The sequence below is a fragment of the Siphateles boraxobius genome, unplaced genomic scaffold (genome assembly GCF_051911475.1).
Source record: "Siphateles boraxobius isolate OS27281-9 unplaced genomic scaffold, OSU_SipBor_1 16, whole genome shotgun sequence".
In the NCBI taxonomy this organism is placed as follows: domain Eukaryota; kingdom Metazoa; phylum Chordata; class Actinopteri; order Cypriniformes; family Leuciscidae; genus Siphateles; species Siphateles boraxobius.
The window spans coordinates 10,624,212-10,696,300 of NW_027508766.1; the positions used below are offsets into that span (position 1 = coordinate 10,624,212).

A 72,089-nucleotide genomic window follows, 5' to 3' on the forward strand; every position below is an offset into this window, starting at 1 on the left:
AAAAACAGATACCAGGTCAGCCACATGCTGGTGTGACAGAAAGAAAAGACTTCAGGGGAAACACTTGTGGGGGTTTTTTTCAACCATGGTGAAACAGTAAGTTGATTTTATTTTTGTTTAATTTATATACTTTTAATTGAACAGCATGGTTTTTCAACTTGAGTCAGTGTCAAATATTTGTGAATGACTAAATGTAAATTTTATAACCATTTCATTTAAATGAACATAATGCTTTTTCAACTTCTGTGTGAGAAAAACTTCCAACGTCCTCAGCAATGCAGAGGGAGGGGAATTCCTGCTTTGACACACACACACACACATACATAGACGCGCGCTCCCTATGTTTTGAGTCAGTGTGAGATCAATCATACATTGCATTGTTTTTTTTTCTTCAACTCTCTAATACATTTTTAACTGTTTGCAATTTTTTGTGTGTCCATTTTATTTAAACTTTTTGTGTGAGGTTTTACATAAGCTGTATGTTTTTCTTCAACTCTAATACATTTTTTTAACTGTTTGGAAAATTTTTGTGGCTCCATTTTATTTAAACTGAAATGCTTGGTTCAGTGAATAGTTCTAAATTTATTTTAAACTTTTTGTGTGAGGTTTTAGTTTTTATTCTTTTACAGAACAGATAAACTTCCACAATTTTTTCTTATCACTTTCACAGCTGCCCATGATAAGCTCAGGGATATGTAGGGGATGCGGCGACAAAAACACCAACTTGAAACGATCAAACTAACTTCGAACGATCAAACTAACTGTCAGACATCCTATACCCCCTTTTTCTTGAACAAACTAACTTCAAACAATCAAACTAACTGTCACACATCCTATACGCCCCTTTTTCTTGATCAAACTAACTTCAAACGATCAAACTGTCACCTTCCATCATTTTGACAGAAAGTTTAACAGGAAGGGGCGGAACTAGATCAAAGATCATCATCCATCATTTTGGCAGAAAGTTTAACCGGAAGGGGCGGAACTAGGTCAAAGGTAACAGGAAGGGGCGGAACTAGGTCAAAGGTAACAGGAAGGGGCGGAACCGGAAGGGGAGGCACCGGAAGGGGCGGGGGAAGATCAACGGATAGACACGCCCAACTGTCAATCAATCATTTTGACAGGTAGTGTATCATATTACTACTGTTAGTGTTCAGGGAAGAAAGAGGCAGGAACCTACCAACGTGCAAACACACTTTGATAAATAGACAAACACAAAATGAAAGTAAATGTGGCACACACACACACACACACACACATAAACATAAACAAAACATAACATCAAATCGAGACCAGTTTTTGTTATTATTTAATCAGTGCCATTCAGAAAGCAGTTTGGCAACCAACCTGGTTTTTGAGGGGGCGGGACTAAAGGAAAAAGACGAAAAAGAAACAGACAAAAAGAAGATGATAGAGATAGCTAAGAGCTATTTGTAAGTTCAGTTATGTTTAATTACATTACTGGTCATCAAGGTTAAGAGCCAGGAGGATTTTTTTTTTGTCAGTGTGTAACCTTGTTAAAATGGGAGAGTGAGCTGTGTTTTGGAGTTGGTTAAATCGGCCAGGGAGATTCTACTGAAGTGGAGCTAACGCCTAGCCATGTGCGAACTGCTACTACATATCCAGAAACCCAATTTGCCACAGAGTGTCTGAGCGAGCATGGACATTGTGAACTAAAATGGAATTGACATTTGTTTAGACAAGATATAGTTAAGCTCATTAGTGTTTGTGAATCTTTGGCTAGTGTGCATCGGATGCTGCAGTAGATGTGCTCAGGATTTGCGCTGCAGGGCGGAGGTGTCTGTGTTTTTCACACGGACTGAGCTTCAAGACGGGTTTCTTCATTGCGCATCTCACCATTGGAAAGAAGGGTTTTGGATAGACTTTCACTATAAACTTTCTGTTACCAAGTAACAGTGAGTACAGATAATATTGTTATGGAAGGTTTCAACTGAGCTCCAACAAGCGTGCCAACGTTGTGGTACCACAAAACTGAGGGGAAAAAAAACCCGGGTATTGTTCAGTCGTTTCATTTGGACCATGAAGACATTTTGAAAGGATAACTCACCTGGTTCTGGAAATAAACATAAATATATTTTTATGTACAACATTCAAATTTTTGTGGTCTGATATGGTTTCACATATAAGTGGTTGCGATGGAAATGTAATTGGTGTGATTTTTGCAAATAAGGGTTATAGTGGTGTAGTGTTACAAATTTATTAAATGTTTTTAGGTTACAATACAATAGTATATACACTGAGAAAGTTTAGTAGACTGAATTTAGCATTTGAAGTATAAATGATGATATCAGAATTATCAGTAAGAGATTAATTGCCAGTCCTGATCTCTCTATTGTAGGTCAAGCAATTCAGGTGTCAGACATTAGCTTTTGTCTGTATGCACTTCCTGGCCATTAAGATGGGTGATACAGTCGGGAGATTACTGAAACTCTCACCTTTTGTTCTAATGGCTCTCGGAGCCACTGTCCCAGTCGGTCAAGACAAGTCAAGTCATCCTCATTTATATAGCGCTTTTAACAATGTAGATTGTTTCAAAGCAGCTTTACAGAGATAAACATATAAATTAAGGTAACAGAGATTGGTTTAGTTTTATAGTGGTTCTTGAAAAATGTTTTTTCCAGCTAAAGTTAGTTTTGATTGATTCACTTCTGTCTAAATGATCATTTGTTATTAAATTAGGTGCCGCTAAGACGACACCTTTCTCTCTAAACAGACTTTAAACGTGAACCTGTGATTGACGCTGATGGCGTTCACATGCGCATTAAGAATTTATTCTATAGTTATGTGCGTTTCGTTATATGTGCGCAGGTTTGTAATTCTTACAAACCATGCCTAAACAAACTACTTGTCTTGTCTATAAATTTTGATGCAGAATTTTATTTTATCTTATCACTTCGGGTAGGTACGCGAACCAAAACATTAGGTACGCGAACCAAAACATTTCACAACGCTTTATCTGTAGAGTGGTATAGGGATCCTCCATAGGGAGAGGCTAGTTGGCACTTCAGCACTGCATTGTCATCGGGTCCAGGCGAAAGTCCTTCGTCAGATCTGGAAACGGCCAGGATCCGGCAGGCTGCGGGAAAACCTCGGGATAAACAAAGACACTAAAATTAGCGTAGATGCCATTCTTCTTATGATGTAACGAGTACATCAGGATTTAAGGGAAGTGTTCCCAGTTCCGGCTGAATTAATCTAAGCAGCCTAATATTGAATTATAGAAGTCTATAGAGTGTTATGTGAATGCTAGGTCAAAGAGATGTGTTTTTAGTCTAGCTTTGAACTGACAGACTGTGTCTGCTTCCCGGACAATGTTAGGAAGATTGTTCCAAAGTTTTGGTGCTAAATAGTAAAAGGATCTACCGCCAGCAGTCGATTTAGATATTCTAGGTATTATCAACTGGCCAGAACTTTGAGATCGCAAGAGACGTGAAGGACTATAATGCGTTAAGAGCTCGCTCAAGTATTGGGGAGCTAAATAATTTAGTGCTTTGTAAGTAATCAGCAATATTTTAAAATTTATACGATGTTTAATAGGGAGCCAATGCAGTGTTGACAGAACCGGGCTAATATGATCGTACTTCCTGGTTCTGGTAAGAACTCTAGCGGCTGCGTTTTGAACTAGCTGTAGTTTGTTTATTAAGCGTGCAGGGCAACCACCCAGTAGAGCATTACAATAATCTAGCCTTGATGTCATGAACGCATGAACTAGTTGTTCCGCATTTGTCAATGAGAGCATATGACGTAATTTAGATATATTTTTAAGATGGAAAAATGCGGTTTTACAGATACTAGACACGTGACTTTCAAATGAAAGATTGGTATCAAACAGCACACCCAGGTTCCTAACTGACGACGAAGACTTAACAGAGCAGCCATCAAGTGTTAGACGGTATTCTAGGTTATTACGTGTGGAAGTTTTTTGTCCAATAAGTAGAATCTCTGTTTTTTCAGAATTTAGTAGTAGGAAATTACTAGTCATTCAATTTTTTACATCAACTATACATTCCGATAATTTTGTGAATTGGTGAGTTTCGTTAGGTTTGGAAGAAATATAGAGCTGAGTATCATCAGCATAACAGTGAAAGCTAATTCCATGTTTCCTAATGATATATCCTAAAAGTAGCATGTACAGAGTGAAAAGCAGCGGTCCGATAACTGAGCCTTGTGGTACGCCATACTGAACTTGTGATCGATAAGACATCTCTTCATTTACTGCTTCAAACTGATAGCGGTCAGATAAATATGATTTAAACCATGCTAGTGCAATTCCACTAATGCCAACATAGTTTTCTAGTCTATTTAAGAGAATGTTGTGGTCAATGGTGTCAAATGCAGCACTAAGATCGAGTAGCACTAATAGAGAGATACAACCACGATCGGATGATAAGAGCAAATCATTTGTGACTCTAATGAGAGCTGTCTCAGTGCTATGGTGCGGTCTAAATCCTGACTGGATATCCTGACCTCGCAGATATCATTTCCTTCAAGAAAGGAACACAGTTGTGAGGATACTGCTTTTTCTAATATTTTTGATAGAAAAGGTAGATTTGAGTTCGGCCTGTAATTGACTAATTCTGTAGGATCAAGTTGCGTTTTTTTAACAAGTGGTTTTATCATAGCCAGCTTAAAGGTTTTTGGTACGTATCCTAGAGACAAAGACAAAGTAATGATGTTAAGAAGAGGATCTATTACTTCTGGAAGCATCTCTTTCAATAGTTTAGTCGGTATAGGGTCTAACATACATGTTGTCGATTTAGATGAATTAACGAGTTTGCAAAATTCTTCCTCTCCTATGGCAATGAATGAATCAAATTTTACCTCAGGGAGACTATAATGCACTCCCTGAGGCGAAGCTGTAGTAGACGGTTGCATAGTTATAATTTTGTCCCTAATATTATCAATCTTATAAGTGCAGATGTTCATAAAGTCATTACTGCTGTGTTTCTTGGAAACTTCTGGGCTTGAAGCTTTCTTCTTCGTTAGTGTAGCCACTTTTTCAAATAAATACCTAGGATTATGTTAATTTTCTTCCAATAGGGTTGAAAGAATAAGCAGGTCTAGCAGCTTTTAAAGCCTCTCTGTAAGCAATCAAGCTCTCCTTCCATGAAATCCAAAATACCTCTAGTTTTGTTTTCTTCCAGTTGCGCTCCATTTTTCTGGCTGCTCTCTTAAGGGCCCGGGTGTGCTCGCTGTACCACGGCGTTGGACTATTTTCTTTAATCTTCTTTAAGCGCAACGGAGCAATAGTGTCTAAAGTGCTGGAAAGGAGAGAGTTAAAAGTTTCTGTTGCAATATCAAGTTCTTCTAAGCTATCTGGGATGCTGAGATGTTGAAACTGATTAGGAAGATTATTGATAAACCAATCTTTAGTGGCAGAAGGGATAGGTCTAACATACTTGTAACACGGAGTTGGCTTTGCAGCCTTGGCTAAATGTAATTTACATGAGACTAGATAATGATCTGAAATGTCGTCGCTCTGCTGCAGAATTTCAACAGCATCAACATTGATTCCATGTGATAATATTAGATCTAGAGTATGATTACGACAATGAGTAGGTCCTGATACGTGTTGTCTAACTCCAATAGAGTTAAGAATGTCTTTAAATGCCAATCCCAATGCATCTTTTTCATTATCTATATGTATATTAAAATCCCCAACAATTAGGACTTTATCTGCAGTCAATACTAATTCTGATAGAAAGTCAGCAAATTCTTTGATAAAATCTTTATGCTGCCCTGGTGGCCTGTATACAGTTGCCAGCAGAATTCTCAAACTTGATTTATCGTTTACATTATATATTTTTACATTAAGCACCAACACTTCAAAAGAAGTATATTTAAAACTAGATTTTTTAGTGGTTTTGAAAATATTACTATAAATTACAGCAACACCTCCCCCTTTGCCTTTCAGGCGAGGTTCATGTTTATAACAGTAATCATGGGGGGTGGACTCATTTAAAGTAATGTAATCGTCTGGTTTTAGCCAGGTTTCTGTCATACACAGCACATCTAGGTTATAATCTGAAATCATTTAATTAACTATGAGCGCCTTTGAAGTAAGGGATCGGATATTCAGTAACCCAAGCTTTATCGTTTGTTCATATGTATTATATCGATTTTTTATTTGTTGAATATCAATTAAATTTTTAACCTTAGATCGGTTTGGAAGTTTTTTGGATTTCCAAATTCGGGGAACCGACACAGTCTCTATATGATGATATCTAAGTGAAAGAGGCTTTATGTGATGGGATTTATCTGACCTTTGTGACGCGAGGCCGCTAGCAGACGGTCAGTTTAGCCAGTTTGTCTGCTTCCTGACCTGAGCCCCAGATTGTCATGTTTTGTCTCTAAGACTATGAGCCAAATTACTAGAGAGAAGAGCAGCACCATCCCAGGAGAGATGAATACCATCTCTTTTCAACAGGCCAGGTTTCCCCAAAAAACTTTTCCAATTGTCTATGAATTCTATATTATTTTGCAGACACCACTTAGACAGCCAGCCATTGAGTGATGAGAATCTACTAACTATCTCAACACTCCTTCGAACAGGAAGGGGGCCAGAGCAAATTACAGTGCCTGACATCGTACTTGCGAGTTGAAACACCTCTTTAATATTAATTTTGGTGATCTCCGACTGGCGAAGTCGAACATCATTAGTGTTGTATAACAATCTTAGAGAATTTACGATTAGCATTAGCCAGCACTTTTAAATTTGCTTTGATGTCAGGCGCTCTGGCTCCCGGCAAACATGTGACTATGTTTGCTGGTGTCCCTATTTTCACGTTCCGTGTAATAGAATCACCAATTACCAGGGCACAATCAACAGAATTCTCAGTGGGTGTTTCACTGAGTGGGGCAAATCGATTTATTGTGGTAATCGGAACGGAAGAGTGGTTTTTTGATACGCGACTAGAGCGATCCCTCACTGTCACCCATCTGCCTGGCTGCAAAGGCAATAATTCAGCCGGAACCGAATCATGTAAAGAGTTCACTATGCTAGACGCATCCAAAATAGTATCTAAAGCTCTAGTACACTTACTGTCCTCAATTAAAGCTTGGATGCGTGTTTCTAATTCTGAAATCTTCTCCGTCAGCCTGACTGTCTCCTTGCATTTATCACATATAAACCCTATATTGCCGACGGGGAAGGCTATGCTAAACATGTAACATGAAGTGCATGTGACAATAACAGGACAAGACATTATTCACCGTCAGGGCCTGAAATTAACACCTGACTATGCGCCAAATGCGGGTGAATTTTGCAATTGGCGGGTAAAACTGTCAATCTACCTGCCACGTTGGCGGGTAGCCAATGAGAATTGAGTGATTCATTAGTTTTTTGTTTTTTTTGCGTATGTCTGATAACATCAACAATTTTCATTCAAGCAGCTGATTTCTGTGAATGCATGTAAAACTAAATGTATATTGCAGCACAGGGTGAAGTCAGTATTTACATTAACGACGATTTGAGACAATAAATGTACATTTAATGTAAAACTATGTAAACGGCGCTCTGTGGTGCGGCAGGCTTTTGAACAAGGTCCTGAGCTGTTGCTGCGCGCCGCGGACAGACGCCGAATGGCGCCGCTGGTGTGTGTACACTGATAGAAAGTAATGTGTTCGAATTTTAAAGACGTGGTTCTGCGTGACTCAGCGACGCGCATCCGGTGTGCGACTCCCTTAAAGGATAAGTTCGGCGTTTTACAAGTAAAGCCCTGTTTTAAGATCGTTTCTGATGAAATCGAACGGTTAAGATTCAAATATGGACACATGCTGCTGTCCCCAGAATTTTAGGTTTTTGTGTTAACGCCGAACTTACCCTTTAAGAGTTATTATTACTTATAATGATTTCGTTAATAACTTGACAGCACTTAAATGTGTATTCTTACACGTTAAAGAACAATGTTTGTGTGATTTCTATTTTCAACCTTTATGAGGCAAAAAAAAAAAAAAAATTGGCTGGTAAAAAGTTACTGTTGCAGGTGGATTTTTAAATTCACCTGCCACAGTGGCTGGTGGTCAAAAAAGTTAACTTCAGGCCCTGCTCACCGTATTTGTTGACTGATTCTTACTCACCTGGGATTTTTATGAACTCAGAGGTGCGGGCGCGCGAGAGAAAAATAAATAAATAACTGAGCGCACGGGTGCCGCGTTAACAGGCTAGCGAGTTACTAGCGTATTGTGCTAACAATAACGGAAGCTAGCGATGTCAGGTTAATCTGAGGTGTTGTCTAAGCTGTATTTAGTAGTATAAACAACTAGAAATGGTAGTAAATGATGGTTCAAAACAGAAAGAAATACAAAGCTAATACGAGGCTTAGACGGAGCTTACAGCTTCGAAGCAAACAAAACACAGCAGGCAGCTAGGCAGACAGGAGCAATCGATCAGGATCAGGTCAGGATGAGTCGGTGAAAAGTCTGGCTGATTGGATTAGGATATTTAAATCACCCTGTTATGCTGACGAGATCAGGGCTGTGGAACTTCCGGTAAAGTGCTGATTACTGTAATTCACATCTACATGCTTTGTTCAGATTGCCTCCCCCATTTTATGTAAATCCCTCCCCCTTTGGAAGGATAAAACACTGTGTTTTTAGATATTGAGTTAGACTTGGGTAAGAGTTTAGACTTGGTGACCACAGCATCGCAACAGCAAAAAGTCTTCAATAAAGAGTAACTTCTGCATTGAAAGATACCCCAACGTCTCCTGGTTTTTCACTTCTAAGTCTCCTACACTAGGTTACACTACACTACACTACACTACACTACACTAGAAGAACAAGGTTTACAACAGTGGCTACATATATGTGCATGGGAGTTTTATGCTCACAAGGGAAAAAAAACAAAACAAACACAGTATAGTTATATTTAAGAAAACAAGGCCTCTCTACACTCTAGCCAGGGTCGCATGCCCAAAGTTGTTAGTTGCTGTGGATACCTCCTAATTTTAAATTATAGTAACCCCTCATAAATTCATTACATTATATATATATATATATATATATATATATATATATATATATATATATATATATATATATTTAGAGGTGGGCATAGATTAATTTTTTTTAATCTAGATTAATCTCACTGGAATCTTGGAATTAATCTAGATTAAGGCATTCAGAATATGTGTGCGCTTCAGAGTTCAGACGATTCAGTGCATGAGGAACTGAACAGAACTGCCAACTTGTTTGATGAAGTCTTTGAACAGAATCGACCCAAAAGAGTAATTCATTTGTAAATTGAGCATCGCTCATGTCCATAAAAAATATACAGCGCGCTTGTAATAAACTCATTTAACAACATGTAAAGTAACGAGAGGAACGATCAACGTAACATGTAAAAGTATACACCTTGTGTCCCTGACAGGAAAATACCCTGCTGCCCGATTTGCGCGAAAATATAACGATATTCGTAAAAGGTATTTTATGATCCCAACCCAACTTTGAGAATAGATTAACGGCGATATTTTTTTTATCTCCCGATAAGAGTCTCACGTTAACGCAGCACGTTAACGACGATAACGGCCCACCACTAAAATATATATACATACAGGTGCTGGTCATATAATTAGAATATCATAAAAAAATTGATTTATTTCAGTAATTCCATTCAAAAAGTGAAATTTGGATATAATATTCATTCATTACACACAGACTGATATATTTCAAATGTTTATTTCATTTAATTGTGATGATTAAAACTGACAACTAATGAAAATCCCAAATTCAGTATCTCCAAAAATTAGAATATTACTTAAGAACAATACAAAAAAAGGATTTTTAGAAATGTTGGCCAACTGAAAAGTATGAACATGAAAAGTATGAGCATGTACAGCACTCAATACTTAGTTGGGGCTCATTTTGCCTGAATTACTGCAGCAATGCAACGTGGCATGATGTCGATTAGTCTGTGGCACTGCTCAGGTGTTATGAAAAACCAGGTTGCTCTGATAGTGGCCTTCATCTCTTCTGCATTGTTGGGTCTGGCGTTTCGCATCTTCCTCTTCACAATACCCCATAGATGTTCTATAGGGTTAAGGTCAAGCGAGTTTGCTGGCCAATTAAGAAAAGGGATACCATGGTCCTTAAACCAGGTACTGGTAGCTTTGGCACTGTGTGCAGGTGCCAAGTCCTGTTGGAAAATGAAATCTGCATCTCCATTAAGTTGGTCTGCAGCTGGAAGCATGAAGTGCTCTAAAACTTCCTGGTAGACGGCTGCGTTGACCTTGGACCTCAGAAAACACAGTGGACCAACACCAGCAGATGACATGGCACCCCAAACCATCACTGACTGTGGAAACTTTACACTGGACTTCAAGCAACGTGGATTCTGTGCATCTCCTCTCTTCCTCCAGACTCTGGGACCTTGATTTCCAAAGTTAATGCAAAATTTACTTTCATCAGAGAACATAACTTTGGACCACTCAGCAGCAGTCCAGTCCTTTTTGTCTTTAGCCCAGGCGAGACGCTTCTGATGCTGTGTCTTGTTCAAGAGTGGCTTGACACAAGGAATGCGACAGCTGATACTCATATCTTGCATACGTCTGTGCAAGGTGGTTCTTGAAGCACTGGCTCCAGCTGCAGTCCACTCTTTGTGTATCTACCCCACATTTTTGAATGGGGTTTGTTTCACAATCCTCTCCAGTGTGCGGTTATCCCTATTGCTTGTACACTTTTTCTACCACATCTTTTCCTTCCCTTCGCCTCTCTATTAATGTGGTTGCACACAGAGCTCAGTGAACAGCCAGCCTCTTTAGCAATGACCTTTTGTGTCTTGCCCTCCTTGTGCAAGATGTCAATGGTCGTCTTTTTGACAGCTGTCAAGTCAGCAGTCTTGCCCATGATTGTGTAGCCTACAGAACTAGACTGAGAGACCATTTAAAGGCCTTTGCAGGTGTTTTGAGTTAATTAGCTGATTAGAGTGTGGCACCAAGTGTCTTCAATATTGAACCTTTTCATAATATTCAAATTTTCTGAGATACCGATTTTGGGGTTTTCATTAGTTGTCAGTTATAATTATCAAAATTAACCTGTTAACCTTTGCCAGAGCACCGGCGCACTGAAGCGTTTTTTTGTTTAAATAGTTCAAAGTTACTATCAGATTTAAAGTTATTACCTTGACAAACTATATATCATTAAAAAGATAAATAACTCAAGTCTCAGTATTTGACCACTATTGTATTCTAAGAAACTTATAGTGACAGTTATGTCTTAATTTGTGTCAGGAGTTATGTAATAAAAAAATGAGTCGAAACCTTTAATATGAATTATGAGCGTCAGCCAGTCTCATTCAGAAAAAAACTTCTGTGAGGTCTTCATGACAGTGCTTGACAAAACAACGTCTCTCAGGGCTTTTAGCTCAAATATGTGCAGATTTGGAGAAATATTGATAGATTCTCATAGGTTTACTTCAGATTATTTAGACAGGAACAACATTTATTGAATTTATAGCCAAATGGGCCGTTGTAATCATTATGAGCGCTGGATACTCTGATGTAATGTGTTTTCAATCAATACTGGCAGCCCGAGGGCGCCCTGTGCACATGCAGTCCATATATGGAACACATGAAGAAGTGCCAAAATCATGTGACATTCAGGAAGTCCTGACACAAAAACAAAGCTTCCAGGGATCGCTGTAACATGAAGATAAAGACGTTTTGAAGACAATAAAAATGATTGCAATGATATTTGATTTACCTGTTTTCTTCGAGCCATGTTGTCACGTTTCAATGTGTTTGAGTTCTGTTTTGTGATCTTGGTTTCCCCTGTCTTTGTGATTTTGGTTTAGTCCTGTTATTAGTTCAGTTTTGAGATCTTGTTTCCCCACGTCTTTGTGATTTTGGTTCAGTCCTGTTAGTTTTCCCGCTCCTCGTTTGTGTTCAGTTTATTCACCTGTGTTCTGTTAATTATCCCATTAGTCCCTGTTCATTTAAGCCTTGTATTTTCCCTCAGTGTTTGTTGGTCGTCGTCCATGTACGGTTGTGTCTCTGAAGTCCTGGAGTTTTATTTTGTTCTTGTATGTTTATAGAAGTTAATTTTGTAAATAAATCAACTATATCACAGATTCAGTGTCCTCGTCTTCAGCTACCTACACAAAAACCTGACAGAACGACCAACCCGGTCAAGATGGATTTGGCCGGCCATGACCTGACGAATTACCTCATCAGGATCCTGATGGAGAGAGGTCTCCGCATCACCATCACCCCGGTGATGGCTTCAACCATCTTCGCCATGCCATCCATCCTCATCCATGATGTGCTGGTCCCGTCCAGTTCCGAGTCCCATGATGTGCTGGCCCCGTCCAGTTCCGAGTCCCATGATGTGCTGGTCCAGTTCCAAGTCCCATGATGTGCTGGCCCCGTCGAGTTCCGAGTCCCATGATGTGCTGGTCCCGCCCAGTTCCGAGTCCCATGATGTGCTGGCCCGTCCAGTTCCGAGTCCCATGATGTGCTGGCCCCGTCCAGTTCCGAGTCCCATGATGTGCTGGCCCCGTCCAGTTCCGAGTCCCATGATGTGCTGGCCCCGTCCAGTTCCGAGTCCCATGATGTGCTGGCCCCGTCCAGTTCCGAGTCCCATGATGTGCTGACCCCGTCCAGTTCCGAGTCCCATGATGTGCTGGTCCCGTCCAGTCCTGCGCCAGAGCCCGTTGATCCTGCGCCAGAGCCCGTTGATCCTGCGCCAGAGCCCGTTGATTCTGCGCCAGAGCCCGTTGATCCTGCGCCAGAGCCCGTTGATCCTGCGCCAGAGCCCGTTGATCCTGCGCCAGAGCCCGTTGATCCTGCGCCAGAGCCCGTTGATCCTGCGCCAGAGCCCGTTGATCCTGCGCCAGAGCCCGTTGATCCTGCGCCAGAGCCCGTTGGTCATGCGCCTGTTAGTTTTCCCGCTCCTCGTTTGTGTTCAGTTTCTTCACCTGTGTTCTGTTAATTATCCCATTAGTCCCTGTTCATTTAAGCCTTGTATTTTCCCTCAGTGTTTGTTGGTCGTCGTCCGTGTATGGTTGTGTCTCTGAAGTCCTGGAGTTTTATTTTGTTCTTGTATGTTTATAGAAGTTAATTTTGTAAATAAATCAACTATATCGCAGATCCAGTGTCCTCGTCTTCAGCTACCTGCACACAAACCTGACACATGTCAGGTATTTTCATAATAATAGATTATATTTATAATGGAATGCTAATCGATGTAGACTTTATCATTGTGCAGAATACTATAAAATAATATATTTTCTGTCCGATTTTTTTATCTGAAGCCAAATCAGATCACAGAAGGTTATTTAAAACACTCGACTTGCGTTATAAAGTAAGTTTGGAGAACAAACATGGTTTTAATCTCATAAATTGTCGTGTATTGATGGTGTGGTAAGCTAACATGCTACATAGCCCTCAGATGCACCTGCCACCTAGCTGCTATTTTTATGATTTTTTCTAAATAGGAATGCCTACTGAAATGTTTCTTTTTTCAAGAAGGACATTTGATACAGTTTCGTAAAGTGAGAACTTTGAAAAAAGAAATTAGGGATTGAAACAGTGTGAATAGCCAGTCGTTAGTAATTATAATGAAGACAAAAGAAAAACATATTTAGAGCCATAAACAGGCTGGAGAGATGTGAATGTGTGCAGGGGAGACTGAGACTGAATGGGTCTCGTTTGCACCACAAAACAATTGAGAGAATAGACTGAATAGATGCTTAGAACAGAACAGAAAAGACTGATTGGTTCAGAGAAGGCACGGCTCAGGACCCACCAAGATAACGGCAGAGGTTATTTGATCCCAAGACAAAGGATTGAAAACAGACCTCCTTTTTCTTAAGGACATCTGAACGACCCCAGGGTTGAAATCTCTTAAAACCACAGACTGAGACTTTACATATAAAATACATAAAGTCATCCCAAAACAATTCTTGATGGACTTATAATCAAACATTGTTCAACTACATAATGCCATATTGTCTCTACAACCTCTGTATGTGTCTTTTATGCTTAAATCACATACAAGTCATGTAATTGTTATCACTATTAGATGTTTGAATGAAAGTGTGTTTTGTTTCCTATCAGTACGATCATATGTTCTTAATTCAGAAGATGGCTTGATTGAAATCTGTGTAAAATGTTTTGTGTTCTTATAATAGGAATCATGTCTAAACTGTACCCTTTTATACTCTGCTAGAGCTGGAGAGTAAAGAGATCACAGATAATGCATGATTTACGATGAGAGGTGAAGAAAATGCCACCTCTCAAATAAAGACAGTGCCTAATTGGTCAGAACTCATCCAGGAGGCTGGACAAACATTTGAGTTTAAAATTTTTGGACCCGAACAAAGCCAGAGTTGAGTTGAGTTGTTCACTAGAGTAGATTCACAGAATTCATGGAGAAGCCATGACGGGGTAACCAGACAGACGAGTAACCATGTAGACAAGCAGAAAAAATAACCCAAATCAAGGTCAGAAGATCATGGGTTAAACAGCTTCATTCAAGCCATCTAACTTCTCTCGTCTCAATGTTCTTTCTTTTTCTTAGCTTTATTTTCTTTTCCATTGAGAGTCTCGGTTCTAAGTTAAGTTTTGCCGCAAAGTTTTGGTTAAATGATTCCACTGCAAAGCCCGCTTCCAACTTCAGACACTTTCCATCCATCTATCAACACACCACTTGATTGGCCACCCAAGACATCTATCCAGGCACAAGGAGACCGCCAGCCAATCACCGAACCTGGGAAACACCCTTTTACGCCGACAAAAGGAATCCCCAAAGAAATGCAAAGACAAGCAAGTAGCCTCCAGACTCTTAACTGAACTGGTGCTTTGATATAAAATGTAATTACCCCGCCTAAGAAACGATAGAAGGATTAAATTAATGATTGATGGTTAGTTCAGGTAATGTCTTAAAAGTGCATATAGAAACTTGGGATTTCATCATCTCACTCTTAAAACAAAATTTTCCCTCACTCTCTTTCTTTCTGCAACTCGTATGAATGTGTGTGTATGCGTCTGATTGTGTTAGATATTAGTTTTATGTGTTAGAATAATCAATAAAGTCTTGTTTGTATTTTAAAGATAATTGTTCTTGTGTTATGTACTTACGAATTTAATGTCTTAAACTGCTGATCTAAGTTACCTTGCTAATAATAGTGTTTCACTATACTGCCGTACAAAGCCAAAACGCAGTAACTACTGTACATATTTGGTCAAAACTGAGATTAGATTGGAAATGGGCTTTGTAACATCTCCTACGTCTTGTGACAAAATCTCCTGGTTCAAATGTATCCCGTTTCAGAAAAATCACAATGTCAAATTTGCAGTAACTACAAAATCCAAGCTAGTACCAAGGCAAACCGCAGTAAGTGAAGCTACTGCATTCTGCCTTTGTTTACCCGGCTTTGACACGTTAGCTAGTACCAAGGCAAACTGCAGTAAGTGAACCAAGAGAAACATGGCACAATCCCGAGGAAAACGTATGGTGTCTCTAGCTTTAAAACGCAAATATCCAGGGAGTGGTAAGGAACATGGTCAAATAAAAATATGAACACCTAACCTGGCAAATAACACCTGAATCAATAAATTGCCTTTACTAGCTAGCGGGCCGCTTGCATATATACCATTTTAGCTTACCTGCTCCCCTTGAAGGCAGTAACGTTAGCATCTATCCACTCTGGAAATGCTGTCATAACTGTTTTGTTTCTTGATGTCTTCATTTCTGTTACAGAGCGGGCTTCCGCACTTCCTCCTCTTCACCACCAGAGGGAGCCTTCACCTGAATACGAGTTTACTCTGGAACTCAAATCCCCATAATGCTTCATACCTGGGACTGATTACGCACACACCTGCACCTCATTCAGACTCTCCATATAAGCCACACACAAACAGAAGTTCAGTGCGAAGTATTGCATTGCCCCGGCCTGTAATCACTGAGCGTTTTTCCCTATCTTGCTGATCTGTTTGCTGACCTTGGATTGTTATCTCACTACTGCCTGTTTTCTGCCTGTCTTGACTTGGATTGCCCTGGATTATTGTTTATTGCTGCCTGCCCTGATCTTCTGCCTGTTACCTGACTACTCTCTGTGCTTGCTCTCTGAATTCCCTGTTTTGCTGTTCCCTGACCCCTGCCTGTTTGACGTTTCTTCTATAAAGTTGCAAATGGATTCTACTCAGTCTCCAGACTCGTTACAATTTCTTACGCTATTGTAATTTATTTTATTGGGTAATCTCTCAGTTGAAGCTTAAGAGGAAGTTGTAAACATAGAGCTTTTATTTTGACGGGAAAAGGGAAGTGGAAAAAGCGTTGTATTTTCTGACCGTTGTCAGTGAAATAGTGAGACGTGCAGTGCCGTCTTTGTGTCTTTATTTTTTTTAAATATTTTAAAATTATTTTATTTTTATTTTAGAGCCCAAACAGTGAGACACTAAGAAACGGTCAGTTACACTAGTTTCATTTCAATTTATCATTTAACCCTTGTGCATCAATTAAAAAAAAGTTACACATAGCTACATAGAGGACAAAAATGTTCACGTCAAAAAACTGACATAAAAATGTGAATCTTGGGAGCAGAGACTTAAGTTTGGTATCATTTTAAAGAAGACCATTGGCAGATTATTGCTGAAGTAAAAAAGAAATAAGTAAAAAAAAAGTTATATAGGTTTAAGTTTATGAAAATTTATGAACATTACTTTAAATAAAATATATATTTTATGAAACAAGTCAAACTCTAAAACGGCTAGAAAATCAAAGCCATAAATCTAAATAAGTTGAATTCCAAATTTGAGGTTTTTATCTCAAAAAATTAGCTTTCAATAAGATTTTGTTTGGGCGCAGTAACAGATTTTCCCCATTGGGTGCCAGCAAAACTCCACTGGTGCACACAGTAATTGGACTTGTTAGTTGCAGTTGAGTTTTTCTCTCTCAATTTTACAAACACACTCAGACATCCATACCAATACACCCAGACAATTATCATTGCACAATTTATCCAATTGGCTCTATAATATGCCGAAGCAGAAAACAGGAATAAAGTGAGTATTTGCTTTATAGGCCAAACCTGAAAAAAGGCACGATCTGGTAAAAAAAAGAGTAAAAATTTAAATTTTGAAGCCTTGCCAACATAATGAAAGCCTTTTAACAAAGATTTCATAATTTTATAGTTAAAAGGCACTGGGATTTAAAAATCGCAGTTTTAATGGGGCCATTTTTGTCAAAATGGCGTTAATTAAGAGGGGGTATTTTGTGTACCTAGTGCAAAATAGATTGTTTTAAAGGAAATGGGGTGAAATATTGAAATTCCAATAAAAATACACACATGTGGCAAATTTTATGCAGTTAGCATTAACACAGACAAAGTTATAAATAAAAACTAAACTGAAAAAGCCAGAAATGTCCACAAGGATGCACAAGGGTTAAGACTGATGTGACAGGGACATTACGACAAAATACTATTCTTGAATACACTGGATGAAGGTTACTACCAAGCATTTTCAACACTCAACCTATAAACATCCATAAACAAAACATAAAACCAATTAAAACAAATGAAAAGGTATAAGGAATAAAAAAAGAAAGTTGGATTAACACATTTCAATTGTATATACTGCACTCTGCTTTTATAATAGTGTTTTAGTTGCTTGAGGTTAGACAAAGGCAGAGTGCAGTATCTACATTTTTAGGGTCAAAGGTCATATCAATGTTTTTTTTATGTATAACATTTTCCTTCCTGTAAAGGTATTACATAAAAGTATCAACACTATTGTACCTACAACATGTTTGGCGGGCCTGTATGAAAACTTTGAAGCCATTTTTCTCAGTTTCAGTGTTGGCGTAGTTACTGCACTTTGCCTTTTTTAGGGCAGTATAGTTTGGATATTTATATCCATTTAGAGCTGATAGCTATGGCCCGTTCAAATCTCGCTGGACGAGTCATTTGCTCTGCAGATTAAGTGATTCTTTTAAGATTCCCTATCAATTAATTAATAATTCCTTTTGAGCTAAATTGACCTGTCTGACCCCTACACATATTACATGGGACATTGGGTATGCATCGAACTTGGGTTGGCTGTTCAACTTACGGAAGTCGATGCAGATGCGAAGAGTATTGTCTTTCTTTGGCACGATGACTATTGGGCTGCTCCACTCACTTTTCAAGGGTTAGATGAAACCCAATTTTATCATTGTTTCAATTTCTGTTTTTAAAGGTGTTATGAGGCGCTCAGGGATGCGATACGGCTGATGTCTTGATGGCGTAGGATCATTTAAGTGTATGGTGTGTTGGGCTACATACGTCCGTCCAGGCCTCTGACAAAGCAGTTGTGGTAATTGGGATAGAAGATGTTGCAGGTCAGACCTTTCAGCATCTTGAAGATGGGTAACATCGAGTGGTGAGGTCTGCCTCTGAACTTGAGCTTCACAGTCCTCATCCTCCACCTCCACTTTCCTTACCATCAACAGTTTTCACCTCCTTACGGGCCTGCTCCTTCCACTCTTTTAACAAGTTTACATGGCACGTCTGTCTTTCCTTCCCTTTATCTGGGTGGTGCACTTCATACGTCACTGGACCCATTTTCCGGCTGATTGTGTTGGGCCCCTGCCACTTCACCAGCAGTTTGTTGGTTGAAGAAGGTAGCAAAAATAGTACCTTTTGTCCTGGCTGATGTTGGTGAAGCCTGGCCTTCTGATCATACCACCTTTTCTGGTGTTGTTGAGCCTGTTTCAGGTTAACCTAGGCTTCGTCCCTGTAACGCTCCAGTCGCTCTCTCATCTCCAGGACATAGCTCAGGATACCCTTTTCCCGGGGTTTGGAGGCAGGTACCTCCCAGCACTTTCTCAGCAAATCAAGAGGACCCTGCACCTGCCATCCATACATCAACTCAAATGGAGAGAATCTTGTCGAAGCTTGGGGTACTTCCCTGTAAGTGAAGAGCAGAAAGGGTAACCATCTATCCCAATCTCACCCCATATCCGCAACAAACTTCCTTTGCATCCCTTTCAGCGTTCTGTTGGAGCGTTCCACAAGGCCATCTGTCTGTGGATGGTATGGACTGGTCTTGATGCCGGAGATGCCCAACTGGTGACGAAACTTTTCCATTAGACGTGAAGTAAAGTTTGTCCCCTGGTCAGTGAGAATTTCGTCAGGAATACCTACACGAGAGAACAACTGGACAAGGGCATGGATAATCTTTGGTGTTGTGATGGTTCGCAGAGGGAATGCTTCTGGGTACCTGGTAGCATAGTCGCTAATGACAAGGATGTACTGGTCTTCTGCACTCCTCCTCTCTAGTGGTCCCACAATGTCCATGCCGATCCTTCAGAAGGGTTCGCTGATGATTGGTAGTGACTGTAATGGAGCCCTGAAGTCCTCCATTACAGTCACTGTAATGTCCTGTTGGCGAACAGCACTGGTCTTCTGACAGACTGGACAAGTAGTACAGTGTGCATGTATGTCAGTGTACATATAGGGCCAAAAAAAAAAAAAAAACGTGCACTTATACGTGTTGTAACAGTCTTGACCTGTCACATTAGGTGCCCTTTGGTATGCAAGGCTTCTACCTGACACTAGGGGGAGGTAGTGTGCTTATTGATCTGGGATATCAGCAAGTCAATGATAGGAGTTAGAGTTATCTGGGGACTAACAGCATGGTGTCTGCATGCCACTCTTAGAGTCCAGACTGGGAATCTATGGGATTTTCTGCTCAGTCAAAGTAAGAGTTGATGTTTTGTTTGATTTATTCAAGGTTATTTTTGGCTTGTGGGGATTTACATATAATATGATGTTGATTGTTGTTTGCTTGTTTGTAGAAGGACTCTTTAGTCCTTCCTGATAATATCCAGGAGGATTGTTCAACAAAAGGACTGTTTAACCCCAGGACACCTTACTTCTATTCTCCTCATTATCATCTGGGTCGGTGTACAAGGAGAAAAGTCTAGTTGCCAGCATGGATTATGATGAATTATATCGGACTGATTCCAGCCATTTAGTTTCCAGACTTTCGTGCACTTAAATACAGCAGAAAGGACTTTGTCATGTCGGCCTACCCAGATAAGAACTTTTGCACTGCTTTTCTAAATAGTGTCGTTGATATGTGACTTTGTTTTCTTCTATTTTGAAATGCTTTGACTTGGGTTTTTATATGTGTGATTTGCTATCATGTATTGATGGTCATATGTATTCTTTACCTCTTTCTTTTGTGAATAATACTCACTTTTGCATCAATTTCTCGTCTTACTGAGTATTCAGACTAACACAGAGCATAGCCGGTGGTTCTCTCCCTAATATAAATCTTGTGGCAATTATTCTAGGTGTGAATACTAGACGAGTTGTTACAGTGTGTGTGTCTTGCGGTGACCCAGATGCCCGGCCCATGGAACATCATCATCATCATCATCAAAGCTTTATTAAGGACACATATGGTCCAACCACAAACAGTTACAAAAACATAAACAAGTAACATACCAATACAGAAATAGAGAGGGGAAAAAAAAAAGAAAAAAAAAATACAAAGCACAGCGTCACATGTTTACATACAGACTAAAATGTCAATGATTCCACATACTAGAGGAGAACCTGACTGAACTTACCCATAGGGAAAAGGTTTGCTAAAAATACCTGTGATTCTTATATGTTCCAACAGAATATTGTAAGGGACATATATGCTGCGAAATCCACATATATAAATTGCGTAATATTAATGTATTTTTAATCATATATGTCATATACTGTATGTCCTATGTACAAAAGCCATATTTTATTGATGTAAACATGTAGGAAAATAATGCTAATTTAATATTCATGTCCAGGATATATCTTAAAGTATTAGCTCACTTTCAAACTCACCCTGATGTCATCCAAGATATCCATGTCTCTCTTTCTTAAAATGTTTATACACAGAATGGACTTCAATGGCAACCAACTATTCAAATGTTCAAAGAAGTTTCAAAAGTTTCAAATGTATATATTTATATATATTTTTTATTTTATTTCACTAGATAAGACCCTTATTTCTCGACTGGGATCGTGTCGAGACTTTGAAGCTACATTGAGACGGACATTTGAATCTTCTATGAACATTTGAATATTTGGTTACCATTGAAGTCCATTCTGTGTAGAAAAATCCTGGAATGTTTTCCTCAAAAACCTTAATTTATTTTCGACTGAAGAAAGAAAGAAACGGATATCTTTGATGACATCAGGGTGAGTAAATTATCAGAATGTTTTTGTTTTTTTTGAAAGTGAACTAATAAAACAGTGCAGTTTACCAATCAGTGTAAGGCTGGAGTTCACTCATGCTCTTGCTCTTATCTTGTGGAGCCCTAAGTGGAGTCCTATGCCTAGTCAATCATGGTCATATACTGTTAATCAACATTAGATGAAACACAATATTTAAAACTACACACACAAGCACACATTTTAATTACTATTAATTGTATTCTACAAGATACAGTTGAATATTTTACATATCAATAGTTTTTTATTTTAAATTCTGCATCACCAGATTTCATTTTCATTTGTGACAATTTCTCTTAACTTTATCACAGTACTAAGATAGTATTTCTTAACCTAGTACAAGAGCCATTCCACCGAATGGGTGACATTTGCTTGTTGTAACTCTCAAAATTTAACTTGATTCTTTATCTTTTATCAAGACTGAATCTAATACTACACATATTTAACTATTCAAAATGTGTATTGGTCAATCTCAGCCAACTTTATTTTTATCTTTTTTACAAGGTTTAAGCAGAAGTGGACGCATATTTTCTCAGTCCTGTTACCGAAACTCATGTGCCATTTAAAAAGCATGTTTAAAACCATGTCAATTAATTCCTTTTTTTTCCCCACAAGAAAGACTTTATTTTAAAGAAATTGTTGGTTATATGTTCAAATAATTGATATTTGTGAAAAAAAATCACTATATATTAAGGCAAGGTGTATTTTAATAAAAAAACACAAAGCCATTTTTTCATTTTAAAGAAGACCGAACCCTCAAGTTTATAATTGTTTTAATAATTTAATTTATTAAACTATTGTATAAATGATGGCCCAAACAAAACTGATAAAAACACTGGTTTAACTTTATTTTTTTAGAAAAAAGAAAAAAAATAGTAACAGGAATGCACACTTTGTAACAGGAATGAACACTTGGTAACAGGAATGAGTGTCCATATGTGTGTGTATTGGAGACAGTGTACATGACTGTGTGTGCATAAGATTTCTGTGTTAAAGTGATGTACTATGTGCTAGTAGTACTTCACAGAGAAGGAGGTGAAAAGAGAAAGAAGGAGAGAGAAGAAGAGAGATGGAGGGAGGAAGAGGGAAATTAAGACAAAAAAGGGGGAAAAGAGAGGGTTGGGGGTGTGTTTCGATCCTTCCATTGCAATATGCCATAGGTGGGTATTTCTGGCACCTGTATAGTATGGGTTTTCTCCATCTTCTACAAAATATAAGACAAAGACAAAGACACAACATTTAAGTCACCTCGTGGTGGACTGGCTTCCTGAAAGTATGGTGTTCACATTGTAAAACTAATGCCAATGTCTACAATATAAGTAATTGCAACCTTAAAAATCATAGTTCAGGTAAATAGTATTATATCAACTAATATTTACAGTATTAAATCAACAAAACAGAAGACTCTACTCACTCCTGTTACTTTAACTCACTCCTGTTATTTTTCATATAAGCAACAGGATTGAAAGTAACAGGATTGAGTTTTTAAGCAAAAAGTTATCAAATACATGGCATATGGCCACATAGCATACATGCTAACAGCATGAGGACACTGAGCAATTTCTAGTGACTCACCAAAAGTTCATATTTTTAAAATGAACAAATAAAATATAAGAAATATTTTGGTAACAGGACATTATGTTGAGATTTACCTTCTCAGTCATAGTTACAATTTCATCAAATATACAGAAATTAAAATGAGAGGACTTACTTATGGTCTTCCCATTGCCTTCAGAAGATCCAGATGATGCAACTTCCTGTTGAAAATGTGTCTTGTGGAATATTCCAAGTTTTTCAGAGGGGGGGATGTGTTAGGGTAACAGGACTGAGTGAAAACCCGGGGACATGACTAAAATTTGTATTTTATCTAAAATATTAGGTAAAATATTTTTTTTCTTATTAAAAAAACATTTTAAAGCATAGATTGGATATAAAGTCACACAACAATGTAAACAAATTAAGATTTCTGAAGGATTTTAATCATCATATTTCATGGTAAATTTTAGAGATAGAGAGTGGGGACATGCAGAAAATGCTATTTTTTAGTGTTCTATGTAGTTTTTATTAATGTTTTTAATTATACATTTTAAATTTGTAGTTAGCTTAATGTGCAGGACATTTTGCTTAATAATATAATGTCTTTTAGAGTTAAATTTCATGCAATTTTATACATTTAATGTCCTGGGGACAGAAATGTCACCCTTTCGGTGGAATGGCTCACAAACATAAAACTTTCCTTAATGTCGAAGTGATTCTTGTGCATATCACCACCAGAGTTCATGTCACATATACAATAATATATTCCAGCCAATTTTCAACATTTTATTCACTGTTCTAGAAACCTATTTGACTCAACTTTGTTAATTTGCCGCACCCTCTGATCTAAATAACACTGTGATGAGTCACATCAGGGACATTTACGCGCTGAGCGCGACGAAACGAACTGAGACTTTTTTCACAGACGCCATTTTCTTTGATTCGTGATGCAAGGCATACGATGAGGGAAAACGCATGGATTAAGTGTTTTATCGCATTTAAATATGCATTCTATAACGTCTTATTGTTTTATAACAATGTGTATGTGCTGTGCACGGCTAAACCGCTCTCAGGGGGGCATTTCCGTTGACGCGCGATCCAGATCAGACCAGGATGGGTTTGCTTTTTAACAGGAAAACGGCGAAAGTAAGTGTTTTATCTAATTTACAATATGTATTTTATAATATATTGATTTATAGCGATATTTAAATGCTTTGCGCTCTTAACTTTTCTCAAAGGCGACGATCTTCTTGGACTCAATACGGAGCTGACGACGAGGAGGTTTGCTTGTAACGTTAACAGGAAAAACACAGAAAGTAAGTGTTTTTAACCTAATTTACAACATGTATTTCATGGCATTATATTGTTTTGTAACGATATGTATGTGATGTGCGCGCCGAAACCTTTCTCACAGACTAGGCCCATAGACGACTAGGCCTGCATCTTCTTTGAGTCGTGATGCAGTGCTGACATGGATTTTGCTTTTAACAGTAAAAACAAATAGAAGGTGTTTTAACTCATTACAATACGTGATTTATGACAATATTTGTGATGTGCAAATATTAAAAGTATGTATTTATCCTCAAACTATCTTTTACTCTCGTTTACCAGCACACCTAGTATAACTGAAAAACAGAAGAACAACTCCACAGACTGCAGACCAACAATGCACGTGAAATTGTCACTTTATTTCCTTTTTTGGAGGACCAATTTTCTTATAATGGGTAACTAATGCTTTCAGATTAAATATTTATGCAAAATGTACTTATCAGAATAACCTGGTGATGTTAAGATTTAACAGATAACATGAGAGAATCATGGGCACAAACATAAAAAATAATTATAGCTTTGTTGCTATTTGGTATTACTAGATTTTCTGTGTTTCTTACCACTCATTTTGAATTTGTCCAGTCAAATTACTTTACAAAAGTAAATTTTATTTTTATTTTTTACTTAAAATCTGTTTTCAAACCAATTGTTTTCATGATTTGACAGGTAGATGTTTTCTTGCTGTTTAATTTTAGACTCCACTGATTGGGAAATATCTGCCCATCACCTGTCCAACATCACAGCCACAAAAAGGGAACACAGATTCTTCCGGCGGCTGACTATTAGTGAGATTTCTTAAGGTGGGTGTCTTAAAGCTCCAGTAGGTAGCTTTTGTAAACAAATATTTGTTAAAACTCTCATTATGTCCTGAAAGTAGAATATGAGACAGATAATCTGTGAAAAAAACCAAGCTCCTCTGGCTCCTCCCTGTGGTCCTACTGCCATTTGCAGAAATACACCGCTCCCGGTCAGAAACAACCAATCAGAGCCAGGAGGAATGTCTTAGCAGTGTCAATCACGCTCGTGTATGCGCTGATCACCCCTCTCTTGCACAGCTCGAGCGCGTGCCGTCGTTCGTGACTCTCCTGTTCAAACTCGTTCATCCAAATGAACGAATCTTTTTTCGAGTCATTTCGTTCGTTGAATGAACGAAATGACTCGAAAAAAGATTTGTTCATTTTGAACGAGTCTTTTTCGGAGTCATTTTGTTCATTCAACGAACGAATGACTCGAAAAAAGATTTGTTCATTTGGATGAACGAGTTCGAACAGGATCATGAACGTGCATCACAGAACAGAGCTAGGCGAGCATTTGTGCTTATAAAACGTAAAGTGTTTTATTTATTTTTGAAATGACCGATCGTTTCACTAGATAAGACCCTTATTCATCGTCTGGTATCGTTTAAAACCCTTTGAAGCTGCGCTGAAACTGTCATTTGGTCCTCGAGACGTTTGTGTGCTATTGAAGTCCATTATATGGAGAAAAAGCCTGGAATGTTTTCATCAAAAAACTTAATTTCTTTTCGACTGAAGAAAGAAAGACATGGACATCTTGGATGACATGGGGGTGAGTAAATTATCAGCAAAAGTTTTTTTTTAAAGTGAACTAATCCTTTAACGTTATCTTAGTAGCTATAACTTATAGAAAGAGTGCAACCTTATAAAGTTACATGTATTGCAAAATACATAATGATTTGAGGACCAAGTTTGTAGTCAAAGTATGGGCAGGCCATAGTCAATGTAAAGCATATTGTTGATGTTTCGTCCCTATTAGTGAATGTTCCATAACTGTTTATAATCCGCCGTCATCGGTGGTCCTGCTTACTAGCCTGCGCGTTCACGGCAGGCTCCGCTGTGGGGGAGGAGCTGTGGAGGGAGGGCTGTAGCACAGCAGAGAGCAAGGGGGTTGGACCTGTAAGTTGTGCTTGTTCAAATTTTCAGGCTAAGTCAACATTTTCTCAAAACTCCCTACTGCAGCTTTAATTTATTCTTACAGGGTTAGTTCACCCAAAATGGAAATTCTGTCATTAATTACTCACCCTCATGTCGTTCCAAACATGTAAGAATTTCTTTCATCTTCACAACACAAATGAAGATATTTGACTACTGTTAGCAACTGGACACAACTGATCCACTCGTATCCTGCAACTGATCCACTCGTATCCTGCAACTGTTCTTCATCTGCTGAATGTTGTTGACTCGAGCACTGCTGTACTGTTGCAGAGTCGAAGGTACTGAATCAACTTCACTGACACAGGACTTACATTCACTGACATGTTCAGGATTTGAAGTATTACAGACCATTTGATAAGCAGCTTTCATATTATTCTGATGACAGAAATGCCTATAGTGTGCATTCATTATTTATTTTAAAGGTTAACCTATGATGTAAAGGGGCTTGTTTAAGTAAGGAAGATATATGGTTGCTGTCTATGAACCATGCAGGTTTTTTTCATATGGGTAGGGTCGGATCTGTTAATGTTGAAATTATGCTGTTTGCAGAATCTAATAACCTACACATACATCTGTACATGAGATTGCGCAAAACAGCAGAACAGGTGGGCACGACAACACTGACAAACATTTGACTTGCACTACTCCACCATGGCACCTTAAGCAGCAGCTTCATCCCTATATGCTACAATGAGTTTCTGCATGCTGCTCTTTCTGTAGCACCGCCACAAATGGGCAGTATACGTCGGAGTGCAATATGTCCTAAAAAGTGCAATCTTTACAGATCCAGAGCACATTCAAAATTTGCGAGTCAACGTATTAGCTTGTGCATATATCATACGACACTGTCTATAAATATCCCTATCATCAGACAGGTCTTCAGTTATATAATGTCTCAAATATTTAGCCTCATCACATACCTTAACCCTCTGGGGTCTAAGGGGTTTTTGGGGTCCTTGAGGTGTTCTGACTGCTCTGACATTTGTGCTTTTTTCAGTTATTTATAAACATGTTAAAGGCAAAGGTGTAAATTCACTCTATATAGCACAAATGGGGCTACCGTAATATGTGAGCAACATGTATGTACATGGTTGTATTTTTAGAGAATAATGTTTATGTGTGGTTATTGAAAAAACTAAAAAAGGCCTGAAATGTCTGAAATAAGGCCACATAACACATACTAAATATGTGTCCACAAGACTTTTGACTAATGGGTGTTGTTGCCTAGAATTTTTGCTTCAAAATGATCTGAAAATCATCCTGCCTAATCATTTACACAAAACAATACATTGATTTAAATTTTATAAGACACCTTTTGTTTGGAAAGGAAATATGCGTGGAGGCGTGTTCACACCTGAGAAGACAAAGGCCGGATAATGTGCCACATACATAATGAGCTGCATATTAATTAGCCTTTCACACAGGTGTGTCACAGGATCCCAAAGAATGCAAGGACAAAAGAAATTATCTATATATACATATTTTACAATTAGAAATTGTAACCATTACAAATAGGTTACAATTACAACAACAATTACAATTTTAACAATATTTCAAGTGTATTTCTTTGTAAAAAAGTATACACTTTATCATACGTATTAAAAAAGGTATTACACTATAATAACATCTTAGTTGATAATTCAATATACCTACTTTATTTTTGACAAAACATCATACTATAGTATATTTATGAGCAGAAATTGGTGAACAAAAGTGTACCTATTTAATGTGACAGTAGTCTTTTTTTACAGTCAAAACTTCATAATCTATCCAAAACTAATCACAAAATCGTGTCTAAACATTCATATTTAGTCTGTAACATATTGTGTATGATATATTAGCATATACATGTGAATTTGCAGTTTGTTGCTTATACAGACATTTTATTTCAACATATTTCAGTCTATTTTTCTCATCTTAGTAGGCTATAGCAATATAGTTTGGATGTGTTCATGTAAACATAACGTTTACTAATGTAGGTGCAAGAGTGAATGAACGGCACAGACACGTGCTGTATAACTGTAGTAAACAAAGCGCGCGGGCCTGTGACATTCATTCATCATTTAACTGTTTCCTGTCCTTCCTACTCCTAACAATCATAGCATTACTCTTCTTTTTATTGTATCTAATGTCAAAATCTGAGCCATATTGAGAACATACCCTCAGTAACTGTTAAAGGCCCGCACTATATGGACAGAAGATCACCAAATCATCTCCTGGAACAGAGTGTGCTATGTGCATAACAAGATTGCGACAGCATGTAGGCAACACCAAACGTTTCACATCATCTGTTTGCACATACAAACTCCCATTGTCAATGATATACTGTTCTTTACACACATTAGACCCACAGTTACCCTCTACTTTAACAAACAATGGTTGCAAAGACAGATCTTTTCTTTGTAAGTCCCCAATGTCCTCTGGAATCTGCCAGTTGCTCATTTCCAAATCCTCAGTATTAATCTCTGGGTATGGATTACCCAAATATTTGGCTGCACGCCACTGTCGGCGTGACTTTCTGGGGCCCTTAATCCCACCCTGAATCAGACTATGGTGCAAGTCTGGTAAGGGCTGCAACCCAGCCTTAGCTTTGGCCCGTGTTACAACTGGACATGATAGGGTTGCTTTAGCCTTATGACCATCAGAGTTCATTGTACCATGCAGTAAATCAGGCAATATAGGCTAATCTTTTCCCAAAATAATTTCAGTAGGTAACGATTCAACAACTGCAACCTTGAGTAAATATGTTTGTTCATAAACACACACATTCACCACAGTACTTGGGTAACTTTTCACAACCCCATGTACACATTGTTTGTTAACAATCTCTTCAACACACATGTTTGCAGCATGACATGATTTCAACAAAGAAATGGCACTTCCAGTGTCCAACAACGCCATTAAAGATTGTCCATCAACAGTCACAGTCATTATGTTCTGAGAGTCGCTCACACTTTTATCATCTAAGTTCTCCTCTCTAGGAACATAGCAGTAACCTGTGAGCTTAGCTTTACGGATGGGACACACAGTGGCTTTGTGCCCTAGCTGTTGACAGTAATATCAAATCAGTTCCTTCTCTGTGCCTGTTTTTGGTTAAATTGTATCCATATACTGTCTTTGTGAAGTGGTTTTAGCATTACGTCGTGGTGGTTGAGACCGTTAACCGCTGCGCCAACTTTGCTGCTGCCAGTCCACTGGTACGCTCGTGCTCCTTAACCCAGATTCGGCTGTCATACGGCAACACTCGCAACAGTTGTTAGAGGATAATCAATTCTCCAATCCCCTCCTTCGTTGACTGCTCCGGTTGAACCCACCGACGATACAGGTTCCGTAGCCGATGATACGTCTCAGTCGGGGTTTCTCCTGCAGGTACTGTCGAAGCCCAGAAGCGCTGACGATACGTCTCTGGTGAGATATTGAATTTGTCAAGGAGAGCCTCCCGCAGCTCATCATACACCTCCACTTGCTCCTCATCCATAGCCAGATAGGCCTCCAACGCTCTGCCTGTTAACAATGGCACCAGTCTACAGCTCCACTCCTCCTCAGGCCATCTCCACATCCGTGCTAGACGCTCAAAGCGGCGTAGAAAGTTCCATGTCCTTACCGGAATGGAAGATTAGCATTTGCGGCTCAGATCTTGGTGGTGGTAGCGATAGTGACCTAGACTGGCCTGGCGTCGGAAGCTCCATTCGTGGACTCTCAGCAGTGCTTGGTGTAGCCGCTGCCTGAACCGTCTGCTGCATGGATTCACGTATTCCACAGAGTTCAGATAGATATCGCTCCTCCCTCTGTTGTTGAGCACAGAGGATTTCCCGCATTAACGCCACCATTTCCCCAGTTTGCGCCGTCCCACTCATTGTGACAGTGTTGGGCTGGGGTGAACTGGCTTTCGGGTATTCTTCTCCTCCTCCGATTCACCAAGTAAATCCACTTCAGGATCTTCTCTTTGTGTCTTTTTGCGAGTGGCCATTCCACTTCTGACACCAAAATGTATGGAAGTGGGTTTTGACAGCCCTCTTCCTGGACCTGGTATGGTCGAAGATGGAAAAAAATAAAAATGATGGCCTAACTCGCAAATGCACTATGGTGCAATATGTTTTATTTATATAGAGGTGCATTTTATTTACAAGTGAGTCCCAACTGAACAAAAAAAATATCAACTCTTCCACCAGTAAAAATATATTAAATAACCAAAATAACCAAAAATGTAAACACGTATCCACAATACACAGTTTCACAGAGAAAAATATTAAATTAATTTGCTTGCGGCACCACAACTGCACACTCATTACAAAAACCAGGGGGAATATTAAATTTCACAGTGCTCAAGTACTACATAAACACACACAATAATCAACACCAAACATAAATAAACCCATAAAAGGCATACCATATATAAATAGCCCTCGTTACCAAAAATCATGTTTAATATCTGTCTCTTTCTCACCCGGAATCAACACTTCAACCAACTGGTAAACCTATTTAAATGTATATGTATGCGTGTGTATGCAGTGTGAGTTTATTGTAGCAGGGTGATGGGTACATTGAGTTTGAATGAACAAGTGCTATGGGTTTCGTGTGCACCCGGACCATAGCGGTAACAGAGGAGCGGCAAATTTGAATGTGTGTGTGTGTGTGTGTATGTGTGTGTGAGAGTGTGTGTGTGTGTGTCAGAGCCAGAGACAAACTGCCGCCAGATTAGGTTTCCCTCTTTACAATATACACACACACAAACACACACATATATATATATATATATTTATATATATATATTTCTGATGCACCTGTGCCTACTATATGGTCTAATAATTGACAGTCCTCCTGTTATTAAAGACCCCTGCACAATGGTGATACAACAACACCACAATAAACTAAACTTAGGGACTGTTAGTTTTTTATTTAAGGGGCTACCGGAGGAGTTTTGAGATCTATAGTCAAAATAGACTTGACCCTCCCTTCGCCAACAATACAGTTTTCTATGACCCTCCAAAATGATTGTGAAAAAAGGCATGACCCTCCTCGATAATTTATTGATTACTTCTGTACTGGTTTGCGCTTGGCAAAGATGTTCAGATATCTTGATGCCTAGTAGACCTACACCAAATGTTAATTAAAAAGGGTCCTGTACAGGGCTGTACAGTGCGACATATATCTATGAAAAGATTGGTCTGTGCGATGAATAAATGTACCACTGTAGCACGCGCGCCATACAGTTTTGTGAACTCCGTTACTTGTGTTTGTTTTCAGACATGATAACAGTCTTTTTATACTTGTGCTTATGTGATATCCCGATTTTTGATCGTGGATTATTTAATGTCTCCACGATCTGCTTTTGAAGAAATATGGTAGAATCAGCTACAGCGCACATTCTATCAGCTGCAGTTCTGGCGCCTCCAGCTTAGTTTATACTTGCCACGTCTGCACGAGCGCGAATGTGCGCAAGGGCTGTAGTGTTATAAATTTACTAAATGTTTTAATTGAGTCCAATACAATAGTATATAAACTAAGACAGTTTCATATACTGAATTTAGCATTTAAGGTTATGATGGTGATGATATTTGCTGTGAAACAGTTTTCCAGCAAGAGAGTCCGGCAAATCCTGTTTTTCTTTATCTGGCAGATTGGCTCTCTATCCAGGCTGCTATTCCTGTTTCTCTCTATTGTAAGCAGATTACTGAAACTTTGATAGTCTCACTGTTTGAATTGTAAGGAACCTAGCTATATGAAATATTAATAATCAATAATTACTTGTTATGATTAATTATGGATATTTGGGTCAGTTTATTGGATTAACTTGACATGGCTAAATTAATATTACAATCAATTAATCAGTTCGTCCAACGAACTCTTTTGATTATTAATTTATTCTAAGAAAAGGGTATCTTCCCTGGCCACAGAAGAATAATTATTTCTTAGCATGTACAGCGTTTTGAGCATGTAGCAAGAACAAACCGTAAAGGGACTTCGTATTGCAAGTGAATCAGAACCAAATACATAAAGTGCATAAGTTTTATTAACTAAATCATAAACATAAATAAACTAAACACACATATACACAGCAATACAGAAATAGGTTAGTGATAGGATTAAATTGGAAACCAGAAAAGGGGACTATGAGAAGAACCATCTAAATTTAATTTTCACATTTCATTGAACTGAATACTTGCATTTGTAGTGGGAACAATTCTTGAAGTTGTTGAAAATTTAAGTCGTTGATGGTTCCGGCAGTGTCAAGTGGAAGTTGGTTGAGAGTTCTATTTCTCCAGGAACGCATGGCTGGTTTGTTCAAGGCCTGAGGCCCTGTTGAGGCCACGCCGAGCACCCAGGAGAAGTGAGGAAGTCGGAAGAGTGGGTGATTGGAGTCGTTGTTGGTTGGAGTCTTTGTTCCAGAACTACTGAGATTGTCCTTGGTTCTTTGTGAGAGAGTCTTCTCTCTCCTGCCTAAGCCCATATCTGGTTGGATTGAGGCCTGCTGGGCCCTGGAGGGGGGTTCCCCAGTGTCACCAGAACAGTGTTGCGGCTGGATGAAAGAACTAAGAGAGGGAGGTCACATGTGGGCTGGAAAGGATCCACCCCCAAGGGTTGAACTCGACCAATAAGATCGGTGACACGTCTGAGAGCAAAAAGTGGCTCTTAGTTGATTTACGAGTCTTTGTCTCAAGCATGGTTATACCTTCATTAATGCTCAGATAGCTATAACACATCCACACTGCATTCTAGAAGAAGGTGATGTAGATCAAAGTGTGAGTCATTAAATGAGGATTAATTAGGTAGGAGGCATGATACAGGTGAGGTTACATTGATCGTTAGTTGGTGGTATACCAGGGTACATACCATACATAATAGTCACACAGTCACATAATAGTCACAATAGTCATTACAGTTTTATGCATGTTCATTTATAGATCAGTTAGTCTTTGATTAATGCAGCAAAGTCTGTTTTAAAGAGGGTTTCTGTGTTCCCATTGTATCTCTCTCTTGTGCATGTGGCCACATTCCTCGGAGGTCGTAAAATCTGCTTATCTTGCCCTGTAACATGACACTGTTTCTGCCCTTGTGTTCGTTCATTTGGGCTGTTAGTTTTGGAGTTTCATAAACCTTTGTATATAATGAATAATTAGTGTGTGTCTGATTGGTCCATACCCTACAGACAGTAATGCTGATTGGATTGTAATTAGTAACACTCCATGTATTTGAAATCGAAAGCGAGGTTGCGGTGGGAGGCGCCGCAAGCGGAAACCCGGAACTGCGGCCAAAACAATGGCTTGGACCACAAACCTTGACTTGTTGCCACGGTTCACGATGAACGACGTTGAAAACTGGGCCGAGGAGGGCTGTCGAATACCACGAGCAATATTATTGAAAGGATATAACAACTGGATAGAGGGCTACATTACTGATATTGAAGGTAAGTTAACGATTTTGCCGGTCATAGGCTGTGTCTGCTAACGTTAGTTAGCCGACAAATGTCAAAATACGGATAGCCCTAACGTAAGTCATAACTAAACTTAATTGTCTAGATTTGCGATACACTAAACGAATTTAAAAAAAAGGTGGATAATTAATTGTGCTGTATTTCTGTCTTGGTGGTGTTACATTTTGTGTAAACAAACATTAGATGTTATAGTTGTGACAACAAGGGTCATCCAGCTAACGTTAAATGATTTTTCAGTCAGGGCGAGCGAGACAGGCTGTGTTGTGAGGGCCAAATCATTTCGCTCACTGAGAAAAAATGACACTCCTTACAATATACAGGTATTTGGGTAACGTTAATAGATAAAAAGTATTAAAGTTTAAGTTCACATTAATTTGCACCTGATTGCTTTCAAAACATCACCTTTTCCCTGCTGGGCAACATACAAAAGCAAGAATACACATGTAAACGGATGGATATTACTAAACCTATATTATACATTGCACAGTGGTCTGCACAGTTAATTGATGGGGTATGAGGGGTCAGGTGTTTAAAGCTCAAACGGATCATGGGTTTTCACATCACCACTGTAAGGAATTGTTGCAAGGGGCTGGTTGGTTGGTTATATATGTGACCCGTCACAGAAACCAGGGACACAAGTCGGCAGCACAACTTTCGAGCAAAATTAAGGAAAGAAGAGTTTTTTTTCAAAATTGGTGATTTTCAATTTTTTGGAGAATCTGTTAATTGAAATCACGAAGAAGCCTCTCCATGTTTGAGATAGCAGTATTGGTATATTTAAAAGCTTACATTTTGAGGTTGAAATCGGCTTGTTTTCGGAGATTCTAGCATGCAGTAGGGGCGTGGCGTGTCATTGTCTGTGTGTATTTCCATACTGAATAACCCGGCGCTTTTGCCCCCGCCCTCCAAGTCAACCACATGGCTACTTATTATGCTGTGCTCTGGCCAGCTCTCTCTGATATCAAAATTCAATGAAGATGGATGCCGCAAAGATTGTCGCAGACGAGATGAACCGTCTGGCAGTTACACCGAAAATGTTTTCGCCGCACTTCGTGGGCTCGGGAAACTGAACCGGAGGTATGGGCGCAGCGCGCTCGCCCTCAGTGCTTCAATACGGCGGCTCGGCTCGCTGACAGCGGTGGCTGGCTGTTTCATATGTGACGGAGAATCGAAATAGAGGATGCAGTTAAGACCTTTGCTGCTGCGATGAAGGCCTGCCGTGCGTGTTTCTGAAATGTAAGTTAAGCTTCATTTGCTCTTTAGTCGTTATTTAAGATGCTGAACCTGCTGATGATATAATGTGCTTGCGGACATTTCATTTGTGTGTGTATACGCACATAAGAAAGTAGTGTAAAGAGATTTGCAACAGTAATTTGAGGAGGTGAAATGTGATTATTTGGAAAATTGCAGAAATGACTGCTTAAAGAAAAATGCCAGCAGGCATTTGCCTCCTACATAAACTTTAATATTGTTGACATTTTGGGCACACGAGCGTTGCGTACTATTTGCGCTATAGATATGTAGGCCTATGGCTTATTGGTCTTTGTTTGTTGTTGTTGGTTTTGCGTTATATGTATATGGCATATTGGTCTTTGTGTGTTGTTGCTGGTTTTGCGTTATACTGTATGTATATGGCATATTGGCCTTTGTGTGTTGTTGCTGGTTTTGCGTTATATGCAGGCTATATGGCATATTGGTCTTTGTGTGTTGTTGCTGGTTTTGCGTTATATGTATATGGCATATTGGTCTTTATGTGTTGTTGCTGGTTTCGCGTTATATGCAGGCTATATGGCATTATTGGTCTTTGTGTGTTGTTGCTGGTACGTTGCAAATAGAGGGGCAGCACAATTGTTTTTCGCCTAGTGCGGCAGAAGTGCACTCATTCGAAGTGTAAAAAAAGCTGTAAAGCACATGGAGGAGCTTTACAGGGGGTATGGCTTATCTAAATGAGATGTAAATGAGCCCTATTGTCACCCCCAGCAGCAGAGACAGGTGAGAACTGCACAATCTTTAGCTCGTTTTCTCCTCTTTGAGCTTTTTTAAGTGCCTACTTTAAAATGGCCACAACTTCTCCAAATATTATCAGATTTCCACATGTTACACATCGTTGGAAAGCTTGGATATTACACTCTCAGAATCTATGAATAACTCAAAATGCCCCAGAACCGACTTGTGTCCCTAGTTTCCGTGACTGGTCACATATCCTCTCTAACAGTTACTGAAAATCCACGATTCTACAAAAGCTTGTATACTGTGTTGAATTTTCTCTGCAAGTTCCAACCTTATTTTTAAGTTTTTTATCAGTTAAAAAACATTTATAAACATTTTATGGTTTGTTTACCTGTTTTCACTTTCTTTCACTAGGTGGAGTTTCCATCTGAAGGCCCCTTCATTGGGCAGGCAAAGTGCAATTGCAAAGCTGGCCAGGGTCACTGCAATCATCAAATTGCACTACTGTACACTCTTGCACATTTTCTTAAGATGGACTGCAAATCTGTCCCTCCCATAATCAGTAAAACCTCCCTGCCCCAGACATGGCATGTTCCTTCCCGTACATTAGGCCTCAACCCAAAACCTACAATAATACAATACAAGTCTCAAAATTAAAGCCACCCACAGCAAATCCACTCCCAAAGAAATGTAAAAGAGGTTGTAATGGTGTCATACCCAACCTCTATTGCCCTGTTCCAGTCCCCATACCAAGTGATCAGTTTGCTTGTGATCTTCAAAAGAATCTTGCTGATATTGGAAGCAATTGTCAAATGTATCATGTACTCCAAGCATCAAACAGACATCCAGTGGACACATTTGCAACAGAGTTTGGAGACCTACCCAGTGGATCCGTGTTGACCTACCAGGTGCTCACCCTGCCCACAACCACTGACCATCACCCAACGTTTCCTCTGCCACCACAAACCTGTAAATATTCCACTGCCCTAACTGAAAACGAGAGCAATTACCACTATGGCATGACAAGTCACCCATTCTGATGCAGAATCACTGGAGATGGAAACAAGGGAGCAGAGCACAAACAAGACCTGGCACCGTGTCCACTCCCAGCGCCTGACTTCATCTGTGTTCAAAAGGAAAGTTTCAAGGATTGCAGACTTTGACAGTTTAGCAGCGAGTATGCAAAGACAGAATAGGGCTGTGCAGACAAGGTCAATGAAAAGGGGGCTAGAGATGGGGCCCATTGCAGCGGTACAATATGAACAGGTAACGGGTAATTCTACATTACCTTGTGGCTTTGTCATAAATCCTCATGCCACCCATTTAGGTACCTCACCAGATCGTAAGGTTGTTGACAGCGCTGGTCTTCTTCAGGGGCTTCTGGAGATTAAGTGTCCAGGTGTGGACAGTTTGGTTGAGTGCAGATACCTTTCTGCTGGGCCAGATGGTGCTTTTGCCCTTAAACCCAACCATGAGTACTACTGCCAGGTAATGGGACAAATGGGCATCACAGGGATGATGTGGTGTGATTTTTTTGTCCATTGCACCAACGAGTACCATCTAGAGCGGATCCACTTTGATGCAGTGAAATGGGAGTCTATGAAAACAAAACTAGACACATTCTTCTTTGAGTATTTTCTGCCTGCCCTGTGCATGTTCCTATGATGTTCTCATCTGAACATCATAGGAACATGCATAGGAAGCACACATACATAGACATAGTAAGCAACGTTCATAGATAAACCACTGTTAAGTCATTTACATTTTCTGTAATGTTAAGACAACTTTAAAAAATTTTTTACTCAAGGAAGCAGAACAAGGCGCTATGTTATATCAATGCATTTTTTATTGGTTCAGGATTAATCATACATTGTACATAAGTTATAAATTAAAAATATTTATCAAAATGTTATCACATTAAATGTCTTATCACACTGTAATATATACTGAACTGTATATATAATATTTTTTGTTCTCATTAAAAACAATTAAATCATTTCTTTAAATAGCTTGTGACTGTGGTTTTTGTGGAGGAAATGGTGCATTTACTGGGGACTTTTGTTTTTATGCAGGAAAGATACAGACATTTGATAAACAATACTTAGTTGGATTAATCTTCATCAGTCTTCATGTTATTGTTGATCATTTTTTCTTATGGAATAGCAACAGACTTATCCTTTTGATATGCCAAATGGTCACATCAGTTATTTCATTCTTATTTACTACTGTAGTTTTAAGCATAGCTTTAAGACATATATGAATGCATTTCAATAAAAAGCAAAAGACAGCTATGCAGTAAAATAAAATGGCTGCTGCTGCAATGTGTTAAGAACAATGGTAAGGAATATTTACATGTTAGGTTTTCCAGGAACAATCATCTTGAAAGATGAACACAATCAGTTTTTTTTTTTTTTTGCATTTAACTGAAATAAACTCAAAAAATACTATCACTCATAAACATTTGAAATTTTGTGTTATTAGTCATTGTAGTCATGAAGTATGTACATTGTTTAGAAACTGCCGAATGAGTTTTGGGTAACCCTTCAAATAGATGATACACAGGATTAAAAGAGAGGTCTCTGAAAGTTGGTAAGTAGAGCACAAACAGTCCATAGCTGGTTAACTGAACCACACAGTGAAAGGGGCATGACGCTGTCAAATATGTGGTATTCTTTGATGCGCCTGATTGCCCTCTCTACATGGATCCTCAGGCGAGCAATTTCTTGTGTGTAATAAATTTCCTTTTTACTGAATTGCCCACTTGACCCCAAGAATGTTGGGATTACTAGTTTCACATTTATGTCAGCGAGGAGGTCTTTTATAAGAAACCCTTTATCTGCAAAGACTTCATCGCTTGGTTCCAGGAGGCTCAGAACGCCTGACTCTTTGGTGATTTCCTTGTCTGAGATGGAGCCTGTGTAGAGGTTGCTGACAAGGCTAATTGACCCAGAAGGAGTAATGCCAATCAGTGACTTTATTGTTGTGGTACCTTTGTAATGGGAGTATGTGACTGTGTTCAGGACTTTTGAGCTTGCAGTTTGGATGTGGATCTCAGTACAGTCTAGCACCACTCGTGCTTTGGGGAATGTGTTTTTAAAGATTTGTGGCATCAGTTCATCTATAGCCTGCCTACTTGGCCATATTGAGAGTGTGCCTAGCATGAAGAACAGGTAGTTGCCCCATGTTATGCATGTCCTGCTGACAGTGGCTTGTGACGCATTAAACCGAACAGCTAAATCCACAGCAAAAAATCCCTGTCGCACACGACAAAGGAAGAGGATGAACTGGTCAAAGAGGTATAGGTGTTTTGCATAGAAGACAGCTTTCAGTGTGTTTTTCTGTTTGATTTAGCCTTTGCATTTGACTTTTTTTGGTTTTAGAGCTAGGAAGACTGCTTTGAGGGTGTCAAAATTCTTAAATCCAGTATAAAACATCATCAATTTGGGCTCACACTGAAAGCGTTGGAGATGAAACTGCTCACTTCTCAGGTTCTGATTTTCTTCCTCCAGACGAGCAATCTCTCTATGTGCTGCATCAAGCTGTTCTTCTGCAGACAGGGTCTCCTCCTGATAGTCATGATCACAAAGTGCCTCCAAAACCTGCCTAGAACTGTGTGTTAGAGAAAAGACATAAGAAAGTGGGATTACATTTTTTTTGAACAAAACTTTTGTAAAAGAGTGAAACTTTACAAATATACAGTATTTTATGAACAATACATTTAAAAGAATGCAAAACTTAACCATAATAAAACATTTCCTAAAAACATAGAATAACTTTTTCAAAAGATTTTCTCTTTAACCACATTTTCCATTTTAAGTAGATAAACTATTGCCACACTCACTACTCTAAAAAAGGTTTTGAGTAAGGATAAACTTTGCCATCTAGACTAAGTGAATGCCACATCAATTTGTCTGTGTTCGGGCTGTTAAAACAGTTAAATAAAGCAACATGTAAAGGGCTTAGACTATCATCGTTAATTTATTCAGTTTTATATTTAACAGATAAGACACAATTTTTTAAGATATGCGATAGATTTTTTGATGACTGCAATTACTAGAAGCATCGCTCGACATAACTGGTCACTCACTTTACTTCCTCATGCAGATTTGAAATGTCCACATCATCTTCTTCCTCATCAAAGTTACCAGTCACACTACAAAATAATGGCAAAACATTATTCTCGATGACCTTAGTTCAGTAATCTCAAGCAGTTCATATATGTAACGTTATAGCTAAGGTTTAAAAACATAACTTCAACTTACAATGGTTCTCTTTCTGATCCTGATGTTGATCGTCTTGCCCCTTTGACACAAGCAGGATCCCTACACAGACATTATTATTATGTTTATTTCGAATATATGTAAAAAGAACATCCGACAAGAAAATGAAATCAAGTAATACCAATGCATTTATTACTTCTGTCATGCTGATAAGCAAATTATTTGGTTATTTGACAATTAACGTTACCTCTGGATGCGTTGAATGGCCTTCTGGTCTTGGGCTGACACCATGTAAACAAGGACGGCACACTCCCGTTTTTCAGTTTGTTCAAACCGGTGAGCGATCTAACTATGCTCTCCTTGGGGAAGTGTTTGGAGCACACTCTTGTGTTGTCTGTGATCTAAGATAAGAAATCTAATAACATGCCTGTTGACGTGTAAATTAATCTTATGAAATTCTAGGGTTTATTATCTCAGTAAGCTAGCTTAGCTAGCTTGTTACATTAACGTTACCTGAAAATAAGGTCCAACGTCTCTCCTAATCTTGGCAATCCACTGGCGACGGGAGTCCGGTTTACTCAGGAATCGATGGAAAGACAGACCTTGATCACATTCTCTTCTTTGATAAGATGTACAGCTAGGTACACAACAATATGCCATGGTAGCTCGATTGGCTTTTCTGGTTCACGTAAGCGTCACTCCTAGAACACTTCCGGTTTCCTCCCACCGCAGCCTCGTTTTCGATCACGAAATTTCAAATGGCGGCCGCCGTGATATAAGCGTATAGGGCCGTTTCCTAAACTGGTATACATCATTTACATGCTTTTTTCATCACAATGTTAAGCCCTGCCCCTAAAATGTTCATAAATTGCAAGGAAAGTTTCCCTTAGTTAGCCAGACTGAGAGAGCTAAATGGAGCTACATGGAAAAATATGCACCAAACAAGCCACTTTGAAATCTTGCTGTTTTCATGAATACAAAAGTTGGGTCACCCTCCCCCTAGACTAAAAAAAGTTGGATGACCTTCCCCTCAACAAAGAATAAAAAGACATGATCCTCCCCTATTTTCCTCCGGTGGTCCATTCCATAAATACCGAACAGTCCCTTATTTTATTTTTATTGTATTTTTTTTCTATTGGATTTTGTTGCACTGTAGAAATTGCCATTCTACATCACACTCCCGAAACCGCAGACTCCATTGGTCCATCCTTCCTGAGATATTTAACATATTTATAATTCCCCTGAAATATTTTCAAAAGCCTGTGTGCTCACAACCCTGTTGCATATTCCAGGTGTCTGAAACTGTAAATGAGTAAATAAACATATAAGAATCCCAATGTGGTGGTTACAAATGGAAAATTAAAAAGAATCGTGATTTTGTCTATTCAAGTTTATCTCATAAATGTCACGAATTTCCAGTGGAAGTCAAGTACAACCGTTTAAGCTAGATAATGGTATGGTATATTGAGATGATGCAAGGCTACATTGTTATTACTAGCACATAATCATGCTTTTTTATAAATTATTAAAAAACTGACTAAAAGGGTTAGTTCACCCAAAAATGAAAATTCTGTCTGTAATTACTCTCCCTCATGTTGTTCTAACCCCGTAAGACTTTCGTTCATCTTTGGTTTCACTCCTTCATAGGATTCTAGGCAATTTCAATCTGCCGGTCCAGAAAAGTTAGTAAAAACATCGTTAAAATAGTCCAAGTGACTACAGTGCCTCAACCTTAAGTTTATCAAGCGACGAGAATACTTTTTGTGCACAAAAAAACACAAAAATAACGACTTTATTAAGCTATTCATTTTCTTCTGACGTGAGTTCAGGAGAGCGCCAAGATGCATATGTGAGAACTGAGAAGATGACGCAGGTGGGTCTCGATGTAGTGTTTAAAATGGTTCTAAAGTGTGCATGTCCTGGTTTTCCGAATAGTGAGAAACCAACGAGAAAACGTTAAAGTGCCCTACCAATGCCACAAAATGAAAGATTACCATGCACACTTTGCCATCAAATTATCGTAAGCGACATCTTCTCAGTTCTCGCGCATGCGTCGTGGCGCTCTCGTGAACTCACATCAAAGGCCGAATGAATAGAAGAAGAAAATGAACAGTCGAATAAAGTTGTTATTTTGGGGGGGGGGGGGGGGGGGAGGGGTGGGGGGGGGTGGAGGGGTGGGGGGGGTGGTGGGGGTGGTGCACACCAAAATTATTCTTGTCGCGTGATAAACTTAAGGTTGCACCACTGTGGTCACATGGACTATTTTAACAATGTTTTTACTAACTTTACTAACTAATATGGCTGTTTTTGCTCATGATATCATGGATCTGAGGGCATCTGCATTGTATTTCAGATAAGCCATATACTGGACCCTTCTATTACCTCAGATTAAACACTTTATGTCAGAAATGGTAATCCTGCATGCTGTGCTTCATGTCTATCACTATAAATGCGTTCGCCCCTGCTGAGCCTTTTTAATGAATAATACTTTTTTTTTTATCACATATTATTAGATTTTAATTCAGCTACAGCAGGAATGAAGCCAAGAAGAGCCCTAGATGGAACAGTGTTAAATAATTCTATAAAGGTTAAAACTGCCTCTTTACAACAAAAATGCATGGTGATCAATGGATGTCAAGTACAGTTGCTCTACGAGACGAGCCACTCTCTCCGGTGTTGGTGTGACGGCGATCTGCAGCGAGTTCACATTGCCTGCTGATCTGTGCAGTGATCTGCCAGTGAGTGTGTTTCTCCCTGCTCGCTTCAAAATCGCAGAGTTTTTTTCTCCTCTCACAAACAGCATACACTCGATTTCCTCCATTGTCCTGTGTGTGTGGGTAGTGTCTGCCACGTAGTTCCTGTGGCGTCGCTATGACGACCAGGTACCATTGTGGAGGTACTATCTGTGATGGAAAACGGAGCGAAAAGCGAGCCGAGGCGAGTCGAGTCGAGTTGAGCTGATACTGGTAATGGAAAATAGAAATAGTAATAGCCTACATCCTATCTAATTTATATATGTATATAAAGTTAGTTATTGATATTTTTTTGTCTGTTTAAATGTGATAGTGCTGCCGAAGTAAATCAAAAACAGAAGAAAGGTAAAAAAAGAAAAAGAAAAGAAAAAAAGAAATGTAGCCTATTCATTTATTTTTTAACTGGTCATTGACTGATTTTAACTAGGCCTAAACATATTATGGGTTTCTCTGTCTGTTCTGTATATTCTGCATGTCTCCTCAATCAAAACCAGCGGGTTCAGATCAGCTCATTAATAGGGAGTTTATACAAAAGAGACATGTAAAATGTGTGTTGCTGGGGTGACTCAGGGTTGGGAATCCCTGTTCTATACTGCACCAGCACCAGCCCAACAAGCATATAGTCTGGAATAAATATGCAGGGCAATGTACAACACTGTGTTTGAATGTGCTGTGAATGTTTAATTTTTCACCTCTTCTAAAAAGAAGAAACATTTTCTTTGTCTCGTCACAAAACTCTTTCTGAACCTCACTTAGACATGTAGTCCAGTGTTTCCTAACCCTGAAGGCACAAAGGCATTGCAAGTTTCTGATGAAGTCTCCCTCCTCGGACTGCTTTATGTCTGGAGTCTCCACTGAAGAGCTGATGAGTGGATTGAGATGTAATTATGAAGAGTTGGGAAATGTGTTGTGTTCGGTGTGCCTCAAGGAACAGAGTTGGGAAAGAGTGATGTTGCCTTTTTTTATTTAGTAAAATACACTCCCTAAAAATGTCTGCAAATAAATATGACAATCATGAAAGGAGTGCAATGTTATAGTTTACAGTATGTACAATATGTAAATTTCTCTCATCTTACATAAAGTAACCGTTAGTGTGTAGGCCTACTGTAAGTGTAGTGTAAGTGTAAAATATTAGATTAGATAAGATTTTGCACTGTATCTCAAGTATTTGTAAGTTACTAACCCTTGAACAACAAGGGCAAGAAACAAAATGATTGTTCCCCTGAATCATGGAACCAAGTCATTACGTATTTGATTTTCTTTTAGGAATTATTTTTAATTTTGTGGCCAGCAGTTAGTTCCATAAGCTGAAAAAATAAGGTGGCCAGCCACGCGGGCCATCACTTGTACATAAGCACACATAGGGAATACAGAGCAGCGCGCCGGTCTGTATAGTCATATGGCACATACCCTACTTAGTGCAGCTCAACCAGGAGAGCTGAGTCATGAACGTGATCTGAGCAGGAGATCTGGGCAGAATACACCTCTTTTCAGACTCACAACAGTTTAGCCTGCAAGGCAGGAACTTCTAGGTTATAAAACCTGACAAAGGTAGACGGGGAGCTCCAGCCCGCCGCTACACATATGTCATGGATAGAAATTCCACTGGACCATGCCCACGACGAGGCTACGCCTCTCGTGGAATGAGCCCTGATGCCCAGAGGGCATTGCAGGCCTTTTGACGCGTAAGCTGCCGCTATAGCGTCCACTATCCATCTGGACAGGCTCTGTTTCGAGGAGGCAAGCCCCTTGGCGTGCCCACCAAACGAAACGAAAAGCTGTTCCGAACGCCTGAAGGAGGTGGAGCGCGTAATGTAAAACCTCAGCGCTCTGACAGGGCAGAGGAGATTCACATCACAGCTCTCCCAGCATCTGACAGCGAAATAACTTGCGCTCTGAATGGAGTGCCCATCACTTTAGGGACATAACCATGTCTAGGTCTGAGGATGACTTTAGAGTCATTTGGTCCGAACTCAAGACACGACGCGCTGACAGACAGCGCGTGCAGATCCCCTACACGTTTTACTGACGACAGTGCAGTCAGAAAAACGGCTTTTAGTGATAGATATTTCAACTCCACGGAGTCTAGTGGTTCAAATGGAAAAGCTTTCAGGGCCTCGAGGACCAGTGAAAGATCCCACATGGGAACCGACGGGGGGCGCGGCGGATTCATCCTTCTAGCTCCTCTAAGGAAGCGGATGACCAACTCATGTCTTCCCAGTGACTGGCCGTGCGTCGATTCCGCGAATGCTGCTACGGCCGCCACGTAAACTTTGAGCGTGGATGGGGATCTTCCCTTATCCAACAGCTCTTGTAGGAAAGTGAGCAGATGCGCCACCCCGCATGTCCGCGGGTCCAGACCTCTGTCGTTGCACCATCCAGAGAACACCGACCATTTAGACGCGTAGAGCCTTCTCGTGGAAGGGGCTCTAGACTGCGTGATCGTGTTCATCACTCCTTCTGGCAGGGCAACGAGTACCCGTTGATCAACCATGCATGCAGAGACCAGCGCTCTGGATGGGGATGCCAGATCGTGCCGCGAGCTTGAGAGAGGAGATCTGCCCTCACCGGAATCGGCCACGGAGCTGTATGTGACAGCCGTGCCAGTTCCGGGAACCAAGTCTGATTCTCCCAACGCGGGGCTATGAGGAGCACCGAGTGGCGCGTTTCCCTGATCCTCTTGATCACCTGTGGCAACCGAGAGACCGGAGGCAAAGCATATAGCGGGAGGCTGGGCCAACCTGGGCCAGCGCGTCCTCGTCCTTCGAGAAGAACATCGGGCATTGAGCGTTGTCTTTTGACGCAAACAGGTCGACTTCCGCTCTGCCGAATAGGCGCCACAGTTTCTGGACCGTTTGGGGGTGCAGGGACCATTCCCCTGGGGGAACATTGTCCCTGGACAGTCTGTCTGGGCCGTCGTTCAAATGGCCAGGCACATGCGCCGCCCTCAGCGAGCGCAGGTTCGTCTGTGACCAAATAAGGAGGCGTTCCGTCAGATTGCAGAGATTTCTGGATCTGACACCGCCCTGACGGTTTACATAGGATACCACAGATGTGTTGTCCGAGCGGACAAGAACATGCTGGTCCTGTATAAACGGGAGGAAGCACTTCAGCGCGTTCTCGACCGCTACCATTTCCAGACAGTTTATGTGAAAACCCTTTTCCTGGTCTGACCACTGGCCAAAGGCCGGTCTGCCCTCGAACAACGCGCCCCAACCCGAGTTGGACGCGTCTGTCGAGATGACCTTCCGATAAGAGATGGTTCCCATCATTACTCCATGCTGGTACCAATTGGCCACTAACCAGGGCTGCAGAGCTGTTATGCAGGTCTGAGTCACTCTGATTTTCTGGCCGCCAGACACCCAGGCTCGGCGAGGCGCGCGAGCGTTCAACCAGCGTTGGAGCGGGCGCATGCGCAGTAGGCCCAGCTGGAGCACCGCTGCAGCTGATGCCATACAGCCCAACATCCTTTGAAATGTTTTCAAAGGGAGAAAGCTGCCCTTCTGGAAAGATGCGGCTAGGTGTCGATAAACGAGCCGTCATGGTCACCGAGTCCAGTTCTATTCCTAAAAAGGAAATTGACTGGCTGGGCAGTAATGAGCTCTTGGTCCAGTTGACCGTGAGACCCAAGCTTTCCAGATGACTGAGAAGCACTGTTCTGTGAGATAGTAGTTCTGTCTCTGACTGTGCCAATATCAGCCAATCGTCCAGATAGTTCATTATGCGCAGCCCCTGACTTCTCAGGGGGGCGAGCGCCGCGTCCATGCACTTTGTAAATGTACGGGGTGCTAGGGACAGGCCGAACGGCAGGACGGTGTATTGATATGCCTGACCGTCGAAGGCGAATCTCAAAAATTGCCTGTGACGGGGTACTATCTGAATCTGAAAATAGGCATCCTTCAGATCTAGAGAAATAAACCAGTCCCTCGGGCGAACGTGCGCGAGGATTTTTCTGGTCGTAAGCATTTTGAACGGTCTTTTTACAAGCACTTTGTTCAAATATCTCAGATCTAGGATAGGTCTGAAGGCTCCGTCCTTCTTGGGTACGAGAAAATATCGGCTGTAAAAGCCTGACTCGCTCAGAGAAGGCGGCACCTTTTCTATAGCCCCTTTGCACAGCAGCTTTGCTATTTCTGCGTGAAGTAGGTGTGCTACTTCCGCAATCACTATCGTCGCGGTCCGGGCTTGAAAGCGCGGAGGACGGCGAACGAATTGAAGTGCATAGCCCTGCTTTATTGTGCTCAACACCCATTCTGAAATCCCTGGGATAGTTTCCCACGCAGCTATGTGAGCCGCCAGGGGGCGAATGGCCTCCGGGTTAAGACCGCCGCCATTTGCGGGCTTGTGAAACTGAACCGGAGCCGAGAGCGCGGCGCGCGCGCTCTCGGTTCTGGGCAATGGCCGCTCGCTGACAGCCGAGACCGGCTGACTTATGTGAGATGTCCCGATCATAAGGGATGGGGAACATACTTTTGCCACACTTTGACGCGCGAGCAGCGCTCTGGGCGGGAGAGCTCTCTGTAAGCGTGAGCGCGCGCACGAGGGCACGAGACTTACAACTGTATCTGACGCCCCGATCATAGTAGATGGGGAGCGTTTTATTAACGCCCTGTGTTTCGTGATAACACTTAAACGCACAGGCGGGACCCGGGGGAAGGTTTGTGTTAGCAAGCGTGAGCGCTCTCTGGCGGGCACGAGACTTACGTTCATAAGCTTCTTTGATCGTGTAACAGAGCGGGCAGATAGTGGGCACAGACCTGTGGACACATTTCTTACATTCAACACTCGAGCGGCTTTTCTGCGCTTTATGAGAGTGTGCTCTGTGAGTGACACGGGATTTTGAGTGCTTATGTGTAGGGGTGAACACTGGGGCGTGGGCACATTCACTACACTTAAAACACTGACGGCGTGAGCCGGACCAGACATTATACTCTTTTTGAGATTTCTCTGGGTCGCCGTGAAAACGGTGTTTGTGTGCAGGCGAGAGGGTGAATAAACCGGCTCGTTGGCTGCTAATTGAACCACTGCAGTAGCCTGTTCGAAGGGGACTGACAGGGAAATGAACTTTGACGGCGGTCCGGCCGCAGGGGGACACACGCGTCTTTTCTCTCCCGCTGTTAGGAGGGCTTCGCGTGCTCAGACTTCAGCGTGAGCCTTTGCCGAGGCCCTCTGGGGTGCGGCGGTCTGCGACGGCTGTCTGAGCGCGATCTAGGGCGGCCGCCCTGACGTCGCTGCGAAGGCTGATGCTGAGGCTGTGTGCTGGTTCGCACAGGAGGCTGGCTTTGTCTCTCGCGAGAGCGGCCTGTGGCGGAACTTGAGCGTCGCGGCAGGAAGAGGTTCATGGCCTGCGTGGTCTTTTGCACCATAGAGAAGCGGTCAACAATCCCGTTCACCGCTGGGCCGAAGAGACCAGTGGGGGAAAGCGGCGCGTTCAGAAAGGTGGCTCGCTCAGTTTCCCTCATATCCGCGAGCGTTAACCAGAGGTGCCTCTCCGTCACGGTTAACGCGGCCATGGCTCGTCCGATGGCCTGGGCTGCAGCTTTGGTGGCGCGGAGAGAAAGATCCGTCGCGCTTCTCAAATCCGTAACCGCAGCTGGGTCCCGGCCCTTCTCATCCCATTCACGGAGGAGGTCGGCTTGCAGGATCTGAAGCACAGCCATCGAGTGTAGAGCAGACGCGGCCTGGCCGGAGGCGGCATGAGCGCGGCCGACCAAGGCGGAAGTGGCTCTGCAGGCTTTAGACGGGAGGGCTGACCGTGACCGCCATCTCGCGGAGGGCGGGCAAAGGTGCGCTGCGACCGCCTCTTCCACAGGGGGAATCGCTGTGTACCCTTTCTCGGCGGCGCCGTCCACTCGGGAGAGCGACGCGGAGGCCTGTGACTGAAGTCTAGCAGAAAAAGGTGAATTCCACGACTTCGTCAGCTCCGCATGAAGTTCCGGCAGGAATGGAGCGGGCCTGGTTTCTGAAACTGCGCGGCGGCGACTTTGAAGGAAGCAGCCGTCGAGCCTGTTCGGCGCGGGTTCCTTCGGCAGCGACCACTCGAGCCCGAGACGGTCGACAGCTTGCGTCAGCAGGCGCATAAGTTCCGCGTCAGCTCCAGCGCGGGTACGGGCGGATTCCTGGATTGACGAGGAGGCGGAGTGAAGCGACCATTCCTCGCTGTCTGATGCCAGGATAGAGCAGCAGTCTTTTGTGGCGTGTCCCACGGACTCATCCTCCGAAGTGACGGCAGTGAGGCTCGCAAGCGGCAGCTGCGCGTCAGTGAGGAGAGGTGGGGAAGGCGAGAGCGAGGCTCGAGGGAGGTTCTCCGGCGAGCGCGTCGCTGTGGCCACAGGTTCCGGCTGTCTCAGGGAACGGCGCTTCTTTCTGCGCGGTCCCACAGGGGGCGGAGTGACTGCTGTGGTGTTGAACGCTTCGAGTCGAGCCCGCAGGGTCGACAGCGGAAGCTCCTCACAGAGCTCGCAGCCCCCGGACGCGAGGGCGAGCTCTGCGTGTTCCAGGCCCAGGCAGAGAGCGCAGATCAGGTGGCGGTCTCCGGCGCTGAGCGGGGCTTTACACGAGCCGCAGGAAGTGCGAGGCATCTTTAAAAAGACGCTCGCTGCTCTTTTAGAATGATTTGCAAAAAGGATACGTCGCCGGATAGCGTAGCTCGCACGGATGGCTGAAGGTGGCGAAGACGGCCGGCTTCCTCAGCGCTGTCCTAAGCTGGCTGTTCGCTGTTCGACGGCGGCGGTGGCTTCTCTCAAATCCAGCGATGCGAAGAGCTCGCTGAAGAGTCGAAAAATCAGAGAATTCAGCCTACAGCCCCTATTTTATACGCTAAGCCACGCCTATCTGGTGGGCTGTGATGCTATAAAGGCGCGGGCGCCCTTCATTGGGCGTGACGTCACGCCGGGCGCACTGGTAGGCTGCAGCAGTTGCCCGCAGGGCAGCCAATGAGCACGCGAGATGAAATAACTTGCGCTCTGAATGGAGTGCCCATCACTTTAGGGACATAACCATGTCTAGGTCTGAGGATGACTTTAGAGTCATTTGGTCCGAACTCAAGACACGACGCGCTGACAGACAGCGCGTGCAGATCCCCTACGCGTTTTACTGACGACAGTGCAGTCAGAAAAACGGCTTTTAGTGATAGATATTTCAACTCCACGGAGTCTAGTGGTTCAAATGGAAAAGCTTTCAGGGCCTCGAGGACCAGTGAAAGATCCCACATGGGAACCGACGGGGGGCGCGGCGGATTCATCCTTCTAGCTCCTCTAAGGAAGCGGATGACCAACTCATGTCTTCCCAGTGACTGGCCGTGCGTCGATTCCGCGAATGCTGCTACGGCCGCCACGTAAACTTTGAGCGTGGATGGGGATCTTCCCTTATCCAACAGCTCTTGTAGGAGAGTGAGCAGATGCGCCACCCCGCATGTCCGCGGGTCCAGACCTCTGTCGTTGCACCATCCAGAGAACACCGACCATTTAGACGCGTAGAGCCTTCTCTTGGAAGGGGCTCTAGACTGCGTGATCGTGTTCATCACTCCTTCTGGCAGGGCAACGAGTACCCGTTGATCAACCATGCATGCAGAGACCAGCGCTCTGGATGGGGATGCCAGATCGTGCCGCGAGCTTGAGAGAGGAGATCTGCCCTCACCGGAATCGGCCACGGAGCTGTATGTGACAGCCGTGCCAGTTCCGGGAACCAAGTCTGATTCTCCCAACGCGGGGCTATGAGGAGCACCGAGTGGCGCGTTTCCCTGATCCTCTTGATCACCTGTGGCAACCGAGAGACCGGAGGCAAAGCATATAGCGGGAGGCTGGGCCAACCTGGGCCAGCGCGTCCTCGTCCTTCGAGAAGAACATCGGGCATTGAGCGTTGTCTTTTGACGCAAACAGGTCGACTTCCGCTCTGCCGAATAGGCGCCACAGTTTCTGGACCGTTTGGGGGTGCAGGGACCATTCCCCTGGGGGAACATTGTCCCTGGACAGTCTGTCTGGGCCGTCGTTCAAATGGCCAGGCACATGCGCCGCCCTCAGCGAGCGCAGGTTCGTCTGTGACCAAATAAGGAGGCGTTCCGTCAGATTGCAGAGATTTCTGGATCTGACACCGCCCTGACGGTTTACATAGGATACCACAGATGTGTTGTCCGAGCGGACAAGAACATGCTGGTCCTGTATAAACGGGAGGAAGCACTTCAGCGCGTTCTCGACCGCTACCATTTCCAGACAGTTTATGTGAAAACCCTTCTCCTGGTCTGACCACTGGCCAAAGGCCGGTCTGCCCTCGAACAACGCGCCCCAACCCGAGTTGGACGCGTCTGTCGAGATGACCTTCCGATAAGAGATGGTTCCCATCATTACTCCATGCTGGTACCAATTGGCCACTAACCAGGGCTGCAGAGCTGTTATGCAGGTCTGAGTCACTCTGATTTTCTGGCCGCCAGACACCCAGGCTCGGCGAGGCGCGCGAGCGTTCAACCAGCGTTGGAGCGGGCGCATGCGCAGTAGGCCCAGCTGGAGCACCGCTGCAGCTGATGCCATACAGCCCAACATCCTTTGAAATGTTTTCAAAGGGAGAAAGCTGCCCTTCTGGAAAGATGCGGCTAGGTGTCGATAAACGAGCCGTCATGGTCACCGAGTCCAGTTCTATTCCTAAAAAGGAAATTGACTGGCTGGGCAGTAATGAGCTCTTGGTCCAGTTGACCGTGAGACCCAAGCTTTCCAGATGACTGAGAAGCACTGTTCTGTGAGATAGTAGTTCTGTCTCTGACTGTGCCAATATCAGCCAATCGTCCAGATAGTTCATTATGCGCAGCCCCTGACTTCTCAGGGGGGCGAGCGCCGCGTCCATGCACTTTGTAAATGTACGGGGTGCTAGGGACAGGCCGAACGGCAGGACGGTGTATTGATATGCCTGACCGTCGAAGGCGAATCTCAAAAATTGCCTGTGACGGGGTACTATCTGAATCTGAAAATAGGCATCCTTCAGATCTAGAGAAATAAACCAGTCCCTCGGGCGAACGTGCGCGAGGATTTTTCTGGTCGTAAGCATTTTGAACGGTCTTTTTACAAGCACTTTGTTCAAATATCTCAGATCTAGGATAGGTCTGAAGGCTCCGTCCTTCTTGGGTACGAGAAAATATCGGCTGTAAAAGCCTGACTCGCTCAGAGAAGGCGGCACCTTTTCTATAGCCCCTTTGCACAGCAGCTTTGCTATTTCTGCGTGAAGTAGGTGTGCTACTTCCGCAATCACTATCGTCGCGGTCCGGGCTTGAAAGCGCGGAGGACGGCGAACGAATTGAAGTGCATAGCCCTGCTTTATTGTGCTCAACACCCATTCTGAAATCCCTGGGATAGTTTCCCACGCAGCTATGTGAGCCGCCAGGGGGCGAATGGCCTCCGGGTTAAGACCGCCGCCATTTGCGGGCTTGTGAAACTGAACCGGAGCCGAGAGCGCGGCGCGCGCGCTCTCGGTTCTGGGCAATGGCCGCTCGCTGACAGCCGAGACCGGCTGACTTATGTGAGATGTCCCGATCATAAGGGATGGGGAACATACTTTTGCCACACTTTGACGCGCGAGCAGCGCTCTGGGCGGGAGAGCTCTCTGTAAGCGTGAGCGCGCGCACGAGGGCACGAGACTTACAACTGTATCTGACGCCCCGATCATAGTAGATGGGGAGCGTTTTATTAACGCCCTGTGTTTCGTGATAACACTTAAACGCACAGGCAGGACCCGGGGGAAGGTTTGTGTTAGCAAGCGTGAGCGCTCTCTGGCGGGCACGAGACTTACGTTCATAAGCTTCTTTGATCGTGTAACAGAGCGGGCAGATAGTGGGCACAGACCTGTGGACACATTTCTTACATTCAACACTCGAGCGGCTTTTCTGCGCTTTATGAGAGTGTGCTCTGTGAGTGACACGGGATTTTGAGTGCTTATGTGTAGGGGTGAACACTGGGGCGTGGGCACATTCACTACACTTAAAACACTGACGGCGTGAGCCGGACCAGACATTATACTCTTTTTGAGATTTCTCTGGGTCGCCGTGAAAACGGCGTTTGTGTGCAGGCGAGAGGGTGAATAAACCGGCTCGTTGGCTGCTAATTGAACCACTGCAGTAGCCTGTTCGAAGGGGACTGACAGGGAAATGAACTTTGACTGCGGTCCGGCCGCAGGGGGACACACGCGTCTTTTCTCTCCCGCTGTTAGGAGGGCTTCGCGTGCTCAGACTTCAGCGTGAGCCTTTGCCGAGGCCCTCTGGGGTGCGGCGGTCTGCGACGGCTGTCTGAGCGCGATCTAGGGCGGCCGCCCTGACGTCGCTGCGAAGGCTGATGCTGAGGCTGTGTGCTGGTTCGCACAGGAGGCTGGCTTTGTCTCTCGCGAGAGCGGCCTGTGGCGGAACTCGAGCGTCGCGGCAGGAAGAGGTTCATGGCCTGCGTGGTCTTTTGCACCATAGAGAAGCGGTCAACAATCCCGTTCACCGCTGGGCCGAAGAGACCAGTGGGGGAAAGCGGCGCGTTCAGAAAGGTGGCTCGCTCAGTTTCCCTCATATCCGCGAGCGTTAACCAGAGGTGCCTCTCCGTCACGGTTAACGCGGCCATGGCTCGTCCGATGGCCTGGGCTGCAGCTTTGGTGGCGCGGAGAGAAAGATCCGTCGCGCTTCTCAAATCCGTAACCGCAGCTGGGTCCCGGCCCTTCTCATCCCATTCACGGAGGAGGTCGGCTTGCAGGATCTGAAGCACAGCCATCGAGTGTAGAGCAGACGCGGCCTGGCCGGAGGCGGCATGAGCGCGGCCGACCAAGGCGGAAGTGGCTCTGCAGGCTTTAGACGGGAGGGCTGACCGTGACCGCCATCTCGCGGAGGGCGGGCAAAGGTGCGCTGCGACCGCCTCTTCCACAGGGGGAATCGCTGTGTACCCTTTCTCGGCGGCGCCGTCCACTCGGGAGAGCGACGCGGAGGCCTGTGACTGAAGTCTAGCAGAAAAAGGTGAATTCCACGACTTCGTTAGCTCCGCATGAAGTTCCGGCAGGAATGGAGCGGGCCTGGTTTCTGAAACTGCGCGGCGGCGACTTTGAAGGAAGCAGCCGTCGAGCCTGTTCGGCGCGGGTTCCTTCGGCAGCGACCACTCGAGCCCGAGACGGTCGACAGCTTGCGTCAGCAGGCGCATAAGTTCCGCGTCAGCTCCAGCGCGGGTACGGGCGGATTCCTGGATTGACGAGGAGGCGGAGTGAAGCGACCATTCCTCGCTGTCTGATGCCAGGATAGAGCAGCAGTCTTTTGTGGCGTGTCCCACGGACTCATCCTCCGAAGTGACGGCAGTGAGGCTCGCAAGCGGCAGCTGCGCGTCAGTGAGGAGAGGTGGGGAAGGCGAGAGCGAGGCTCGAGGGAGGTTCTCCGGCGAGCGCGTCGCTGTGGCCACAGGTTCCGGCTGTCTCAGGGAACGGCGCTTCTTTCTGCGCGGTCCCACAGGGGGCGGAGTGACTGCTGTGGTGTTGAACGCTTCGAGTCGAGCCCGCAGGGTCGACAGCGGAAGCTCCTCACAGAGCTCGCAGCCCCCGGACGCGAGGGCAAGCTCTGCTTGTTCCAGGCCCAGGCAGAGAGCGCAGATCAGGTGGCGGTCTCCGGCGCTGAGCGGGGCTTTACACGAGCCGCAGGAAGTGCGAGGCATCTTTAAAAAGACGCTCGCTGCTCTTTTAGAATGATTTGCAAAAAGGATACGTCGCCGGATAGCGTAGCTCGCACGGATGGCTGAAGGTGGCGAAGACGGCCGGCTTCCTCAGCGCTGTCCTAAGCTGGCTGTTCGCTGTTCGACGGCGGCGGTGGCTTCTCTCAAATCCAGCGATGCGAAGAGCTCGCTGAAGAGTCGAAAAATCAGAGAATTCAGCCTACAGCCCCTATTTTATACGCTAAGCCACGCCTATCTGGTGGGCTGTGATGCTATAAAGGCGCGGGCGCCCTTCATTGGGCGTGACGTCACGCCGGGCGCACTGGTAGGCTGCAGCAGTTGCCCGCAGGGCAGCCAATGAGCACGCGAGATGGCCTGCTCTAGGTCTGCTAGCTGCTGCACTGCGTTGACAAGTTATACAAAATTAAGGATAATTTTTTGGCTTCAGTATCTCGAGAAGATGAATCTTTCCCGTAGCGTAAGCTAAACTTACGCAATACGAGAGAACCTCTCGTAAGAGAACCAGTACAGTCATGTGTTGTGTGAAATCAAGTGTACTGAATTTGGTGAACAGCCACAAGATGGCGCAGTAATTAAGTCACCTTGTATTTTGCTAATAACTCCACGAGAATACATGATATAATCAAAATAGTTTATTTTGAATCCTTGCAGTACCCGTTAACAAGGATATATTTCGTTTTAGTGTTTGTCTGTAAAGTTATTGTTCTCAGTAGTATGCTATAGTTTTCCATTAGGTCTACTATTAAATCTTGTGTACTAATTATTATTATAGTTACTAATAGTGTCTACACTGTTGTACAACCCACAAAAACATGAAAACGTGTGTGTTATGATCACAATCCCAAATTAAAAGGTACAATAGCCTATTAATCCAGACGTTTATCCATGCTTAAGTTATCCAGGCGTTATATCCACACGCAAGATATTACACGTCATTTGTCACGGCAAGATACGCGACGATCGACACGTTGATTTTTTTGGTTTGCAAAGTAAGTGCACAAATCACACCTCATATGTGTGTGTGTGTGTGTGGCGCGCGTGTGTAAGAGAGAGAGAGAGAGAGAGAGAGAGAGAGAGAGGCGCGGGCGCGATCGAACAGTGGAAACATAAAAATATACTCCGTCATTTTGTTCATACAGGACATTCCAACTATTCTCACTACTTCAACTTCTTTTTTACATGTGAAGCCATTTTGATCATAGTGAGTCTAATAGGGTTAATATTGCTTAAATTTTAAGTGTTATCATAACATTGTGCTATAAAATAGAAGTTAAGGTATTTTGCCTTCACTCAGACAGTACTGTACTTTAAAGTTTTGAACTGTTGTACAATGTTCACAGAATACAGTGACTTGGTCTCAAGTGAGTTAGATGTTTATTGAGAGTACTCAGGGTTGGCTTATTCATAGTGTGAATTCAGGACACACTTGTATCCTTTATAAAAAATTATTTTTATATAAATATTTATTTTTTCTTCTGAAAATCTGATGACCTATTTTACACACAGGTAAAGGTGCCCAATATCAGTCATTTCTGAAAATAAATTACAAAAGTAAAAAAAAAAAAAAGTGTTTTGGAAAATAGCTCTTTATTTGATTATCATTAAAATGTGTTTTGTATACAGAGATATCGACATCGGTAAATATCAGTATCGGCCATAACAGCAATATTAATATCGGTGCATCACTAAAAAGAACATATAGAACCATAATCTTATTAGATGATTAGAAAGATTTTACTTAAAAAAAATTGTGCAATAGATTTGTAAAAGGTGTTTTTATGCATGTTTGGCCTGGGTTTTTGTTGCATTTACACTGTTCTGACCACTAGGGGTCACTGTGGAGACGGGTGTTGGGTTGTTTCGAAGCCTCAACGCAATACGGCACATGCTTCAACTGTTTCAGCCTCGATCTGCCTACCCCTACAGAGAGAAGTCTTAAGCTAATGGTGTGTTCACACCAAAAGCAAAGCGAATATTCGCATTGCGTTACTCGCGTAATGTGTCTTGTTTTTCACGTCACACGCATGAGCATCGTCATTCTGCCTTTTTTTTCCATCATCAATCATGTTGGAGACAATTACTCTTGCTGCCCTGTACCTGTTGTGGAACTCCGAAACGCTGAGGTGTCTGGGTTCACAGCCCCATCCAGAGGCGCACACAACGCAGTGAATTTCACAATCTACTCCAGGAACTAGCGCTTGGATGACAGCCGTTTCCAGCACTACTTGAGGATGACAGGTGCCCAGTGCACGGACTTGTCAAAAAGCTGTTAACTGATTGACATGCGTGACAATGCATCGTACGAATTTTACGCTCGAGTTGAATTTTCTTACCACACCATAAGAATAAGGGCGGGCTTGACCTCGTTGCTATGGATGTCAACACGCTTACTAACTATGACCACCAAGCATAATACAGAATTTTTTGTCACTTCCACATATCCATGTGAACTGGAATCATTTTAATAACGTTTTATCTGTACAGAGTAGGGCTGAACGAATTTCAGAATCGAGTCTGAGCTTAGTTTTTAAACACAGATGCGTGATGACGCTGCGCGTGCTTTAGAAATAACGTATTATGCTTGCTTCTAATCTCTCTCTCTCTCTCTCTCTCTCTCTCTCTCTCTCACACACACACACACACACACACACACGACACCGCTCGAACCTTCCGAAAAATAAGCTTTCATAAAGTTTGGGGTTTAAGCGAATTACAAGGACAGTCGCGGGCTTGATTGCACAGGTTTTGCCGCTTTGATGTTAAAGTTACTCTTGCAGTGCGCTGTCTTGGCCGCCGGAATTTTCTTTACAATAGCTCCACAAAGGCATTATTTGTGTCTTTTGGAATGCAGTTGGCTTATATATTAAAAATATGAAAATCACTGAGAAAGCTGCTTTTATTTTAAAATACTTGCGCGCGCTTTGTGAAGAGCGCTCGTGCATGCGGCTGTGAGCGACTCATTGGTTAAATGTACTTGCATCTCAAAATGCTTTTGACGCGAAATTAATGTAAACACGGTCAGTTATATCTTAAACCAACAGGACGTGTGGTTTAGTGTGTGAATGCAGCTTATCGTATAGGGGGATATATATATAAGTATGTATATTTACACATGTAATTAAATACCTATTTTAAGTGTTATTAAGATTAGTTTGTAAGAAAAAAATTAGATCGGATCATGACCTGCCTAAAGATTCCCATCCCTACTGTACAATGATTTATTGCTTGTCTTTGTCGACTAATACAGAAGGTAAAGAACTTAAAGTAATCGCATATTAAATTGCAATCGCAATATTGGTTAAAAAAAAACGCAATTAGATTATTTTCCATAATCGTTCAGCCCTAGTACAGAGGTAAAGAGAAGGAGGCCTTCACAGAGGAGAGACTAGTTGACACTTCAGGACGGCGTTGTCATCGTGTCCAGGCACAGGTCCTTCATCAGATCCGGATACGGCCTGGATCCGGTGGACTACTGTAAACCTCAGGATAAACAGACTAATGTTTGTGTAGACGCCATTCTGCTTATGATGTAATGAGTACATCAGGTGTTATGGGAAGTGTTTCTGGTTCCGGCTGACCTAGTTTATGCAGCCTAATATTGAATTATAGAAGTTGATCATGTGTGTATGTGTTGTAATGTCTGTCTGTGTTCCCCCGGTCTTTGTGCTTTTGGTTCAGTCCAGTTCAGTTTTCCCGCTCCTCGTTTGTGTTCATGTATACCACGCCCCCTTGTTATCTTGTTTAGCTTGTTTGGCCTTGTATTTAAGCCCTGTGTTTCAGTCCAGTCTTTGTGAGTTCTTAATAATGTTGTACTTGTACCTTGATGTTGGTGGTTCTGTTCCTGAGTCTTGTGCCCTAGCCAGAGTCTTTATGTAGTTTGAGTCTATTAAATAAAGTGTGCTGCAATTGGATCCTGCTTCCTCCTTGCTTCCACCTCATCGTGACAGAAGAACTCACCGCCAATGGATCCAGCAGTTGTTAGCAACCAGGTACTAAGAAGATTTCTAGCCTCTATGTTTCAGGATGGCCAGCGGATCGAGAAGTATGTGAGGGACTTTTTGAACTGCTGCCATCTGGGATCGCTGAATGACATTGAGCTCATGGACCTGTTCTGGAGCGGGCTGGATGCGGATATCGCGCAACTGATGCCGGATGATTATACCGGTTGGACCCTAGAGGGATATATTGACCTGGCCCTTTACTTGGGGGGTTCGGCATCTACGGTGGGCTTGGCTGATGAAGCACCCTGCCAGTTCACAGTATCCCTGGAGCCTATCCACGTCCCGCCTGTCCAGCCAGAGACCGTCCAGCCAGAGACCGTCCAGCCAGAGACCGTCCAGCCAGAGACCGTCCAGCCAGAGACCGTCCAGCCAGAGACCGTCCAGCCAGAGACCGTTCTCGTCACGTCTTCCCAGTCAGAGACTGATCACGCCACGCATGCGCCGCCTGAGCCCTCAGTGACCGCAACACTGGCCATTATGGCCACAGCCATGTGGTGTGTGTGGGCTACGCACACACTTGAGCCGGTGTCCGCTGATCCTGCGCCAGAGCCCGCTGATCCTGCGCCAGAGCCCGCTGATCCTGCGCCAGAGCCCGCTGATCCTGCGCCAGAGCCCGCTGATCCTGCGCCAAAGCCCGCTGATCCTGCACCAGAGCCCGCTGATCCTGCGCCAGTCCTGTTCAGCCCAGAGTTTCCTTCACCGCTGGTCCTGCCCAGCCTAAAGCCCTCTTCACCGCTGGTTCTGCCTCTGCCTCTTTCTCCTGAGCCGGTGCCTTCTCCAGGCTACGACCCCGTAGCTACCCCCAAGAATTTTTTGGGGGGGGGCAGTAGGCCACCACCATGGCCACCCGAAGGGTCTTCACCGCCGTGGCCGCCCGAAGGGTCTTCACCGCCGTGGCCGCCCGAAAGGTCTTCACCGCCGTGGCCGCCCGAAGGGTCTTCACCGCCGTGGCCGCCCGAAGGGTCTTCACCGCCGTGGCCGCCCGAAGGGTCTTCACCGCCGTGGCCGCCCGAAAGGTCTTCACCGCCGTGGCCGCCCGAAGGGTCTTCACCGCCGTGGCCGCCCGAGGGGTCTTCACCGCCGTGGCCGCCCGAAGGGTCTTCACCGCCGTGGCCGCCCGAGGGGTCTTCACCGCCGTGGCCGCCCGAAGGGTCTTCACCGCCCTGGACGCCCGAGGGTCCGACAGCTCCGCCCTGGACGCCCGAAGGGTCTGCTCCGCCCAGGACGCCCGAGGGTCCGACAGCTCCGCCCTGGACGCCCGAGGGTCCGACAGCTCCGCCCTGGACGCCCGAGGGTCCGACAGCTTCGCCCTGGATGCCCGAGGGTCCACAGCCTGCTCCGCCCTGGTCACGCCCTCAGCCTGCTCCGCCGTGGCCTCGCCCTCAGCCTGCTCCGTCGTGGACACGCCCACAGCCTGCTCCGCCCTGGCAGTCTGTTCGTCCAGCTCCGCCCATGTTCCATGGCCCAGGTCCGCCATCGCAAGACCCCGGTCCCGTTCCCTGCACGGACCTGGCCCGCCATCCCTCCCCCGGGACCGCCTCCGCTCCACCACCCTCCCGAACTATGTCTCTAGTTTTGATGGGCGTCGGGAGCCGCCCATAGAGGGGGGGCTATGTTGTAATGTCTGTCTGTGTTCCCCCGGTCTTTGTGCTTTTGGTTCAGTCCTGTTCAGTTTTCCCGCTCCTCGTTTGTGTTCATGTATACCACGCCCCCTTGTTATCTTGTTTAGCTTGTTTGGCCTTGTATTTAAGCCCTGTGTTTCAGTCCAGTCTTTGTGAGTTCTTAATAATGTTGTACTTGTACCTTGATGTTGGTGGTTCTGTTCCTGAGTCTTGTGCCCTAGCCAGAGTCTTTATGTAGTTTGAGTCTATTAAATAAAGTGTGCTGCAATTGGATCCTGCTTCCTCCTTGCTTCCACCTCATCGTGACAGTATGCTAGGTTAAAGAGATGTGACAGTGTGTCTGCTATCCGGACAATGTTAGGAAGACTGTTCCAAAGTTTAGGTGCTAAATAGGAAAAGGATGTACCGCCAGCAGTCGATTTTGATATTATAGGTATTATTAACTGGCCAGAAATTTGAGATCACAATAGACGTGATGGACTATAATGTGTTAAGAGCTCGCTCAAGTACTGGGGAGCGAAACCATTTAGTGTTTTGTAAGTAATCAGCAATATTTAAAAATGTATACAATGTTTTATAGGGAGCCAATGCTGTGTTGACAGAATGGGGCTAATATGGTCATACTTCCTGGTTCTAGTAAGAACTCTAGCTGCTGCGTTTTGAACCAGCTGTAATTTGTTTATTATGCATTCAGGGCAACCACCCAGTAGAGCATTATAACAATCGAGCCTTGATGGCATGAATGCATGAACTAACCGTTCCACATTTGTCATTGAGAGCACTTTGAAAGCATATTTGTCACTGAGAGTGTAAGAATTGATTTTCCTGCTAAGACAAAAACTGAGATAAAACTCCTCCTGCAATAAAGCCATAAAATGCACTCTGGACAGAAGATTGCAAAGACAGAGCAAAAGGACATTGTCCTGTCCAAACATTTGTCCCTTATCTCTGCATCCCCCTCTCCCTCATCCCCTCTCCCCCTGAGTCAAGTCACCAAAAATTCACTGAGAATGCCTATATATCACATATGATGTATCTTGTGAATCTATTTTTTCTTTCTTTTAATGTTTGGTTTCATTTTAAATGTCTCAGTGTGATTGGTATGGTCTTAATTTCATTGCAGTCATTGATATTATAAGAAACATTAAAAACTTAAGAGAATCCTGTTCTCCTCCATGGATGATGTCTTTTCAAGATATCTCCCCTCTCCCTCGAGACCAGGTGCTACCCCCTGGGGTACAGGAATTGACCCAAAACAAACTCTTAAAAATATTGGTACACTTTTTTTCTGGTCTGGATATTTGAGGCTAGGTAACAGAGCAATCTTTGGAAAACTGTAACCAGGAAAACCCCCATGCAGTGCTGTGTCAGTGGCTTCTCGAGTCTTACACTCGGAAAACACACACAGACCACTGTGTATCTCTGTCAGGAATGCATTTCTTACTCTTAGAGTCATCTTTGAGCGATTGATGTTATGTATTTATTATTTCTGAATTGGCTTTTAATCATTTACTTGTGGAATTGGCATGATACATTTTTTACCTGACAAATAAAATGTTATATTTGATTTATTCTGCCATACCCTGAAATCATTATTTCTAGTAGATTATGTGTAGTCTGGTGTTCCCGCAAATCTCTGTCCAGGATAGATCACACCTAAGGCACTAATTAATGGAGCATGGAGCACATCATTAGACCTTCTGATTTCTGACTATCCCTGACTACGCTACAACTATTACAAAAAAAATACACCTACGGGTCAGCAAGGAGCGGCTGCGTAGGGTAAAATAGTTGCACTGCACCCTCTGACTATTTCAGGACTGGATAGTTTGTGATCATGAGCGCACATTCGCGACGTGACGTCTCAAAGCGACACCAGGTCCTTAATGAACGAATATTTGAAAATATGGCATGCCCAGATTAATCAAAGATCTAAATTAAATCATAATCAATATTCATGATTATTTTCTAAAAAAAACACAATCTAAATTTGATTATCATTCGAAATTGGAGTCAGATTAACAGAGCTAAAGTAAAAGTGAACTTCACTGGAACGCTGAAAAGACATACACGCATTATCCCTTCGCCCACACCGTTGGATTCCGTCATTGGGCCAATGGGTGGTCCTTACAAGAGCATAAGAAGAAGAAGAAGGTTTTACAGATACTAGAAACTTGACTTTCAAATGAAAAATTAGTATCAAAGAGTACACCCGGGTTCCTAACCGACGACAAAGACTTGACAGAGCAGACATCATGACAGTATTCTGGGTTATTACTTGCAGAGGTTTTTGGTCCAATAATTTTAGCCTTAAGATGTTTTGTGAATAAAGCCCCAGGCAATGAGGGTATACAAGGGATGCTTCTCATTTCTTATTTGTGCATCCTCATTTCCTTTCCTCGCTTCCTTTCCTCGCGTCTCATCTCCTCCCCCTGAAGGATGCGAGGGAAGGACGCAAGGAAAGAAAATGAGGACGGAGGAATCGAATGAAAGGTTTTTTTATACATTGGAATAGCCTACTTGATCATTCGAGCGTCACTTCACAGTGTCATCAGCAGCGCTCAAAGGATCTGCCCTCATGTTGTTGAAGTTTGGTTATTTAAGAAATTCATAATAAATAATAATAAAGCAAGATACCCTGTTGAAATATAGGAGATGTGTGGTTTATATAAACTGCAAGGGTAAAGTATAAATTAAAATTATTGTGACCAATGTGAAGGGGGAGGAGAATGTATACGTGCGTCACGTTTAGTCGATAAAACACTTCCACATAGGATACACCTGTGTATCCTCGCTCATAACACCTCTGAAAGCCTCCTCACTCCTCGATCCTCGACTCCTCGCGGTGCAATTAGAGAATTGAAATGTCCTTCAAGATGGCTGTGCTTGATTGGTTTCCGGGTCATAGGATGGAGGACAGAGGAGCGAGGAGACGAGGAGGGATATTGAGAAGCACCCATAGTGAATGCTCGTGTGTCTTGATGGAGTGATAATCAGTGGCAGGTGTGGTGATGGCTGACTGAGTGCAGGTGGGAAGCAGGAGGGATGCTGAGAAATGTAGTCATGTGGTGACTGGGCTGGTGACTAAGGATTGTGACTAGAGATTGTTATGCCTGTAGCAAATCTTTGAACACAGTGAGTGCTTTTTAGAGCTCTACAACTTAATTTGTATTGCTTTTGTTATTTATTTGATAACAATGATAAAACATATGTGTATATAGGCTATATACTTTTGTGTTTAAATGCACAACAGCACCAAATACTATTGAATCTTTAGCCTTGATTGTCTCACTGGCAAATCTTCAATTGGCTTTCTTCAGAGTGTTTTTGAGATTTGTTCCAAAAGCCAATGTTCAGGAAAGCGCATACCATTATGATGATAATACAATTAATAGAAAATAGGAGAAAAGATATAAACTATAGATGTGGATTTGTTTTTAAATATAATTAAAAGGAAGCAGAGCAGTTTCATCTCTGTCAGACGGCAATAAGATATCAGCATCTTTCCTAATAATCCTTTCCTGGACTCCCAGAGTCATGAAAATGTAAATGAGGATGAAAAGGGGTATAAACAGCCAGATGATCTTGCATGAGGGTGGGAGATCTACCATGTCAATATGTCAACCTGCCATCTGGCCTTGATCACAGCAACCTCAGTAAGATTTAACAGTTGCTTCTTTGAAGCTGCTGTTATGAAGCAGATAATATCATGCTCTGTACAGATACAGGACGAATAAAAGAAAATATCTGGGGCACATTCTAATAATTTGTTATTTCATTTAAATGTTTACTAGTCCCATTTGCATTCACCCTGCAAAGATCAGCACTGCATCGCGTGTAAATGGTTTAGCTTATTCAAGGAGCATGTCTTGCCAAAACGTTACTCTCTAAAACACGCAGAATACTCAGGAAGAATATACAGGTCCTTCTCAAAAAATTTGCGTATTGTGATAAAATTCATTATTTTCCATAATGTAATGATAAAAATTAAACTTTCATATATTTTAGATTCATTGCACACCAACTGAAATATTTCAGGTCTTTTATTGTTTTAATACTGATGATTTTGGCATACTGCTCATGAAAACCCAAAATTCCTATCTCAAAAAATTAGCATATCATGAAAAGGGTCTCTAAACAAGCTATTAACCTAATCATCTGAATCAACTAATTAACTCTAAACACCTGCAAAAGATTCCTGAGGCTTTTAAAAACTCCCAGCCTGTTTCATTACTCAAAACCGCAATCATGGGTAAGACTGCCGACCTGACTGCTGTCCAGAAGGCCATCATTGACACCCTCAAGCAAGAGGGTAAGACACAGAAAGAAATTTCTGAACAAATAGGCTGTTCCCAGAGTGCTGTATGTGCTGTATCAAGGCACTTCAGTGGGAAGTCTGTGGGAAGGAAAAAGTGTGGCAAAAAACGCTGCACAACGAGAAGAGGTGACCGGACCCTGAGGAAGATTGTGGAGAAGGACCGATTCCAGACCTTGGGGGACCTGCGGAAGCAGTGGACTGAGTCTGGAGTAGAAACATCCAGAGCCACCGTGCACAGGCGTGTGCAGGAAATGGGCTACAGGTGCCACATTCCCCAGGTCAAGCCACTTTTGAACCAGAAACAGCGGCAGAAGCGCCTGACCTGGGCTACAGAGAAGTGCCACTGGACTGTTGCTCAGTGGTCCAAAGTACTTTTTTCGGATGAAAGCAAATTTTGCATGTCATTCGGAAATCAAGGTGCCAGAGTCTGGATGGAGACTGGGGAGAAGGAAATGCCAAAATGCCTGAAGTCCAGTGTCAAGTACCCACAGTCAGTGATGGTCTGGGGTGCCATGTCAGCTGCTGGTGTTGGTCCACTGTGTTTTATCAAGGGCAGGGTCGATGCAGCTAGCTATCCGGAGATTTTGGAGCACTTCATGCTTCCATCTGCTGAAAAGCTTTATGGTGATGAAGATTTCATTTTTCAGCACGACCTGGCACCTGCTCACAGTGCCAAAACCACTGGTAAATGGTTTACTGACCATGGTATTACTGTGCTCAATTGGCCTGCCAACTCTCCTGACCTGAACCCCATAGAGAATCTGTGGGATATTGTGAAGAGAAAGTTGAGAGACGCAAGAACCAACACTCTGGATGAGCTTAAGGCCGCTATCGAAGCATCCTGGGCCTCCATAACACCTCAGTAGTGCCACAGGCTGATTGCCTGCATGCCACACCGCATTGAAGCAGTCATTTCTGCAAAAGGATTCCCGACCAAGTATTGAGTGCATAACTGAACATAATTATTTGAAGGTGGACTTTTTTTGTATTAAAAACACTTCTTTTATTGGTCGGATGAAATATGCTAATTTTTTGAGATAGGAATTTTGGGTTTTCATGAGCTGTATGCCAAAATCATCATTATTACAACAACAAAAGACCTGAAATATTTCAGTTGGTGTGCAATGAATCTAAAATATATGAAAGTTAAATTTTTATCATTACATTATGGAAAATAATGAACTATCACAATATGCTAATTTTTTGAGAAGGACCTGTACAAAGACACATCTTTCGACCCATCAGGCTCTCAGTGCCAGTCAAAGTCATCTTTTGTCAAAGGGACAATCCAAATATGAAAGAAAGCTTTAAAAAAATCTACATAAATATGATGATTTTCATAAAGTTCATGTCACTTAGAGTGTCCCCTGGACAGGTCTCACTGGAACCTTTCTGAATTTACAATGTTTTTTATATATTCAGTACACATTATTTAATACAGTAGTCAGCATTTGTGGATGAACAAGTGGATCAAAACCTTTCATCAAAGTTATTCATGAATTTTGAACAATACCCGTTCTTGTCTTAGGACAACTTTGATTAACTTTTTTGATCCATTTCAAATGTCGACTACAGTATTTCTCCCCATTACACATAGGCTGAATTCTCTGGTTTTTTGACGACTGAAGCGAAGTCGCTCGTGGCGTGAGCACGGCCGGTTACGCAATACTCGTTCCCTCTCTAGAGAGAACCGAGGTTACGTTAGTAACCGACTATCGTTCTCTTACGAGAGGTTCTCTCGTATTGCGTAAGTTTAGCTTACGCTACGGGAACACTTTGTCAACGCCGTGCACGCCAAGCATCCACATGAGACCCCGAGCTTAAGGGGAACCCCATAAGTGGAAAAAATAAGGTGGCCAGCCACGCGGGCCATCACTTGTACATAAGCACACATAGGGAATACAGAGCAGCGCGCCGGTCTGTATAGTCATATGGCACATACCCTACTTAGTGCAGCTCAACCAGGAGAGCTGAGTCATGAACGTGATCTGAGCAGGAGATCTGGGCAGAATACACCTCTTTTCAGACTGACAACAGTTTAGCCTGCAAGGCAGGAACTTCTAGGTTATAAAACCTGACAAAGGTAGACGGGGAGCTCCAGCCCGCCGCTACACATATGTCATGGATAGAAATTCCACTGGACCATGCCCACGACGAGGCCACGCCTCTCGTGGAATGAGCCCTGATGCCCAGAGGGCATTGCAAGCCTTTTGACGCGTAAGCTGCCGCTATAGCGTCCACTATCCATCTGGACAGGCTCTGTTTCGAGGAGGCAAGCCCCTTGGCGCGCCCACCAAACGAAACGAAAAGCTGTTCCGAACGCCTGAAGGAGGTGGAGCGCGTAATGTAAAACCTCAGCGCTCTGACAGGGCAGAGGAGATTCACATCACAGCTCTCCCAGCATCTGACAGCGAAATAACTTGCGCTCTGAATGGAGTGCCCATCACTTTAGGGACATAACCATGTCTAGGTCTGAGGATGACTTTAGAGTCATTTGGTCCGAACTCAAGACACGACGCGCTGACAGACAGCGCGTGCAGATCCCCTACACGTTTTACTGACGACAGTGCAGTCAGAAAAACGGCTTTTAGTGATAGATATTTCAACTCCACGGAGTCTAGTGGTTCAAATGGAAAAGCTTTCAGGGCCTCGAGGACCAGTGAAAGATCCCACATGGGAACCGACGGGGGGCGCGGCGGATTCATCCTTCTAGCTCCTCTAAGGAAGCGGATGACCAACTCATGTCTTCCCAGTGACTGGCCGTGCGTCGATTCCGCGAATGCTGCTACGGCCGCCACGTAAACTTTGAGCGTGGATGGGGATCTTCCCTTATCCAACAGCTCTTGTAGGAAAGTGAGCAGATGCGCCACCCCGCATGTCCGCGGGTCCAGACCTCTGTCGTTGCACCATCCAGAGAACACCGACCATTTGGACGCGTAGAGCCTTCTCGTGGAAGGGGCTCTAGACTGCGTGATCGTGTTCATCACTCCTTCTGGCAGGGCAACGAGTACCCGTTGATCAACCATGCATGCAGAGACCAGCGCTCTGGATGGGGATGCCAGATCGTGCCGCGAGCTTGAGAGAGGAGATCTGCCCTCACCGGAATCGGCCACGGAGCTGTATGTGACAGCCGTGCCAGTTCCGGGAACCAAGTCTGATTCTCCCAACGCGGGGCTATGAGGAGCACCGAGTGGCGCGTTTCCCTGATCCTCTTGATCACCTGTGGCAACCGAGAGACCGGAGGCAAAGCATATAGCGGGAGGCTGGGCCAACCTGGGCCAGCGCGTCCTCGTCCTTCGAGAAGAACATCGGGCATTGAGCGTTGTCTTTTGACGCAAACAGGTCGACTTCCGCTCTGCCGAATAGGCGCCACAGTTTCTGGACCGTTTGGGGGTGCAGGGACCATTCCCCTGGGGGAACATTGTCCCTGGACAGTCTGTCTGGGCCGTCGTTCAAATGGCCAGGCACATGCGCCGCCCTCAGCGAGCGCAGGTTCGTCTGTGACCAAATAAGGAGGCGTTCCGTCAGATTGCAGAGATTTCTGGATCTGACACCGCCCTGACGGTTTACATAGGATACCACAGATGTGTTGTCCGAGCGGACAAGAACATGCTGGTCCTGTATAAACGGGAGGAAGCACTTCAGCGCGTTCTCGACCGCTACCATTTCCAGACAGTTTATGTGAAAACCCTTCTCCTGGTCTGACCACTGGCCAAAGGCCGGTCTGCCCTCGAACAGCGCGCCCCAACCCGAGTTGGACGCGTCTGTCGAGATGACCTTCCGATAAGAGATGGTTCCCATCATTACTCCATGCTGGTACCAATTGGCCACTAACCAGGGCTGCAGAGCTGTTATGCAGGTCTGAGTCACTCTGATTTTCTGGCCGCCAGACACCCAGGCTCGGCGAGGCGCGCGAGCGTTCAACCAGCGTTGGAGCGGGCGCATGCGCAGTAGGCCCAGCTGGAGCACCGCTGCAGCTGATGCCATACAGCCCAACATCCTTTGAAATGTTTTCAAAGGGAGAAAGCTGCCCTTCTGGAAAGATGCGGCTAGGTGTCGATAAACGAGCCGTCATGGTCACCGAGTCCAGTTCTATTCCTAAAAAGGAAATTGACTGGCTGGGCAGTAATGAGCTCTTGGTCCAGTTGACCGTGAGACCCAAGCTTTCCAGATGACTGAGAAGCACTGTTCTGTGAGATAGTAGTTCTGTCTCTGACTGTGCCAATATCAGCCAATCGTCCAGATAGTTCATTATGCGCAGCCCCTGACTTCTCAGGGGGGCGAGCGCCGCGTCCATGCACTTTGTAAATGTACGGGGTGCTAGGGACAGGCCGAACGGCAGGACGGTGTATTGATATGCCTGACCGTCGGAGGCGAATCTCAAAAATTGCCTGTGACGGGGTACTATCTGAATCTGAAAATAGGCATCCTTCAGATCTAGAGAAATAAACCAGTCCCTCGGGCGAACGTGCGCGAGGATTTTTCTGGTCGTAAGCATTTTGAACGGTCTTTTTACAAGCACTTTGTTCAAATATCTCAGATCTAGGATAGGTCTGAAGGCTCCGTCCTTCTTGGGTACGAGAAAATATCGGCTGTAAAAGCCTGACTCGCTCAGAGAAGGCGGCACCTTTTCTATAGCCCCTTTGCACAGCAGCTTTGCTATTTCTGCGTGAAGTAGGTGTGCTACTTCCGCAATCACTATCGTCGCGGTCCGGGCTTGAAAGCGCGGAGGACGGCGAACGAATTGAAGTGCATAGCCCTGCTTTATTGTGCTCAACACCCATTCTGAAATCCCTGGGATAGTTTCCCACGCAGCTATGTGAGCCGCCAGGGGGCGAATGGCCTCCGGGTTCAGACCGCCGCCATTTGCGGGCTTGTGAAACTGAACTGGAGCCGAGAGCGCGGCGCGCGCGCTCTCGGTTCTGGGCAATGGCCGCTCGCTGACAGCCGAGACCGGCTGACTTATGTGAGATGTCCCGATCATAAGGGATGGGGAACATACTTTTGCCACACTTTGACGCGCGAGCAGCGCTCTGGGCGGGAGAGCTCTCTGTAAGCGTGAGCGCGCGCACGAGGGCACGAGACTTACAACTGTATCTGACGCCCCAATCATAGTAGATGGGGAGCGTTTTATTAACGCCCTGTGTTTCGTGATAACACTTAAACGCACAGGCGGGACCCGGGGGAAGGTTTGTGTTAGCAAGCGTGAGCGCTCTCTGGCGGGCACGAGACTTACGTTCATAAGCTTCTTTGATCGTGTAACAGAGCGGGCAGATAGTGGGCACAGACCTGTGGACACATTTCTTACATTCAACACTCGAGCGGCTTTTCTGCGCTTTATGAGAGTGTGCTCTGTGAGTGACACGGGATTTTGAGTGCTTATGTGTAGGGGTGAACACTGGGGCGTGGGCACATTCACTACACTTAAATCACTGACGGCGTGAGCCGGACCAGACATTATACTCTTTTTGAGATTTCTCTGGGTCGCCGTGAAAACGGCGTTTGTGTGCAGGCGAGAGGGTGAATAAACCGGCTCGTTGGCTGCTAATTGAACCACTGCAGTAGCCTGTTCGAAGGGGACTGACAGGGAAATGAACTTTGACGGCGGTCCGGCCGCAGCGGGACACACGCGTCTTTTCTCTCCCGCTGTTAGGAGGGCTTCGCGTGCTCAGACTTCAGCGTGAGCCTTTGCCGAGGCCCTCTGGGGGGCGGCGGTCTGCGACGGCTGTCTGAGCGCGATCTAGGGCGGCCGCCCTGACGTCGCTGCGAAGGCTGATGCTGAGGCTGTGTGCTGGTTCGCACAGGAGGCTGGCTTTGTTTCTCACGAGAGCGGCCTGTGGCGGAACTCGAGCGTCGCGGCAGGAAGAGGTTCATGGCCTGCGTGGTCTTTTGCACCATAGAGAAGCGGTCAACAATCCCGTTCACCGCTGGGCCGAAGAGACCAGTGGGGGAAAGCGGCGCGTTCAGAAAGGTGGCTCGCTCAGTTTCCCTCATATCCGCGAGCGTTAACCAGAGGTGCCTCTCCGTCACGGTTAACGCGGCCATGGCTCGTCCGATGGCCTGGGCTGCAGCTTTGGTGGCGCGGAGAGAAAGATCCGTCGCGCTTCTCAAATCCGTAACCGCAGCTGGGTCCCGGCCCTTCTCATCCCATTCACGGAGGAGGTCGGCTTGCAGGATCTGAAGCACAGCCATCGAGTGTAGGGCAGACGCGGCCTGGCCGGAGGCGGCATGAGCGCGGCCGACCAAGGCGGAAGTGGCTCTGCAGGCTTTAGACGGGAGGGCTGACCGTGACCGCCATCTCGCGGAGGGCGGGCAAAGGTGCGCTGCGACCGCCTCTTCCACAGGGGGAATCGCTGTGTACCCTTTCTCGGCGGCGCCGTCCACTCGGGAGAGCGACGCGGAGGCCTGTGACTGAAGTCTAGCAGAAAAAGGTGAATTCCACGACTTCGTCAGCTCCGCATGAAGTTCCGGCAGGAATGGAGCGGGCCTGGTTTCTGAAACTGCGCGGCGGCGACTTTGAAGGAAGCAGCCGTCGAGCCTGTTCGGCGCGGGTTCCTTCGGCAGCGACCACTCGAGCCCGAGACGGTCGACAGCTTGCGTCAGCAGGCGCATAAGTTCCGCGTCAGCTCCAGCGCGGGTACGGGCGGATTCCTGGATTGACGAGGAGGCGGAGTGAAGCGACCATTCCTCGCTGTCTGATGCCAGGATAGAGCAGCAGTCTTTTGTGGCGTGTCCCACGGACTCATCCTCCGAAGTGACGGCAGTGAGGCTCGCAAGCGGCAGCTGCGCGTCAGTGAGGAGAGGTGGGGAAGGCGAGAGCGAGGCTCGAGGGAGGTTCTCCGGCGAGCGCGTCGCTGTGGCCACAGGTTCCGGCTGTCTCAGGGAACGGCGCTTCTTTCTGCGCGGTCCCACAGGGGGCGGAGTGACTGCTGTGGTGTTGAACGCTTCGAGTCGAGCCCGCAGGGTCGACAGCGGAAGCTCCTCACAGAGCTCGCAGCCCCCGGACGCGAGGGCGAGCTCTGCGTGTTCCAGGCCCAGGCAGAGAGCGCAGATCAGGTGGCGGTCTCCGGCGCTGAGCGGGGCTTTACACGAGCCGCAGGAAGTGCGAGGCATCTTTAAAAAGACGCTCGCTGCTCTTTTAGAATGATTTGCAAAAAGGATACGTCGCCGGATAGCGTAGCTCGCACGGATGGCTGAAGGTGGCGAAGACGGCCGGCTTCCTCAGCGCTGTCCTAAGCTGGCTGTTCGCTGTTCGACGGCGGCGGTGGCTTCTCTCAAATCCAGCGATGCGAAGAGCTTGCTGAAGAGTCGAAAAATCAGAGAATTCAGCCTACAGCCCCTATTTTATACGCTAAGCCACGCCTATCTGGTGGGCTGTGATGCTATAAAGGCGCGGGCGCCCTTCATTGGGCGTGACGTCACGCCGGGCGCACTGGTAGGCTGCAGCAGTTGCCCGCAGGGCAGCCAATGAGCACGCGAGATGGCCTGCTCTAGGTCTGCTAGCTGCTGCACTGCGTTGACAAGTTATACAAAATTAAGGATAATTTTTTGGCTTCACTATCTCGAGAAGATGAATCTTTCCCGTAGCGTAAGCTAAACTTACGCAACACGAGAGAACCTCTCGTAAGAGAACCAGTACAGTCATGTGTTGTGTGAAATCAAGTGTACTGAATTTGGTGAACAGCCACAAGATGGCGCAGTAATTAAGTCACCTTGTATTTTGCTAATAACTCCACGAGAATACATGATATAATCAAAATAGTTTGTTTTGAATCCTTGCAGTACCCGTTAACAAGGATATATTTCGTTTTAGTGTTTGTCTGTAAAGTTATTGTTCTCAGTAGTATGCTATAGTTTTCCATTAGGTCTACTATTAAATCTTGTGTACTAATTATTATTATAGTTACTAATAGTGTCTACACTGTTGTACAACCCACAAAAACATGAAAACGTGTGTGTTATGATCACAATCCCAAATTAAAAGGTACAATAGCCTATTAATCCAGACGTTTATCCATGCTTAAGTTATCCAGGCGTTATATCCACACGCAAGATGTTACACGTCATTTGTCACGGCAAGA

General features: G+C 43.9%; 1 long non-coding RNA gene across 2 annotated transcripts; it reads left to right on the forward strand.

Annotated features, from left to right (window-relative positions):
* Positions 1–23,665: 23,665 nt before the first annotated feature.
* On the forward strand, positions 23,666–24,884 carry LOC143738952 (uncharacterized). 2 transcript variants are annotated; one of them, XR_013204099.1, is made up of 3 exons: positions 23,666–23,905; positions 23,998–24,075; positions 24,784–24,884. It is a non-coding gene; the product is annotated as an uncharacterized LOC143738952 (long non-coding RNA). The 2 variants fall into 2 exon arrangements; XR_013204100.1 differs by lacking the exon at positions 24,784–24,884 and adding an exon at positions 24,174–24,205.
* Positions 24,885–72,089: the final 47,205 nt, after the last annotated feature.